At 45.7% G+C, this 72,089-nt stretch overlaps 1 pseudogene; it reads right to left on the bottom strand.

The window, feature by feature from the left end:
- Window positions 1–53,241: 53,241 nt before the first annotated feature.
- LOC111172579 (zinc finger matrin-type protein 2 pseudogene) lies at window positions 53,242–61,739 on the bottom strand (annotated as a pseudogene).
- Between the last annotated feature and the right edge of the window lie 10,350 nt (window positions 61,740–72,089).

Genomic DNA, 72,089 nt, shown 5'->3' with positions numbered 1-72,089 from the left:
TGCTTATTTGCACAGGAAGTAGGAGAGAAGTAGTACTGTTTGGCAGAATTCTCAGCAAATTCTTATATGGGGCTGATTTAAGTTTAATAACTCCAAATTTAGAAACACATTTCATGGGTAACGCTTAGTCCCATAAAAATAGAAGCCCTTGGCACTGCATGCCATTTGTCTGTTAGAAAAGAAAGCAATTTGTACAAAAGTATTTGCACATAAGTATTCTCAACCTGTCTTATTCCTCTTCCCGGGCGATCAGGTTTTTTTTTTGGGGGGGGTTGTTGTGTTGATCTGTGTAGAGCATGGAGAAGAGAAGGGAAGAAAGCTAGATAATCATATGAGAAAATGGAAGAAGAAGTTGTAGAGAAACGATGGATCCTGAAAGCCAAGATAGGCTGGAGGGTTTTTTTAGGACGGGGGGAAGTGGGAGGAAGGATGCTCAGGAAGAACTTGACGAGGAGATTTTTGGAGAAGGCGGCTGCCCGGAGTGGGACTTTGGCACAAGTTGCACCATCTCATGGAGTACCAGGCAATGTCATCCCCTCTTTGGCACTCACAATCTAAACGGCTTTTCAAGTTGTGGGTGTTGGTCTTGTTTTTCTATTGCATTTTTACTGGGGAAGCAGGAGGAGATTTCACAGCCTCTCAGGGACAGGTTGAGAAATCCGGCCGCAGATGGCAGTTGGAAGTCCGTGAGTTGAAGAGGTTGCTCAGAGTGGGGACATAGCACAGGAATCCTCTGGTCAGCAAATCCTCCATCCATTGACCTTTGAGGACTGCTGTCCAAGAGGCCTGCTCTTAAGAGCTTTCATCTTCACAGAGATCATCGCTCTCTCCATGGAATGATCAAAGTCCTTCCATACGTAACGAGTGTCCTGCACTGACTCAGAAAAGCAAAGCCCACTTGTCATGAGATCTGCAGGGCTGGGAATTTGTCTGCAGGGACTCCCGTTCTCCAGGCACCCAGCTTCTTCCTGCTCTCCTTTGCTGTTGGGGAGTGACGTCTAGAACCGTGGTCTTGTAACCTCTGTAAGAGTCAGCGTGTGTGCAGATTGCCAGTGTTGATTAGGTAGCATGTGGCATGGGCAACTCTTCTCATACACTCTTTTTTTTTTTTTTGCGGTACGCGGGCCTCTCACTGCCGTGGCCTCTCCCCTTGGGGAGCCACAGGCTCTGGACGCGCAGGCTCAGCGGCCATGGCTCACGGGCCTAGCCGCTCCGCGGCACGTGGGATCTTCCCGGACCGGGGCATGAACCCGCGTCCCCTGCATCGGCAGGCGGACTCTCAACCACTGCACCACCAGGGAAGCCCCCTTCTCATACACTCTTGAAATGATTGAGAACCCCGGAGAACTCTTGTTCATGTGGGTTTTTATCTAATGAGATTTCCCACATTGGAACTTAACTGAGGTATTAAAAAAATTATTTATTAATTAATTTAAAAAGAACAATAACAGACCTATTACATGTTAACATAAATAACGTATTAATTTTTAAATTGAAGTATAGTTGATTTACAATGTTGTGTTAATTTCTGCTGTACAGCAAAGTTATTCATATATATATACACACACACACATACATACACATATAGACATTCTTTTTTGTGTTCTTTTCCATGATGGTTTATCACAGGATATTGAATATAGTTCCCTGCGCTCTACAGTAGGACCTTGTTGTTTATCCATTCTCTATATACTAGTTTGCATCTACCAACCCCAAACTCCCACTCCATCCCTATCCCATTCCTCTTCCCCCTTGGCAACCACAAGTCTGTTCTCTATGTCTGTGAGTATGTTTCTGTTTCGTAGATAAGTTCATTTGTGTCATATTTTATTTTATTTATTTATTTGTTTATTTATTTATTTTTTTGGCCATGTCAAGTGGCTTGATGGATCTTAGCTCCCCAACCAGAGATCAGACCCAGGCCCCGGCAGTAAAAGCACTGAGTCCTAACCACTGGACCACCAGGGAATTCCCTGTGTCATATTTTAGATTTCACATGTAAGTGATATCATGCAGTATTTGTCTTTCTCTGTCTGACTTACTTCACTTAGTATGATAATCTCTAGGTCCATCCATGTTGCTGCAAATGGCATTATTTCATTCTTTTTTATGGCTGAGTAGTATTCCATTGTATATATGTACCACATCTTCTTTATCCATTCATCTGTTGATGGACAGGTTATTCCATGTCTTGGCTTAAATAACACATTAATTTTAAAAAAACCTATATTTTCCAAGGAAAAGACAGTGAGAAGAGTGGTATTATTTTACATTTTTACATATCTCTTTAATGTCTGGCTTACTAGAAGACAGCTACATTTTCTTATCTACTTCTTTATGGAATGTGATGTGTTTGGTTGAGGTATATAAGAAACACCTGGCCTCTCACAGGTATGTAGTTGGAGAAAGGAGGGCGATTCTAATAGTCTTTTCAGATAACAGTGGCTATTCTGCTTTTATACCATATCAAAACTTGAATGTAGTAGTCCCCAAAGTTAATTGCTACGTGGAATATGGAATGATATCAATGAACTTTTCATTCTCTGTTATATTAAAATCCACTTTTCTATCACTTTGGATGGATCTTCTACCCATGCATGATTTTGTAACATCATGCACTGGCTGCTTGGAAAATACTGGTTCGCTAAGTGAGGCAGCTCTTCCAAATGTTGATACATTTCATTAGACACTATCAAAAATTACTTTGGTTAATATCAATCACATCAGAAAAGGGTTTACATATTGGAAGGCTTTCCAGCTCGTGGGGGCATATGTAAGTTTTCCAACATCTAATTTTCACCTGAAAGCTTGAAATTTTATCACTGGCAACAAATAACAGTTGTTTTCCTTGAAGTGACAGACTTACTTCATTCACTCCTGAGAAAACGTCTGTTAGTTATCCAAGTCTGAATAACCATAGTTTGTCAGAGGTTCATTTGAGTAGAAACACAATTCCGTGAAAAAATATCTAGTTCAGTGCACAACTCAAATAACCGCACAAGAACTTTTATTCAGGACAACTATCGTCCTGTGGAGTGCAGCGGAAGTATTTTATGTGTATTTCCCAACTTTGTCACAGGGATATTTAGAGACATGTTCTCATAGGTGAAGACAAAATAAAATGAATACTTTTTACTGCTTCATCAAGAACATTCTTGAGTGAAACTAGCTTTTTTTTTTTCTTCCAATGAGCACAGGGCAGTAAAGAACATGATGGTGACTGGTGCAATTTAGTGGCACGCCTTCATTGGTTATTAAGGCACCTGCAGTTTGATCCATCATTGTTTGCACCATCTGTGCAAATGTCCATACAGAGAAAAGGGCGCATATCATCTTGGTGGTATTGTGTAAACTGTTTTACTTTCACAGACTCTCCGAAAGGGTGTTAGCAAACTCAGGGGTCCACAGGCCATAGCTGGTGAACTGCTGGTATAGTTGATCCTCATTATTCACGGATTCAGTATTTGTGAATTCACCTACTCACTAAGATCTTTTTGTCACCTCCAGTCAATACTCACTGCACACTTGTGGCCGTTTGTGGACAAGCACGTGCACAGAGTGGCTTGAATTTTGTGGCTCAGTGTGCACGTTCCCAGCTGAGGTCAAACAAGGGGACCCTCTGCCCTCCTCGTCCGGCTCTCAGACCATAAACCAGGGTCCTTGATGCAGTTTATTTAGTGCCACACTTTTAGCTTTAATTCTGTGCTTTTGTTTGGTGATTTTACTGTTTAAAATGACCCCCACATATCATACAGAAGTGCTATCCAGTGTTTCTGAGCACAAGAAGGCTGGGATGTGCCTCATGGAGAAAATACACGTGTTAGATAAGTTTTATTTTAGCATGAGTTGTGGTGCTGTTGGCCCTGAGTTCAATGTTAAAGAGTTAACAGTACATACTACATAAGGTGTCTTTAAACAGAGACACACATAAACCAAGGTTCTATATTGATCGGTAGATGAAAATGTGACCAGAGGCTCATAGGAACCTAACCTTGTATTTCCTTTAGGGGCAATGACTCGGTATTCCCTAGTTCAGTGTTCACGACAAGTTTATAGAACATAACTACTGTGAACAATGAAAACTGACTGTATAAGACAGCGTGGCCCACGTTGACCATCACACCGTTAGTTAGGATCAGCTGAGTTATGCTGTAGTAACAACATCTCCTACATCTTTGTGGCTTAGGATGATAAAGATTTAGTTCTTACCTCATGCTTCATGTTTATTGTCGGTACCTGGGCTCTTCTGCATACTTCCTTCATTCCGGGACACAGGCTGACAAAGACCCCAGCAACTAGAACATTCGTGGTCATAGTGGCAGCAAAAGGACATATGGCTCACAGTCACTTAAGGACTTTCTTCTGGAAGGGGCATCATTTCTGCTCACATTTTATTGGCCAAAGTCAATCCCACAGCCGCACCGACTTTTCAGAGGGCAGATAAGCGCAATCCTACCACGTGTCCTGGAGGAGAGCAGGTGATATTCGGTAAATAGCACAAATGACTGTCTTCTTCATGACATTTCATCGACTCTCGGGTGCCAATGGTTGAAAGTGCACCATTATTTTATCTACCAATAAGAAAGAAAAAATGCTGCTAATTAAGCTATGACATGCTATCCATTATAAGACTCATCCTGATTTCAAGGAGGTTAAAATATAACAACACAGAAACTTAAAATTGAGGAAATTTGGTAGATGCTGGAGGAAAACTAAATATTATACTTGAATATGAAAAAGTAGTGTAAGTGATCATAATTTTTTTCATGGCTTACTCTTAATGTCTTATTGCCTCGAAGTATAATGCTTACTATGCCTACCAGTAATTGTGGGCTAGAGCAAACTCATTGGTATGTTATTATTTTGACTTTTTATTCTTAAATAATTATAGGTTCAAAGTTAATTGCAAAAAAGGTACAAGGAAGCCTCACATACTCTTCGCCCAGTCTCCCCCAATGGTAACATCTCGTACAACTAGAGTACAATATCACAACCAGGAAATTGATATTAGTGCAACCCACAGAATTAGTCAGACTTCACTCACGTGTGTGTGTGTGTGTGTGTAGTTCTATGCAATTTATTATTGTGTAGATTCGTATAACTACCACCCAATCAAGATACAGACCATTGGCATGTTTCCTGTGATATTAGCAGTACATTTTATACACATAAGCTCAGCGGTCAGGGGATGACTCAGAACACTTGCCTGTTTGCAACTTAAAGTCAGTGGGCACATTGTTGATGATCTTGGTTCCTTGAAATACTTTCGATCAACTTGAGGAAGAAGGGTTGTCTAACACAGGAATTCTTTGACTTGAGAGTAATTCGCGGGAGGTTTTTAAGAAGAGCTATCGAGGCCTGTTAATTTTAGAGTGAGATCCAACAAGCAGTGGAGGAATTGAGAAGGGAAAAGTAAAGAACACGCAAGATGGTTTGTATCAGATTCTTCATATTTTCAGACCTCATCTTTAGAGGAAAGGGGGCGTGACTTTATTACACACATGTGTGATTTTAAGATGTCTATTGTCATGTCGGCGAGGAGGTGGAGAGAAGGGAAGCCTCGTGCACTGCTGGTGGGAGTGTAAATTGGTGCAGCCAGTGTGGAAAGCAGCATGGATGTTCCTCAAAAAACGAAATATAGAACTACCATATGACCCAGCAATTCTACTCCTGGGTATATATCTGAAAAAAATGAAGACACTAATTGGAAAAGATACATGCATCCCAATGTTCATAGCAGCATTATTTACAGTTGCCAAGATATGGACGCAGCCTAAGTGTCCATCAACAGATGAATGGGTAAAGAAGATGTGGCTCATACTGGAATACAACTCAGCAACATACGAATGAAATGTTGCCGCTCATAACAACATGGATGACCTGGAGGGCGTTACGCTAAGTGAAACAGGTCAGACAGAGAAAGACAAATACTGTATGATATCACTTACATGTGGAATCTGAAAAATATAACAAACTAGTGAACATAACAAAAAAGAAACAGACTCACAGATATAGAGAACAAACTAGTGGTTACCAGTGGGGAGAGGGAAGTGGGGAGGGGCAAGATAGGGGTAGAGGATTAAGAGGTGCAAAATATTAGGTATAAAATAAGCAGCAAAGATATATTGTACAACACAGGGAATATAGCCAGTATTTTATAATAACTATAAATGGAGCATAACCTTTAAAACTTGCGAATCACTAGTTTGTACACCAAGAATTTACATAATATTACACATCAACTATATGTCAATAAAATAAAATTAAAATGTCCATTATCTCCCCTAGTTTCATTAAGTTACGTAAAGAACCTAAAACAAGGTGTGGGGTGGCAACACTTTTGTGACAGTTGCCACCGAGGGACTGCCTACCCTCTACTAAGCCGTCATGCATACTGTCTTGTTTGTTTGGACAGTGACTCAGGGGGTAGGGCTTCTTTCTCCCATTTCACAGATGAACAAACTATGGAAGACAAATGACTTGCCCTGTGTCCCTTAACCAGCAAGTGGCTGAACTGGCCCCGCAGTTTCTTTGACAACCAGGTCTGTGTTCTTCCACTGGGCAATGCTGCTTTTCTCCACCGCTGGGCATTTCACCCTATTTTTCAGCAGATCTGGAGAGGACCCACCAGAGCTTCAAAGCACCTATTGCCTCTTCTGTCAGGTGCCAACTCTCAGCATGACACCAGGGAGCCAGACCTGCACCCAGCAGTCATTCTTCTCATAGTTCTAAGTGTCGATTGCTTTCCTTTCAATTTCAGATTCTCTCTTCCTCTGCGCCTCCCATTCCCGAACGCCAACCGCTGATGGCGTCGCCTTGGCCTTCCGTGGGGCAAATCAGAAACGTGCAATGGCGCAATGCAGGAAAAAACGACCACCACCAGAGGGCACTGCAACTCTTATGTGGTTGGTACCTCCAGGACAAATGGCCCGTCCACTTTCCCGACAGAGAAACGTGATTTCTCTGAGATTTACTTTCCCTTTTGGCTCAAGCATTGCCTTCATTGCCTTATGCGGATAAATCACAGTGGTTGCAGCACGTCACAGAATCCTTATGTGCTTCGCTGGCATATCGCTGTTGAAAAAAAACGACCCACTTTTAAGGCATTTCCCCTTCCATCTAACCTTGATGGATGAGGATGGCTGAGGCTGCTTTTTCCCAAAGCGCAAATGGATTCAGTTGCACTCTTTAGAGCGCATCATTCAATTGATTCTGACACTAAAATATAATAAGTGGTGTTGGAGAAAGGTCAGCAGATTGCTTGGGATCTCAGGCAAAATCCTAGGCCCCCCAGCTCTTGTTGGTTTCAGTAAAAGGCAGTGTTTTGCTGTCAGTCAGCTCCTAAATCATCTAGAAGGGGAGCTATAGCTCGGGATGGGGAATGCCAAAGATTTCTTTATGTAATGGGAACTACTGTTATCTCTGTATCAAACTGCCCAAATGTGACTGGTTTATGTATTTCTTTCTAATTTATTTATTTTTTTAAACTTTTAATTTTATATTGGAGGATAGTTGACAAACAATGTTGTGTTCGTTTCGGGTGTATGGCAAAGTGATTCAGTTATACATGTACATGTATCTATTCCAAATGTGACCGGTTTTAAATTCTTCTGACCAAGTAGAGATGCTGCTATTTAAAGATATAAAGCGATCTGGGACATTAGGGAAGGGAGAACATGAGATGGATAACAGGCCAGTCCATTTATAATTTAGTCCGTTGGTCTTCACGTGCACGGGCAGCATCTTTGCGAAAGGAAATCCTGTGGTGGAGACAGTTTGCAGGAGGACTGGAGCTGCCAGTGGGGCATCATTATCCATCCAGGAAAGGGCAGCGCTCCACAAATCCCTCCTTTGACACATATCTTTGGTCTGTAGATGGGGAATTGCCATGGACAGGGCATCTCCACCATGTGCATTCCGTCTGGGCTCTGACAGCCCCTTTCCTGTGAAAATCCTTGGGCCAGTTCTCAGCAGACTGTAACATAAATGCTCCCTCCCGTAACCCACCCAGGTTCCAACCAAGCTACTGGACCTCAGCACGGGATGACCCTTCCAGTAGAGATCTCTATTTTAATAAGGGACTGAGGATTTTTTTAAAATTACAAAATCAGCCCATTCTAAACAAAAAAAAAAAAATGAGAATCACCTTCTTTATCACTCCCTCCCTACCAATTACATTCTCCGGGGTAACCATTTTTCTTAGTTTAGTGTGTATCCTTCCAGAACTTTTTCTGTGCACGTAGAAACATATACCCATGTATTATATATTGGTAGACATCTTAATTTTTTAACAAAGTTGTGTATATATTCTGTCTTTAGTGGTCTTCCCCTAATAATCCAGCATGGGTGCCTTTCCAAGTAAGTAGAGACAGCAGGTACCTCATTCATTTTTACTGCTGTGCAGAGTTCCATAGCTTGGGGGTATCATCGTTTATTGGCCAATTTTTATTGGGGGACTTTTAGGAGGTCTGCAATTTTTTGCTGTTACAAACAAGACTGTAATGAACACCTTCTCACAAATATCCTTGACTGCGTGGAGTCGCTGTGCATTTTAACTTTTAACTTAGTAGGGATTGCCTCAATAACCCCAGTTTATTTTCAGTAGAGGGATTTTGAAGAGGAACAGTTTTAATGCTGAGAAGGATGGCTGTGAAAGAGTGGGTCTGGGGTTGTGGAGCTCCTGGCGAGGGAGGGCTGGTCCTACTCACAACAGAGGCAGCCAGTAGCCTTCCAGCCTGTGTGGTCCTAGAGTTAGGGCATCTGGGCAACCATGGTGATGGACACAGAAGTGCGCTCCCCGCTTCATGATAACAACGTGACACATCCGGAGACTCATCATCCACCCTCTCGATTGAAAAAGATTCAATCGTAACCAGAGCAGCTTCTAAGATCCCCCTTCCCATGTTTATAGCGCTCAAATTCTAGACAAGGAGTGACAGCAAACGTGGAGAGGCTCGTTCACCCCAGTCATATTAAAGGAGTCAGTTCATCTAGAGAAGGATATGTTTTCTGTCTTTCTTCCTTGATGCAATCTCTTTCTCTTGTACACACACGCACACGACACATACACACACTCGTGTTCTATTATTTCAAGTCAACCTTGACACTTTCCAAATCACATTTTGCTCTTGTGAATTTCTGCAGAACATACATTCCACTTCTTTAAAAAGCAACCTATGTTTTTCTTCTTCTTCTTCCCATAAACAGTCAGCCTCAAATATCGTCTCACACCTAATAAAGGACGTAATTAGCCTCACATTTCTGCATTTTTGTGATTGCAAGACCTGTTGATGGCATATTTCCTATGATCTGAAATGGCCTCCCAAGATGGCACCTCTGATGGCATCGAATCAAGGGGAAAAGCTGAATGGAGAGCAGTCAGTTTAAATCATATCTGGTGAAGAGTAATTAATCAATGTGTCAGTAAAGCCATTTACAGAGCGCTTCTGAAGGGCCACACAGTGCTGGATACAAGAGATGATGAAGACGGTCTGTGTTCTCAGAGCCGACAAACTCTGTAGGGAGAAAAGACAGTTGCCCTTGGAAGGAGAGCTGAGTGTAGACCTGTAAAGGCGCACAGACACTTCAGTAGATGGTGGGACACCGTTTAATAGACGAGGAGACTGAATCACAGAGGAGGGAAGGCATTGGTTCTTCTGTCTAGAGCCAAACCTACTCGTCTGTGCTTATTCCTTCAGGCCGTGCTGGGGTCCCACAGGAATGGTAGCTGACGACACAGCAGGACTTCTCGGGACAGCCTTAGAAGCCTCTCTGGTCCTCAGGTCTGCACGTCCAAAGGGGTGTTTCAGGCACCCGCCAACCCAAGGAGATGGGGCAGCAGCCAGGGTCCCCTGCCACGTGATGCTGAGTCTTCCCTTTGGCAGTCCTTCTCTGCTGCTTCTCCTTTGAATCCCCCTCCCTAGGTCCCAGCCTCTTGGAGGTCCTAAGCCAACCCTGAGCTTCTTTTGTGGCCCGACGCATTTGCCTTACATCAGAGAGCACATCTTCCATCTTCCACTTTTCACTGCAGCCCTCTTCTCTTGGAAATGATAACTCAATGTCATGTTCCCGAGAGAGTGCTCTGTTGAGTGGCACAGCCCATTCCTCTAGCTGTGTGGTCTTCAACAGGACCCCCTTCAAATATGCACTGGTCCATGCATTCACCTGCACAAAGGGAGCCATTGCAAATGGAGTTTACCTTTGCTCCTACCAAAAAGTGCTCCCGGGGCAGGGTCAAGCAGAACATCGACTAGACCCCGCTGCCTGCCCCGATGAGATCAGTGCATCTCTGGGCTCTGCCTTACAGATCACAATGCAGGAGAAACACCCAGTGAGGCCAGTGTCAAGTGCCCATGCAGTACCTACTTGCTGAGTGGCCAGAGACTAGCAGTGACTCACCAGGAGGCCGAGCTGTGCATCCAGGGAAGCAGACGCGGCTCCCAGCTGGTTCTTCTCGGAGTGGTGTCCATCCGTGTGTGACAAACACCAGGCCACCTGCATCCAAACCTCCCAGGAGCACCTTGTTAAGCATGCAGAGTCCTGGGCCCCACCCACAGGGCTCCTGGTTTGGTGGGTCTGAGGTGGGATAGGAATCTGGGTTTTTAACAACATCGCAGGTCATTCTTATTATACGTGGGCTGAAGTAGGTGTATCCTAGGTTAACGAGTGGCCAAAGGGCTGCTTATAACTCCTGTATGCATCTTTTGCCTCCTAACCTGTCCTAATGAATAGAGTAAAATTGGAATTAGTTACCTTTAAAAATCAGAATTTTTTCCCCTGGAGTCAGAAGGAGTGGAAACTGGCTCCTTCTCAATGCTGGGGAGAAGCAGCTAAAGTGCTTGGCAGGGTCAGGAGACCCCAGGCTGTGAGGATGGCAGGGTGGACAGTGGGACTGATAGAAAGTCTGTACCAGAGCAGCTGGCCTCATATGCATCTAGGAAATTCATTCTCTAAAGAAACTGAGATGGGGAGTATCTGGGCTGCAGAAGGCGGGGGTGAAGTGCAGGGCTAAATACAGAGGATTTCGTGGAAAAAATGCGCTGCACGTGGACTTTCTCTAGCTGTGGTGAGCAGGATTTCCTGAGCCTGAACACCCGGCTCTTGCCCCCATCCTGTCTGGAATGCTGCAGCCAGACACTGTCCCCAGGTGGGACTGGAGGATTCCACTCTAGGGACGTGGGCAGAGCTATGGAGAAAAGACCCTGGATCCCATGGGGTGAAGCTCACCAGTCAACAAGCACAACCCATAGGCACAGCCTTTTTAGGTCTCCCTCCTGGGTATGAATGAACAGCCAAGGATGGCCAGAACTTTGAGGAGGAAATCCTGCACTTGAAAGTGAGAGAACAAAGCAAACACGTGCAAGGGGAAGAAATCCCAAGGAAACGCCATCGTGGGACTCAGAAAACAATTTCAACGTTTACTTATTATTCCCAGAGAGATAAGAAGACACATTGCATCCAGAAACCAAGATCAGCATGCCAACGGGGAAGGAACCATCAGGGACATAGAATGAGCTCTTGGAAACTGACATATGGTAGCCATCAGTAAACTCAACAGAATTGGGCAACAAAGGTCCAGGAAATATCTCAGAAAATAGAATAATAATTAAAAAGAAAGAGAAATGGGAAGTAGGAAAGAATGGGAGCAGGAGAGGATGAGTCTAGGAATCCAATGTCTGACTGATGGGATTTCCAAGACAGAAGAGAGAAGATGGAGGGAGGAAATTACCAAGATGCAGTTCAAGTAACAGGATGGAAGGACACAAGCCACTGCAAGAAAAAGCCAAACTAGAACAAAGAAATGTAGTATCAGCAGTCAAAACCCGCAATATTCAGTGGTTGCTCACTACATGCCAAGAACTGTGTTTTTTAAATTTTTTTTTATTTTTGGCTGTGTTGGGTCTTCGTTGCTGCAGGTGGACTTTCTCTAGCTGTGGTGAGCAGGGGCTAATCTTCGTTGTGGTGCACGGGCTTCTCATTGTGGTGTCTTCTCTTGCTGTGGAGCACGGGCTCTAGGCACGCGGGCTTCAGTAGTTGCAGCACGCAGGCTCCGTAGTTGTGGCACTCGAGCCCTAGAGTGCGTGGGCTTCAGTAGTTGTGGTGCATGGGCTCAGTAGTTGTGGCTCATGGACTTAGTCGCTCCACGGCATGTGGGGTCTTCCCAGACCAGGGATCAAACCCATGTCCCCTGCATTGGCAGGCGGATTCTTAACCACTGCGCCACCAGGGAAGCCCCTGTTTGAAGGGTTTTGATGTATTATCTCATTACTCTGCACATGCACTCTACATGAAGGGCACTCATCCCGGTTTTACAGAGGCACAGTGAGGTCAAGTCACATGTCCAAGATCACCCAGTTCATGAGCGTCATTGCAGGGTTTGAGGCCCAGGAGGTCTATCTGACACCTCCGTTTGTTGCCATGAAATGTCCGAACACCATGCATGAAAAGGAGAGCCTAACATCGCAGAGAGAGAAGCAGGACGCAGCCGAAGGAACATGAATCAGAGTGTCAGATTTATCCAGCGCAACTCTGGAAATGGGAAGACATGAAGAGATGCCTTCAAAATCTGAAGGGAAACAGTTTTCCAGGCAAAAATCTATACCAGCCAAATTCCAATCAGATGTGAGTAGAATAAAGACCTTTCAAATGTGTGAAGTCTCCAAAAATTTACTTCCCAAGCAGCCTTTTTAGGAAACTACCAGAAATATATCTCAACAAAATGACAACTGAGAAAACTATGGAATCCAGAAAACAGGGGTCCCAACTCAGGAGAGGGGCACAGGGACGCCCCAGGGTGAGAGCAGGACTAGGGAGCTGGTGAGACCGAGGTCACTGAACAGGGGCTGTGACTGTGTTGGGAGGGTCGGTGCAGTAAGAGCTAAAAATTATCAGCCTCAGTGAATGCGGGAAATAAATAGGCAATGCTTAGAATAAGCTAACGAAGAGCAGAATAACCATACTTTTTAGTAATAGTGAAGAAATAAAAAGCATTTGAAACGGTGACTGAGGATGGTGATTGGACAGAGATGGGGCAGGGGCCACTGGTACTATAAGCCTTTGATTTTTTTCCCCCAGTTTTTCTTTGCTCTTTAGCTTGGATCTTTAGAACTTTTAGGTTCACAGCAAAATTGTGAACAAGGGGAAGGTACAGAGATTTCCCATATAGCTCCTGCCCCACAGGTGCACAGCCTCCCTCACTATTAACGCCCCCACCAGGTGGTACATTTGTTACAACTGAGGAGCCTACACTGACACATTGTTATCACCCAGAGTCCGTAATTTACATTAGGGTTCACTCTTGGTGTTGTGCATTTGGACAAATGTATCATAATGACGTATGTCCACCATTATAATGTCATCCAGAGTATTTTCACTCCCTAAAAATCCTCGGAGCCTATTCATCCCCTCCCCCTCCCTCCAACCCCTGGCAACGAGTCTTTTTACCATCTCCATAGTTTCTAAGCCTTTGATTCTTAAATTATATGCATTCACTAAGTTAATTAAGAAAAATATTCAGTGGCTTTCACCTAAAAAAACAAATATCTGGCTTCTTCTGAAAAACCAGAAAATCTGGCAGCTCAGGGCTGCCACTGTGCCGGTAGCATTGGATGCAGCTCTCTAGCTGCAGATCCTTCTGGACGAGCTGCCCTTCGAAGTTTGCTACCATCCCAAACAGGCCAGCTTTCTGCATCTCCTTACCCCTTTTCCTTATCACCTTGGAGTGTGTGCCCCGAAACCAAGTGAGTCGCCTGTGTATGCTGCGCACCTGTCAACCTGGCTGAGCACAGGTGTGTGGAAGATCCATTAGCTGCAGGAGGAGGCTCTTGGGTGCCAAGGCTGAGGTTGACATCAGTGGTACTGGGGTCACATTCAATACCCAGAGCAGTTTCTTGCTAAATCACACAGTCTCTAGGAAGCCTCCAGCAGTAGATTATGTAAGTGGGATTAACAGCGGTGTAGTGAAATCCCACTTGAAGAGGTTCAGCTTGCAGGCAAACGCACTCAAGCCCTAGGCCTTTCATGGGGGTTGTTTCTGTTGAGCAGATGGCATACGGCCCCTCCGTTATGCTTCCAGGAGCTTCTTATCCAGCATATCTACCAGGATCGCAGGATAAAATCATCTAGTCAGAGTGTTGTCAGTAGGAATCATGAAAAGTGTATTTCATGCCCCCTGGGAGTCGGCACTCTGATTTTAGTGAAGTACTACACAGATGTTTGATCTCTTGGCATGTTGTTTAAAGAATGATTGTCATCCTCATAAAAGGAACAAGAACTCGTGGAACCCCAGATCAAGGTGGTCCTGGCATTCAAAAAGAGCAGTAGGGATTCCTTCTTGTTAAGAGAGAACAAGTGTGTGCATAAAGGAGCAGCTGTAGCAGAAGCCAATTCAGTGTCTGTGTATCTTCATTTCGAGATATAGCTGGTTAAGAGCCAAGATGTTAATTTCTCCTCCTTTTAGGTCCTTTGTCAAGAATACCAGGGAAGTTTCAGACAAGAGGCAACTTTGATGGGCTTTTCAAAACTGCACAACCTTCCTGTATTGCAACCAACCATCCCATGTGGACACTCACTTCCTTTTAGGAAATGTCAAGAGCAGGAGCCACTTTGGGAAACCAACTGTAAAGACTCCTGATTGGAATCCACAGCCTCGGGCATCCCAACAGTGAGTCAGGGACAAAGCAAAGATTTGAGTGCAAGTCCCTCTGGGTCCCTAACAGGAATGTATTCCATTAATATCATGCTCAAGAAACACTAACAAAGATAAAGCACAGCCAAAGTTTTGTTAAATTCAATATATTTCAAGTGACCTTTTCCGCAACTATCAATTGTGTCACTGGTTTAATGTTTGAGTTAGTGGCGATCATATCCACTTGGGAGACTTTCCAGCCCCTAAGCAAGAAGTTTCCCCATTTTTGAGCCACGAACCCGCAGGATTTTAGGCGTGGTTGTTCCCAAAATTCTGCTTCACCTAGACTGTGCTGTGGAGCTGCTGGTTATCGCCCTTCCCCAGACTTTCCGAAACAGCCCACAAGTCCCCTAAATTCACCACGAAAAATGTACTAAAATTAGTTCACTTCTGTTCTGAAGTGCTGGCAGGGAATTTGTGTGTGGGTGAAATAAATAGAAGTGTGTGATATTAACCTAATATGTCAAGTCTTATGTAATGAAATATGAGGCAAGGAAGATCATAGTCACGTGTAAGACCTGGAAGGGGCCGATACTATTGAGTTCTCTTTCTGGTGGGTTTGTTTTCTTTACAAATCTATCACAAGTGTGGAGTGTTTCTAAGGCACTGATCACGTCAAAGCCTGCAGGGTGGGTGAAGAGCACCCTAAGTGGAAAATGCCACCCTACTATTAAGTATTTTTAAAGTGTTTTCCGTGGGCTACTTGTATCAGCATCACATGCGGAACCTGTTAAATATTTAAATTCAGATGCCTGCCTCCTGTCCCCAGACCTAATGAAGGTCTAATGAAGGAGGCTTTCCGAGGGAGCAGCCTGGGAAGGTGCATGTGTCGCAGATAACCCAGATGATTCTCGAGCTGTGAAAGTTTGGGAATTTGTGGATATTTCCAAAGGTCCCACATCCTGGGTTTCTGTATATTCTGGGAATGATGGAAGAAGTAACAGCAGGTCTGAGACATTCAGCTTCCAGTCTGTGGGACAGAGTCACAGGGACAATGTGTCACCAAATGCTAAGTGATTTGAACGCTTAAGACATTTAAATGGTGAAACGCGCATATTTTCTTCTAGTGATGCCTCATGTTTCAGCTTCACCTCGAGTGACATCAAATGAGTTTTTTAATCTACTTCAGACCCAATTTTGTTTTTCTCATTAAAGAAAGCCCTGACAGAAAGAGTTGAATTTTAATCCTGACCTTCATTTAGTATGAAGGCCACGGACAAGAGGGTCACTTGTAAAGACAAATGTTTTGCTAAAGTGTAGGTAATTTAAACACCTTAAAACACAAATGCGCTGCAACCTCTTCAGAAGAGAAACTCGGGTGCAAACTGAGATCTCAATGGGAAGATGGATGAAATCTGAAAATAACCGCAACAATGAAATGGAGATGTCAGAATGATGGGAACAACTCAAGATTCATCAGCACCTGCCCCTCCTCCCCATGGCTTCCTCCATACCAGCCTCCAATTCTTCTCTGAACCACTGGGATGTTGGAGGATAAACATTCTGGAGGGAGGAGAGCAGGAAATGGAAGGAAGGAAAGTGTGGGGGAAATTAATAAGGAAGAAAAAGAAGCCAGTGTTTGTGTGGAGCTCAACGCTCATTCTTCCAAAAAATTGAATGGGAATTAAGTTACCAGAAGGACCAAAGCCTCACCGTCCTTCCGCCATCATCCCCACGTCCCCCAGTACTGATGACATGATATGGCCCAAAGCCTCTTCACTCTACTTTACCGCCTGCTTTATCAGCGTTGGGCTCCTCTGCTTTAAAACAAAACTGAATGAGTGGAACTCTTTGGCACAGGGTGAGAAAAAAACCTGTTTCTGTGGAATCCAAGTTCTTAAACCAGCTTCAATTACTCACCAAATAACCCATGGAGACGTGGTTCATGAGACTTCTGTGCTTTTGTTTGATAAGTTCTTGCCTTTCTCTTTTATTTATGCAGTCTTTTCCCTAAAGAACACCAAATATCTGAAAATTGACCATACTTGTGGGAAATATGAGGGTCGTGTAAGGGGTGTTCCCACAATGGAAGGAGGGACTTTTATATTTGGGGAGAAGAAGTGATCATGAGGGCTAAGGCCATTTGGGAAAATAAATATGATTTGCATGTTGGATTTTTTAAAAATCTGGTTATTTATTAGGAGTTGCAGGAAAATGTACATAATTAGTAGTTACACAAGCTTAAGACACAATTATTTTTAATAATATGTCTGAACAACTAAAGCTCTTTTACTTAACAAATGAATACAAGTAATAATTGCTCTTGCTGGAATATGTCATAATGATTTTGTAAAGTACATTATTAACCTTCATGACAGCATTGTGAAGTGATTATCATTCTAACCATTTTTACAGATGAGGAAATAAGCAATAGAGGTCAAATGACCTGCTGAGTTGCAAAAGCAAGCTTGTTATACCAATCTTAAGAATTTTTCTATCGTGCCCATCACATTTCTAGAAAGAAAATCATTAAAAACAGTAGAGGGAAGTTGTTTATTTTTATCGAGTAACTATGGCTGAAGCGGTTGGCTTGGGAAAACTTTAAAATGCAGTTATGCATGTGTTTGTTTACCATATATCGTTAACTTTACCTTGATATTCACTACCTGATATTGAGAAACCCCAGTGAAAATCCAGGTCAGAGGAAAGACCTATATCTTTTTGAATACTAATCCACTGAGATCTCTGCCTAATTGAGGGAAAACATGTAATGAAGTGTGCCTGATCTTTTTTTCTTTCCATAATGAGTTATCACAATTCCTTAAAATAGAAGAGAAATGTCTCTTAGATTGAATGTGTAGATAATGGTGTGTAGAATAGGGTATCATCACAGATACAGGTCAAGTCTGGTTTCCGAAGAAGAAAGGCATCATCTTCTAGGTCTAATTCTGTCTGTTTCTCATGGCACATTACTAGGCTGGTAAGAGAGGCATTTCCAAGTTAATGGTCTTGCACCCTAAACTGGGATTCAGTATGGTGGTTGGTTTGTCAATGTTAAGTCTAAGCAGTAAGTCCTGGTGAGTAAGGGCCCAAGAGTGGGGAGGTCACCTGAGGCCAAACACATAGAGTCCAACTCTGAGTGCTGGCTGCCTTCCTGGGTTTGTGGCTTGGGACTTCTTTGCAGGTGCAACACTTCTTCAGGGGGCTCCTTGCTTTCCTTCCCAAGCCCTGTTCTCCTCCCAGGTTCTATGCTTCAGCTCATGTTGCTGAAACACTTAGGGTCTGGTAGACCATGCATTGTTCATCACTTTGTCCCCAGATACAGCATGGTGCCTGGCACGAAGTTGGCACTCAGGCAGTATGTGCGAATAAGTGACCACATCCCTGCCTCTCCCTGTTCCCTGGCTCCCAGAGCTCTATGTGTTCGTTCACATACTCCTGATGCTGCCGGTTTAGACATCACACTGCCCCCCACCCCATGCTTCTGAGTTCAGGCTTGTGTTAGCTCTCTCTTGAACTCAACGATTCCTTAGCGTTTTCGAGCACCCACTGTTTGCCAGGAAGTTTCTAGACACTAAAGATGTCCAATGAATATGACTCTGATCTCTCCTCATGAAGCTCACAGCACAGAGACTTTTCACTTTTTGCTCTTCTAGATTTGAAATGTATCAAAAGTGATGCATGCTCACTGTTTTATTTTTATATTTAAAGTGTTATTGAAGTATAGTTGATTTACAAATGCTACTTGTTTAGAAAATCACATTCTCAAAGTACATAAATTAAAGTGTGGAAGACTTCTACATTCTTTGAGGTATTTTTGTAAATATATATGTATATACATAGGTCCATACCCATACGTACATTCTTTGAGGTATTTTTGTAAATATATATGTATACACATATGTCCATACCCATACGTACATTCTTTGAGCTATTTTTGTAAATATATATGTATATACATAGGTCCATACCCATACGTACATTCTTTGAGGTATTTTTGTAAGTATATATGTATATACATATGTTCATACCCATACATACATTATTTTATAACACGTTTAACAGCTTGCTCTTTAAATTTAAATCTTAGATGTCTTTTTATGTCGGTATAATAGGTGCATCTATTTTATTCTTTCTTTTACTGTGTAATATTTCAATGTATTGAATAATTGCTGAGAAGTTCACAGGTGCGTGGAATAATTCATAAAATGAGTTTATTCATTCATTCAATAAATACTTTTTGAGTGCCTTCCACATGCCAGGCACTGTTCTTGGTGCTGGAGATAAAGGACAAACAAAACAAAGTCCTTGTCGTTATAGAGCTGATGTTCTAGAAGAAAAAACAAATTGTTAAATACATAGCATGTCAGATGGAGAACCTAACATAGGGTGTGGAGGAGAGGAGCGAGTGTCTGGGGTTACTCTATCTCCTATAGTGTGATCAGGGAGGACCCCCTGGAAAGGATGCATTTGAGCACAGACCTGAAGGAAGCAAAGTGTTGAGACAAAGCAGGACAGGTTGTTCTAGGCACAGCAGTGCTGTGCTGTAAGTAACTAACAATCAGCTCTCCGAAATGAGATTTTACTTGCAACAGTGGCTGATTTCCACTGTATAAACATACCCACCATAGCTGATTTTATGCCACCAACGTGATGTCACTGGATGTGGAGTCAGCAAGGGATACTCATAATTGTCCCCTGTGAGCCAGATCCGGGGGGCATGAGCTGGCCTCAGCACGCCACAGAAGCAGAAGGTGTCCCTGGTGTGGTCCCAGGGCAGCTAGAAGGACCATGTGGTTGGAATGGACTAAGCAAGGGGGAGAGAAGTAGATACAGAGGTGGGCTGGGGCAGGTCACATAGGGCCAATGTAAGGACTCTGGTTTTGCCCCGTGTAAATAGAAAGACTTTGCAAGGTTTTGACTGGAAGGGTGACTTGATCCGACTTACAGTTTTGAAGGGTTGCTAAGAGATTATAGGAAGGTCAAGGACAGAAGCAAGTGGGGAGGAGGAAGCTATTACAATAATCCAGGAGGACGATGCTGGTGACTTGGAGCACGTAGTGATTGGGTCATGGGTGACTTTTGAAGGAAGATCTGATGGGATCTGCTGACTCATTGGACAAGGTTGGTAGAGAAAGAGAAGAGACAGGAATGACTCCAAAGCTTTGGTTCCAGTAGCAGGAGGCACAGTGTTGCCATTTCCTAGGGTTGGGAACATTTCAGGAAGAAAAGGTTTAGGGGAGGAGATCAGGAGTTCCGTTTTGGCTATTTTGAGTTCAAGAGGCACATGACACAGCAAGTGGAGAGGATGGACAGGCCGTTGGAAATGCAAATCTGGAGTCCCAGGCAGAAGTCCGGACTAGAGTTGTAAGTGTGGGAGCTAATAGCCTATGATGGATGCTCTCTCATCCAGGGGGTGAATACCGATGGAGAAGAGGTGTCCGAGGACGGAGTGCTCCAAGGTTTAGAGATCAAGAGGATGCAGAGGGGCCAGCAGTGTCCCTCGGAAGGAGCAGCAGTGAGAAAGGAGGAGGAGAGACAGGATGCAGCAGGTAGGTGGGGAAAGCACGCCTGGAGGAGGAATAATCAATCAAGTAAAAAGCTGCTGATGGTCAAACAGGATAAGGACTGAGACAGAGCACGGGATTGAGTGACCTGGAAGTCACTGGTGACCTTGAGGAGAGCCTGGCAGTGAAAGCTCCATTGGAACGAACGGCACAGAAAATGGGAGGTGGAGAGCTGGACTCTGTGCTGTTCAAATATCTCTGGCCGTGAGTTTCTTGTAAAGTACAATAGCGGGATGGAGCGGAGGGACAGCTGCAGAGGTTGTAGGATCAAGACGGAGCTTGATGACCTAACACGGCTTTATTATCATCATCGCACCACGTATATACCAACGTAGAAAGAGGTATAAAGCTCTATGGTGATAGCTCTTCTACAACTCTAAAACCAAACCAAGGGATTCATTAAATAAAAACAAAATTACAATAACATTCAAATCACAACAGCATTAGGACAATTGACACTGTTTTCTTGAAACGGAATCATTGACGTTAGGTTTCCCAGTAGAAAGGTGCATCTTCATGTTTTTAAAAAACTCATTTGTTGCCTAATTGATCTTTTAAAGTGTTTTCTGTTGAGCCCACTGGGCCTCCGCCTACTGCCACCTGCCAAGGCTGGAAATTCTAGTATGTTTGAGAGCTGCTGGGAATGACCTGGTAGACAGAGGAACAACAGATTAGGGTTTATTTAACCAGCCCCCCTCTAATCATGCATCATTGAGCGCCCCTGTGAGGTCACACCTGGTCTCCCTGCTTCCAGACTTTTCCTTTCTCACCTGTCCTTCATACTGCTGCCAGATTACCCTTCCTGGAGCCCAGCGCTGGCTACATCACTGCCCGCCTCTGCTGAAATGTGATCAGCAGCCCCGTTTCCAACCAAATCAAGTCCTCAGGTCTTGGTGGGCGTTCATGGTGCTACCCTCCCTGGTCTCAATCTATCTTTCCATGGAAAGGGGCAGCATCTGTGGACGTGGCCAAAACAGTGCCTGGTCATGCGTCAAAACCATGAATTCCCTTCCATGAATCCCTGTCGCACACCACAAGTTCTTCCTGTTCCCCGGAAGCCTCCAGTGGGTCTTCTAGGATCTCAATTCTTGGCGTTTCTTCTCTCCACATTGTGCATCCCTGGATGCTGAGATTTCCAAATGCCAGTCTACATTCTGAAACTCCTTCTCTGCAGACTCTTGTGGTTTTATAGCATTTTACATGTGTCTGGGCCCCAGGGTGTGGGTGCAGGTTTGTCCCCCTTCATCTTGGCACCTCCACTGGGCTTTGCTCAGACCCTGCACACAGCTCAGAGCGTGAATAGCAGTGCACGGCATTCGTTGACACTTCCTTGTGCCTGGCGGTGTGTTCAGTGCTTCTGTGCATTATGTAATTCATCTTTTTTTTATTGTACTTTGAATACCTGACTTCCTCTTCTTTTTTTTAAATTGAAGTATAGTTGATTTACAATATTGTGTTAGTAATTAATCTTTAAACAGCATCAGAAGAAGGTGCTTTAAAAGAAAATCCCTGTTTTGCTGTAGGTGGAAGAGAGCCTTGTCCAAGGTCAAATATTGGGTGAGCAGCAGTGCCGTGGTTAAACCTGGGTGGAGAGCTCTTCACCCTCCATGCCCTACTATCAACTGTCAGCTAATAGCCCTCCTGGATGAACGAATGGATGGATGGATGCATGGATGCATGATTGCATGGATAAATGAATTGTACAAAGGGTACCTGAGTGTTTCATGAAAATCATCGTCCTTCCTAGGAAACAAGAAAAGATGTGTCTTCTAATTGAAGGAGCAGCCAGCTCCCTGGCACATTTTGTTGGCACGATGGAAATGCTGTAGTGGGGTGAAGGCAGTGCTGCAATGGGACGGCAAGGTCACAAGGCTGGGTTCTAAGATGCTAACATCTCACATTACAAATGTGCATCCTTGCCCACTTGCCTAGATCACCCAGTGTTCACTCTAACCCAACTATTCTGTGGAATAAGAAGCTATTCAGAAGTTATTTCTTTACCTCTCGGATAGAGCATCTTCACTGAAAGAATCAATAGCTGAAAAATGAATTTTTAAAGAGATTTCTTTTTCAAAGAGATCAATTTATTTATTTATATATTTTTGGCTGCACTGGGTCTCCGTAGCTGCGCGCGGGCTTTCTCTAGTTGCAGTGAGCGGGTGTTACTCTTCGTTGCGGTTGCGTTGGGTGGCTTCTCTTGCTGCGGAGCACGGGCTCTATGCGTGTGGGATTCAGTTGTTGTGGCGCACGGGCTTAGTTGCTCTGCGGCATGTGGGATCTTCCCGGACCAGGGCTCGAACCGATGTCCCCTGCATTGGCAGGTGGATTCTTAACCACTGTGCCACCGGAGAAGTCCTAAAGAGAATTCTTTAAAAATCAGTGTTATTGCAAGAGGAGAAGGTGTCCTGTATCTTACCTGAAGATAAATAAATACAGTCTACGGCTCTCTCAGTGTTTCATCCTTCCAGACTACAAGCTATCAAACACTTGAATATTTAAAGCCTCAAATTAACTCCAAGATAACACTAAAGTGCACCAGTGTCTTCTACCCTGATAAGAAGAGCAATGGATGATTTTAAATTAATGCCAAGTGTACATGCTCTGAATATATTAAGGAAGCCGTGCAATTTGTATGCCTGGCAGAGCCGTGCTTGTTCTCTCTGCAATTGAGGAGGTTTGGTGCTCATTAAACAATGCCAGTGACAAAGAGCACCGTGATTTCCAAGAGACAGCAGTGGACCAGCGGGCTGCAGCTCCTGCCTGCCTGGCTCAGCAGGAGGCCACCAGCTGCCTTTGAAGCACTTGTTGTGTTGTCAACAACATTTGCACACTTCATAGTGTGGACACGCACTGGGTCTGATGTGGTCCTCACAGGCGCCCCGGGAGGCAGGCAGAGGACAGATTACTAATTGCCTTTTTACAAGTCAGGAGACTGAGGCATAGGAAGTTTGGCTTATCAGAGCTGGGGGCCACTTTGTTCCTTCAGTGCTTTGGGATTTTTGGAGGTCACGCTGACACTGTCTTTTAGAATTAAGGTGTGCACAGCTTTTGACCACGCAGTTGCTCTTAGAACATAGCGTAGAAAAACTGACATGGGAAGGTCTCCTAGTCATGTTGTCAAGAGGAAAAAAAAAGGCAATTTGCAGACAAATAATATAGTATTTATGTAAAGAAGAATCCTATGCATTTCTATGTGTAGAGATATATGTTTGTAAATGCTTGGTAGAAAGATGCACAGTAATTGTTACCAGTGATCACACCTAGGGGATCACTGCATCATTAGTGTTTCTACTATTAGTAGATGTAGTGGCAGCGGTTTTAATGATAGTAACAGCATTGCGGGAATTCTTGTGTTTTTGATAGCTATGTCGCAGCATAAGATACAAAGGATTTAGAATCCGTACTTTTTGCTGCTCACCCATGATTCAGAAATGGCTTTAAAGGAAGTACCTCGGTGGGGTTGGAGATCCCCAGAGCAGCCTGAGGGCCACTTGATGCCTGATATTTAACATGAATGTCAGCAAATTTCTGAGGCGTCCTCTGTTCACAGCTCTGTGGCATCTTGTACTTTTTTTTTTAGTACTCATTACAGTTGAAATTAACTGGACTTCCTAGCATGTAATTATTTCCTAAGTGCTTGTTTATCCTCAGAGCAGTAAGCTTCTTGGAAGTAAGGATTGTGACTAACTGAATGAATGAATGAATGAATGAAGCAGACCTTGTGTCTGTGTGGATCTCTTCTGATGGCCTCACACAGCACCGTGGGCAAACCAGTATTGTCAAATGCATTTTAATGAAAATATGATTTGCTTAAAGACTCCATGAATTATAAACAACCTGGAAAAAATCCAAATTTTGTTTCTTTCTCTGTCTTCTTCTATACTTGACACGGGAGGTAGTAAGAGCCAGCGCTCCTTGAGTAGCGATGGACAGAAATCCATCTCAAAGTAACTTAAGCAAGAACAAGGAGTTTATTGGGTCGTATGAAACTGGCCTGGGGACCGGGACCTCAGTGACATTGGCTGGTCTCTCCTGGTCTTTCCCCGTGGCTTCTCCCTGTGCTGTTTCACAGTTCACGCCGCTCGTGAGCTTCCTCGATGGGATCATGGCGCCGGCAGGGTGTGGGGACACAGGGATGACCAGAGACCTATGGTTTCCCTGATTAGAGACCCCAGGGGACAGGGGGAAAGGACAGCTCCTCTGTCACAGCCTCTGTGTATAAAATCCCAGGGAAGGAATGGACTGACCCGTGTGTCCATCCCTAGGCCCAGCCCTGCGGCCATGGCATAAGCTTAGGTGACCAGCCAGCCTGGGAGTGATGCTCTGATGGGAGGGGGTGTGGGAATGGTGGGTCCCCAAAGAAAGGTAGCGACATTCTCAGGGTAAAGAGACGAAACCCACTGGGTCTGGCACCCCAGTGTCTGTGCAGTGAGTTGAAGAGAATTTCCATTACTAGTTTTTATCTTTGGGGTGACTGTTTGTGTAATTTCAGCTCAAGCAGGGAGCCCTTTTCCATCACCATCTGACCCAGTGTTGTTGCCCCATCCCAAGGCCTGAGGTTCTCTCTCCTCTCAAGTCCATATCCATAGACCAGACACCAGCCTGCAACAACAAATATGTGTATGAAATACACACTCCCGGCTCCCCATGAATACAAATCCCAGCCCAAAATCTACCAAAGGAACTGTGTTTGTTGGGGCTGCCTAACCAATTGCCACAATCTGGGGGGCTTAAAACAACAGAAATTTATTCTCTCACAGTTCCAGAAGTCAAAAGTGCAAAATCAGGGGCTCTCAGAAGGCTCCGTTTAAGAATCCTTCCTTGCCTCCTCCAGCTTCTGGTGGTTGCTGGCAACCCTTGGGGTTCCTTGGCTTGTAGACGCATCCCTCCAATTTCTGCCTCCCTCTTCACAGGCCTTCTTACCTGCGTGTTTGTCTCTGTGACTCTTCTCTTCTTATAAGCATGCCAGTCACATTGGATTAAGGGCCCACCCTCCTCCATTGTGACCTCATCCTAACTAATTACATTCGCAATGACTCTATTTCCGAATAAGGTCACATTCTGAGGTTCCAGGAGAAACATGAATTTTGGGGAGAGCGCTATTCAACCCAGTACAGTAGCTATAAAGAAAGAAAGAAAACAAAATTAGATAACTCAGAGGATCTTGAGGCCAAATTGTTCATCTTTGGAAAAGTAGAGAAAATAGAAAGAAGGGCTATAGAGAAAAGTGGGAAGGAAAGGACACGGGCAGGGAGAGGGCAGGTGACATTGCTCTAATGAGAAGCATCCCATAAAGCAGTTAAAGTCTATGCGGTGCTGAGGGAGCCCTGATTTCTGGCTCAAGCACGTGGGGCCTCACCGTTCTCTCGGCTCTGTTGCCACGTGACACCTTCCTGCCGCTGAGACTAAGGGCTAAAGTGTGGCCGGTGACATCACCCTCTCTGCCCTGACTGCTGTGAGAAGCATATAAAAGACTCTTTATAGAGTAAGTTATTGTGCCAAGAAATTGACTTTCCTTACCCCTTTCTTTCGCTCTGGAGAGGGCTTCGACTGCATCCCCAGTGAGAGGAGGTCCTCCACTTCACAGGTGAGAAATGAGTGTGAAAATGTTTCCCAGGTGTTTGCTGGCTCTGCGGGTACAGAAGCTGCGAAGCCTTTAAAAGCTCACCACGAGTTCACTGCACCATATTCTCCAGGGTACTTCTCGATATAGGTCCCTCGGAAAAATAACAGGACCCCAGCTGAGGTGGCAGGACCACCATGAAAATTGTAATCACTTGGCAAAAGGTCAAATGAATGGTGGGTGTGGAATCCTTTCCTTCAGTCAATGAGCTTGGCATGTGCTTGGTGCTGGTGATACAGGATGTGAAGGACATAGCTCCTCTTTCTAAAAAGCACAGTCTTTTTCAAGGGTTTGTAAGCTGGGACCCATAGGTCTGGTGATCTGGGCTTCAAGGTCTATGAAACTTCTCACAGAAGTTTGTGTGTGTCTATGAGGGTATGTGGCCGTACCCTCACATGCCCATCAGTGCCCATGATGCCTCAGTGCCCATCACATGCTGAGGATCCCAGTCTGCACGGCACTGATGATAATAAAATCCGATGTCTTTCGACTTTTATGCTCCATTTAGCATCTTTATAGTTTAGCTGAATCAACTGAAATATTTACATAAAAATTCGACTGTTTGACTTCTATCTCGTCACTCAAACTGCCAATCTCTGAGTTGAATGAGCATCTTTATTTCAATTTCCTCCTGAAACATTCTGTTTGCCTGGCAGTGATTCTGCCTGCTTCTCAGGGTATGTTTAGAACTCGGCAATTCAAAGGCCAAATTACAGTAATGTCCAAGTGAGTCTCAGCTCTAACTGTTCATTAGAACCACCCAGGAAAGCATTTAAACTATACCATGGATGGCCAGGTCCCATTCCCCAGTGGCTGAGATTCAGGTTCATCCCAGAAATGACCAAGGCATCAGCGTGTTCTAAAAGTTCTCTAGGAGATTCTAACGTAGAGCTGGGAGGGAGAACCCTGAGCTGAGAGGCTGTAGGTGAGACCTCACACAGGCACACCTGGGTTGCTGGGACATTCTGAGGTGGGAGCAGCGACAGGACCACCTGCACTGGGGACCAGGAACAGGAAGGGTCTCCAGCAGACCCTGCAGAGGGCTGGAAGCCTGGGGGCAAGAGGAAGAGGCCTGAGCTTTGAATTACGAGGCAAAGAAGCCTGCCCCAATGTGAAGAGGGACTGGCAAAGGTTGCAGGTACCAATGGGCGATGCCCTCCAGGGGTGGCCAAAGAGCCTATCTTCCTGCTCCCTAGGGACCCAAGTGAGAAAGCAACCTTGCCTCAATGGGCAGATGGGTTTGCCAAGCCGCGGGGAGTGGGGTCAGTGGCATGGATGGACCGGGGCTGAGAATGGGGGGCACTGGGAAGGGACTGGAGATTCCCAGCTGCTCTGCCAGCCCAAGAACCTATAGTAAGTTCCCAGCTTGGCTGTAATAAAAAGAAATAATAATTATTATGAACAACGATAATAAGTGCTCATACAGCAGCCACCCTGCTAAGTGCCTTTTGTGCATTATTTTATTTAAATATCAGAAAATGCTGTGATTCTTCTTCCATTTGCTTAAGTCAAATACGTAATTAAGGCATTCTTTTTTTTAAATTCAGATATAATCGACGTACAACACTGTGTAAGTTTAAGGTGCACAATGTATTGATTTGATACATTTATATGTTGCAATATGTTTCCCACGGTAGGGTTAGCTAACGCATCTGTCACCTCACATAATTATCATTTCTTTTTAGTGGTGAGAATATTTCAGATCCAGTCTCTTAGCACCTTTGAAGTTTATAATACAGTATTGTCTGTAACCACCAAGCTGTGCTTTAGATCCTCAGAACTTATTTATCTGCGAGTTGTAAGTCTGTACCCTTAAACAACATTCCCCCATGTCCTCACTGCTAGACCCCTGGTAACCACCGTTCTACTCTCTGCTTCTCTGAGTTTGGCTTTTCAAGATTCCGCATATAAATGATCTCATACAATATTTGCCTTTCTCTGTCTGGCTTATCTCAGCACAACGTCCTCAAGATCCAACCATGTTGTCACAAACGGCAGGATTTCCTTCTTTCTCACGGCTGAATAATATTCCATTAGATATATTTATATCATTATATATGATAAATATATATCACATCTTCTTTATCCATTCATCCATTGATGAACACTCTGGTTGTACTGCAATAAATATTGGGGTACAGATAGCTCTTTGATATTTTCACTTCTTTTGGATATATACCCAGAAGTGGAATTGATGGATTATATGGTGGTTCTACTTTTAATTTTTAAAAGACCCTCCATACTGTTTTCCACAGTGGCAGAACCAATTTACATTCCCACTAACAGCGCATAAGGGTTCCCTTTTTTCCAAATCCTCTCCAACATTTGTTATTTCTTGTCTTCTTGATGATAATCATTCTTACCGGTGGGAGGTGATATCTGTGTGCTTTGGATTTGCATTTCCCTGATGATTAGTGATGTTGAGCACCTTTTCATGTACCTGTCGGCCATTTGGATTCATTCTTGGTTTTCTTTTCACTTCAGAATACTCACCTGATCCTTTAGCACAACCCATCAGCTTTACCTTCAGAATACATTTCCCCTCAGATTTTTTTTTTTGGCTGCACCACGTGGCTTGTGAGATTTTAGTTCCCTGACCATGGATTGAACCTGGACCCTCGGCAGTGCAACCCCGGACCAGGGTAATATTTTTATGACCTTAGAGTAGGAAAATATGTTTAAAAGGATACAAAAAACACTAAAAATCAAGGAGGAAATTGGTAAATTGGGTTATATCAAAATGTACAATCCATCTGGAAATGTTTTTTGTTTATGGTGTGAGGCAAGGGTTACAATTTTTTTTTATATACATATCCAATTGACCCTGCACCATTTATTGAAAAGAATATTTTTTCCTACTGCCCAATAAATTAATAAATTAGATATCCCCCTTTGTGAACCTGTTTCTAGGCCCTTTGCTTTCCCACTGGCCTATTTGTCTCTCTTTGTGACTATGCCACACTGTCTTAATTACTATAACTTTAATATGAGTTGGTATCTGGCAATGTAAATTCTCCCACCATTGTTCGCCTTCCAGATTTGCTTTGGTTATTCTTGACCCTTTGCATTTTCATTTCCATTTTAGATTCAGCATGTCAGTGTTCTCAAAAAGCCTGCTGGGATTTTGACTGAAACTGCATTAAGCACATATATAAATTTGAGAGAACTGATATCTTTATAATATTGAGTCTTCCAAATTATGAAATTGACATATCCCTCCATGTATTTAGTTCTCATTTCATATATTGAAATATGTGTAAAAAATTTTCAGTGTACAGATTTTCTACATTTCTCGTATATTTATTCATAGCATAGAAGTTTTGTGATGATATTATAAATGGTAATTTAAAAGTTTTCATTTTCTATTACTTTGTTTCTCATATATAGAAATATAATTGGTGTGTGTATATTTACCTCATATCTAAAAAACTTGCTAAATGTATTAATTGTAATCATTTTTATGTAGGTTCATTTATACATTCTCCATATACATATTTCTTCATTTCCAATCCTCAAGCAGTTTACTTTTTTCTTGCCTTATTTTACTGGCTAAAAACTGGTTCAAGGTAAATGGAAGTAGCGATAGTAGGTATCTTCTAACTTCCAATCTCAAGGGAAAAGTTTTAATAATTCAATTTGACAATTCAATTTGATGTTTGTTGTTGTGGGGTTTTTTTGGTAGGAAATATAAGACTAGGAAGGTATCCTCATATTCCTAGTTTGCAATGAATGCTGGAGTGCATGTATCTTTTTGAATTAGTGTTCTGGTTTTCTTTGGGTAAATATCCAGAAGTGGAATTGTTGGATCATATGTAGTTCTATTTTTAATTTTTTAAAGAACCTCCATACTCTTTTCCATAGTGGCTGCACCAATGTACAATTCCACCAACAATGCACAAGGGTTCTTTTTTCTCCACATCCTCACCAACACTTGTTATTTGTTGTCCTTTTGTTGAAAATCATTCTGACAGGTGTGAGGTGGTATTTCATCATGGTTCTGTTTTGCATTTTCCTGATTTTTAGTGATGTTGAGCACCTTTTCATGTGTCTGTTGGCAATCTGTATGTCTTCTCTGGGAAAATGTTCAGGTCCTCTGCCCATTTTCTAATTGAGTTGTTTGTTTTTATTGATGTTGAGTTGTATGAATTCTTCGTATATTTTGAAAATTATCCCCTAATCAGATATATCATTTGCTAATATCTTCTTCCATTCAGTAGGCTGCCTTTTAGTTTTGTTGATAGTTTCCTTCATTGTGCAAAAGTTTTTTAGTTTGATGCAATCCCATTTGTTAATTTTTGCTTTTTTCCCCCTTGCCTGAGGAGACGGATCTACAAAAATACTGCTAAAACTAATGTTAAGAGTGTACTGCCTATGTTTTTGTCTAGGAATTTTATGGTTTCAGGTTTTACATTTAAGTCTTTAATCCATTTTAAGTTTGTTTTTGTATATGGCGTGAGAAAGTAGTCCAGTTTAATTCTTTTGCATGTAGCTGTCTAGTGTTTCCAACACCATTTATTGAAGAGGCAGTCTTTCTTCATTGTATTATTCTTGCCTCCTCTGTCATGACTGTATAAGTGTGAGTTTATTTCTGGGTACTCTATTGTGTTCCATTGATCTATGTGTCTGTTTTGTGCCAGTACCATACTGTTTTGATTACTATAGCTTTGCAGTATAGTTTGAAATCAAGGAGTGTGATATCTTCAGCTTTGTCCTTCTTTCTCTAGTTTTGGCTATTCAGGGTCTGTTGTGTTTCCATACAAATTAAAATTTTTTTTGTTCTAGTTCTGTGAAAGACTTTAATAGGGATTGCATTGAATTTGTACATTGCCTTGGGTAGTATGGTCATTTTTTTTAAATTTAATTTTATTTATTTTTTTATACAGCAGGTTCTTATTAGTTACCCATTTTATACATATGTCAATCCCAATCTCCCAATTCATCACATCACACCCCCTCTGCCACTTCCCCCCTTGGTGTCCATATGTTTGTTCTCTACATCTGTGTTAGTATGGTCATTTTAACAATATTAATTATTCCAGTCCATGAGCATGGTATATCTTTCCATTTGTTTGTGTCCACTTCAATTTCTTTTATCAGCATCTTATGGTTTTCCAAGTACAGTTCTTTTACTTCCATGGTTAGATTTATTCCTAGGTATTTTACTCTTTTTGATGCAATTGTTTTCTTAACTTCTCTGACAGTTCATTTTAAGTGTAGAGAAATGCAACAGATTTCTGTGTATTAATTTTGTATCCTGCAACTTAACTGAATTCATTTATGTCTAATAGTTTCTTGGTGACATCTTTAGGATTTTCTATATGTAGTTTGTCATCTGGAACCAGTGACAATTTTACTTCTTTTCCAGTTTGGATTCCTTTTATTTCCTTTTCTTGTCTGACTACTGTGGCTAGGACTTCCAAGAAATCTCTTTAATGTTGCTTTAAATGAAGTTTGGCAACAAATTTTCTTGGATTTTATTTGTCTAAAATGCATTTATTTCACCTTTATCTTTGAAGGATTTTTTTTTTTTTGGCTGATATTTAAATTCCATGTTGGCAGTATTTTCTTGAAGAACATTAAAGGTTTTTTTCCCCCCTTGGCACTAGAATCCATAGTTTCTGTTGACAACTCAGCTGTTAGCTTTTCTGTTAGTCCTTTGAAGGCAATTTCTTTCCTCTCAACTGCTTGAATGATTTTCTCTACATTTTTGATTCCTTTAGTGTTAACATGATAGACCTTATTATGGCTTCCTTTATACTTATGTAGAACATCTTGGATATGTGAGTTGATCTTTCACCAGTTTTAGAAAATTCTGTGCCATTATGAGTTCAAATGTTGCTTCTGTCCCATTCTTTTTCTCTTGTCCTTCCAGACCACCAATTATACACATCTTAGATATTTTGACTGTGACCCACATAAATGTTAATTGTTCCTTTCTGCTTTTATTCCATCCTTTTTTCCTTTCCATGCTTCTGTTGGATATTTACTATTAAACTGTCTTCCAGTAGAGGTCAACAATCTTGTATTTTACTATGTTAAATCCAATTAATGAGTTCCTAATTTCAAGCATTATCTACTTCAGTTGGAGACTGTCTATTTAATTTTTTATAGATAATAGTTCTATGTTAAAATGATCTACCTTATATCTATTATCATTTTAAAAATTATCAGAAACATGTTAATTATGGTTATTTTATAGTTTGTCAGCTAATTTCAATATTTGGATCCTTGTGGGTATGTTTGTGTTGTTTAGTTTTTTTTTCCCCCTCTTGTTATTTGGTCATGTGATTTTTGTCTCTTGGTGTACCTAGTAATTTGTTAATTTAGAGGCCCCAAATCGTTTTGTTTTCCTCTAGATAGGACTAAACCCTTTTCTCTGCTGGGATCAGGGAGCAATGGCTGATTACCCCAACGCAATCAAGGTTTGAGCTGCTGCTGGTCTGCAGCCGTAGGAAGGCTCAGGTTACTCTGATCATCTCTGACCCTAGAGGGTTTTTCTGCTGTGATCCGAGTTAAGTCTACAAGGCTTCTCTTCTTGGAAGGTCCTGAATGCAAATCTTTGTCTCCTGAGACTGTGCTTTTCAGAGGTTTACACCTAAATTTTTAGCTTACATTGTGTGTAGCCTCAGAATTCAGCTAATATTGAGAGGAAACAGGTCATCGTTCTTGAGGACTCCCAAAAGTGTACCAGAATTCTGCTGGGGTTTTTTGTCCCCCTGCAGTGGCCTTCTGCCTAGTTTTTCACTGAGCTTTATGACATTTTCAGTCTTTCTTCCACACCTAGAATTGGAAAATGTCCTGAGGCTAACAGCCACCAGTGACGGCCAGCTTTCCTCTCTAATATTCCTCCTTCTCTGGAATCTTGGTCCCTCTAATCCTCATCGCTTCAGCAGCTTTCTACTGCTTCTGAACAGTAGCTCCTCACAAACCTCCAGTTATGGGAAGCACAAGTGACCCAGATCCCCAGCTGCTGGGCTCCGAAATCCATCCCTGCCTTTGTACTGAGCCCACACTTTTCATGAGTTGCTCTCAGCTGGTGATTGAAGGTGCCACAGATACTAAGGCAGACCCACTCCTGGGAGACACAGGACTCCTCTACCAGATGACTTTGGCTGGAGGGCCTCCTGGAGGCTTTTCCCAACCTTCTCAGACTGCACCGCAGCCTGGACCATCTCCTTCCCTCCTTTCCTCCTTCACTTGCCATCAGACTTGCATCACGGTCTGATGACTTTTCCCAGCTCCCTCTCAGTTTTTTCTCACAAGGCATTTTTTTTTTTTTTCCCTAAGAAAGTCACTACACAGTCAATCTCTTCTTGATGTCTTCTTCTTGGAGGACCTGGAGTAACACAGGCTATTTCTGTATTTTATAAGCTGTTGCTGCCGTCTTAAGTGGGAGCACTTTTCAGCCATCAGTGACCTCAGCCCATTTGGAAGTGAATGTCTCAATCATATTTTGAACTGTTAATCTATGTTTTCCCCTGGTATTTTCCTATTCCCCCTAAACACATTGCCTCTAGGGCAGGGTTGGTAAGGTTAGTTTAGTCAAATTAAAAAAAAAAAATGAGAGGCAATTTTCAGCTTTTCTTTCAGAAGTTGAGGTGTAGGTATAAGAAAGTAAGACTTAGAAGAAGACTTAAGGAACCGATTTTCTTGCTCTAGAGAAGAAAACCTTTCTTGGGTTCTTGCTGGGGAAGGTCAGAGGGAGAACCCAGGAGTTAGATGGTAACATGGGATTCTGAAAAGGGACTTGTTCTGTGCCCCCCTCCCTACCCCATGGAGTCTGGTAAATATCCCCAGGGAAGAGAGATAATAAAACCTCTAAAGCAAAGGAGGGCTGAGCCTCACTGCCTGGTTGGGCCCAGGGAAGCAGCAAATGCTCATCCCCCACCACGTGTAGTGCAGCAGCCAGGGGGGTGGTGGGGCACGGGGTTTAGTCAGAGCGGATCTTAGAGACTCAGGGGCTTATGCAGCCCCAGAGCATTGGGCAAGGGCATCGGGAATATCTTGTGTCTCAAAGAAACAGTTGCCTGTATTTTTATTTGCTGAACCTGGCAAAGTGGCAGGGGAAACGCAGAAGTAGGCAGAGATGGCTGTTAAACTCAGGGGTCCTGGAGGCTGGGGTGAGAGGGCTTCACATTGACCTTGTTGACTTTGCTGGTAGACCAGCTGGCGCTGAGGCTGTCTCATAGGTGCTAGCAGACACTGACGCCGATGACCGGTGACTAGAGGGAATGAGGGCTCCCTAGCAGCTGTCACTTCGACAGATGACACCAAGGCCCCCCTCCTCCTTTCTCTTCTCTGCTTGACACAATATAAACCCCCCTCCCTGAATTTAGAGGCCAATCCAGTAAAAAGGCGGGGAAGAGGAGCCTGAATTGACTGGGCTTAACCTGAACGATCTAAAGTTACGTTCCTGCCACGGGTGGATGAAATTTAAGATAGAAATTAAGTTCAAGTAAGAAAAAATAAAATTACCTTTGCATATGGCTGAGCTTGTGGCTGGAAAATGTGGGATCTGGGGATTATGTAATTCTTTGTAAAATTGGTTTAGATGATAATTTCTGTCAGGGGAAGGAGGTTGTTATCACTCTTCTATCTCCAGGTCTTAGTACAGCACTTGACACGCAGTCAGTGTTTTGCTCTCTTCCAGAAGCTCTTATATATTTATTTTACTGCCTGTCTGCCTGCTCCCCGCTAAATGCAAACTCCCTGAAGGCAGGATACCTGCTTTACATCCTATTTAGTTGGACCCACGTGGCTTCATCAGTCTTCCTTCGTCCATCAGGTCTGGCAATTCTGCGTGGGGTATTCAAGCCAAACTTGAAACAGGATCACACGTTTATGCTCGGTGTCTGGCTCCCTCACTGCCTCCTTAGGAGCTAGAAGGTCTGTACCCTCTTCTTCAGAAACCCTGGCTTTTTGACTCCAGTGATCTTAGTAGGGGGCCCTTTCTGCATGCCAGACTGTGCCTTGGCCCGGAAGAAGTGCAGATGAGCTAGCTGGCCTCTATTTCAAAAGGGTTTACTCTCACGGGAAGCCAGAGAGGTAAATACCAATAAGACAGTTCCATAAGCACCATAACGGGATGTCTTCACCCTTCTGAGGGAGCTCAGGGGAGGAAACCACGCTTTCAACCAGGGGAAACCCAGGTAGACTTCCTAGAGGAGGGGCCACTTGAGCTGGGCCTTGATGACTGAGTAGAATTTCCCTAGCTGGATATGGGGCAGTGGAGATGGAGGGCTGGATGAGAGAACAGCATGAGGAAGGATACAGAGGCGTGCTTTGTTTCAGGAGCAGCAATCAGGGTGACTGAAGCCTCAGATCCAAGGGTGGGGAATCTGCGTTGCCTAATACTGGAGATGCATTTCTGAATTGTGTTTTGAAGTGTTGGATAAAGGTTCTTATGTTTTGTTTTTCCTAATTAAATAATTATTTTATTGCTGCTTTCATTATTTGAGATCTCTGCAGATTCATAATACCCTCGTATTTTATAAAGATAACGTGTCTGCCCTTAGCAGAGAGCATCTCTCTCTGGGAAAGCACAGGAAGTCAGGAAAGACAGAAGTTCTCTGTGCCCTTAGGAAGCTCTATTAACACTTTGAGGTCATCCGGATATGAAGGCCCGGGAACAGCTATTCATAATGCCCTGTTTTGAGGCTCTCAAGAGCAGTGGATGCCTCCAAGATTGAGTAGTTTGGCTGCTTTTACGTAACCAGATCGTGCCCAGGGCAGCGGGAAATCAGGTGGATGCTGGGAAATTCCTGATCTTAGAAGCAGGGTCCCTTCACTGCAGTGCCCCAGAGGCCCAGTGGGAGAATGAACTCCCTTGACAGGAGTGTAAGGGGGACAGATCCGCCAGCAGGTACAGGGGCTGGTGAGCCTGGAGAGGAGCTTGGAGGAGAGTAGCTTTTTAGGGGAAAAGACATCCCTAGGCCCAGGTCCTACAGGAAGCTGAATGTTGGCTGGGCTGGCTGAGGCAGACGGCAGTTGGCAGAGGGGAAGCTGAGACTTGAACTGGTTGGTACAGGAGGGAGGTTCAAGCAACACCGGCACCCAGGGATGTTTTCTGGAGAGGTAGGATCAAAGCGGGGTATCTATTCCCCTCGCTCCGTGAGCCAGGGGAGGTGGCAGCAGGGACAGACAATGCACAGAGTGGAACGGAAGAACGCCCAGGGGGCCGGGGCTCCTCTCTACCCTGGGCCCCATCCTCATTCTGAAGGCTGTCTTCTTGTCTTGCCCCTCCCCCTTCCTCTCTTCCCCCACGGCCTTGGAGTTAGGCACACAGCGCCGAGCCCAGGATGTCTGGGTTTGTCCCTGCTCCATCACTCATTACCACTGTAACCCTGAGAAAAAACATCGTAACATCCCCGAGCCTCAGTTTCCCCATCTGTAAAGTGGAGATGTGGTATCTGGTCCTAGAGTCAGCACTCAGTCAAAGTTTGAGTCTTTATCACTTGCTCCTTTGAGAGTTCTCCACTACTCCTGTTTCTACTGTCTGTTCCCTCAGACAAGGGTCCAAACAGGGAGGAGGGGAAGGAATGGGATACCAAGAAGTGCTGGGAGGATGAGAACTTTCTCCTGGCTTCCGCACACCTTTCTCAGACGGTTTTACTTGGGACGTTGCTGAAGATGGAAGCAGCAGACTTCCCCGTCTCTTCTCCTCTGCTCCGAGCTCAGCTAGGACTGGAAGGCCAGTGTGAATGGGGAGACCTGCCATCCGGAGCGTATTTGCAGCCAGAGAGCCATGCCCTGCCTGGTTCTTGCACCCCAGACTCAGTCCTCACCTTTCCCTACCTCATGTTCCGCTTCTCCAAATCCCCTCAGAGATGCCAAGACTCTTGTGGCCCTGGGCCTCTGCACTGCCAGCTCTCCACATCTTCTCCTCTTCCAACCCCTCTCCACGCCCCCGCCCCTCATTCCCAGGTGCCAGTCTGGAAACTCTAAGATTTCCTTTCCCAGTTTGGATAGCACTGCCTCCAGGAAGTCTTCCTTTCTGACACCCTCCCCTCATCCAAGTTATAAACCCCTTTTCTGTGCACTTAGTATCCGGCCTTTCCCTGTTGATGCCTTTGTCACACAGATAGTCATTGCCAGCTTCTTTTTTTGTCTCTCTCTTTAAACTGTAAGCTGTGGCTGGTAGGGCTCTTTTCTTTTTATTGTGATAAACTACACATAACATTTACTACTTTAACCATTTTAAGGCATGCACTTAATTGGCATTTAGTACCTTCCTAATGTTGTACAACCATCTCTTCTATCTAGTTGCAGAACATTTTCATCGCTCCCAAAGGAAAAAGTCTGTACACATTAAGCTGTCATCCCTCACTTCTCCCATCCCCCACAGTCCTTGGCAACCACTGATCTACTTTCTGTCTCGTGGATTTGCCTATTCCGGACATTTCGTTTACATGGAATTATACACTATGTGACCTTTTGTGTCTGGCTTCTTTATTTAGCATGTTGTCAAGGTTCATCCATGTTGTAGCATGTGTCAGTACTTTATTCCTTTTTATGACCAAATACTATTCCATTGTATGAATAGACCACGTTTCACTTATCTGTTCTTCAGTTAATGGGCATCTGGGTTGTTTCCACATTTTGGCTATTGTGACTAGTGCTGCTATGAACGTTCGTGTATACGTTTTCGTTTAAACACCCATTTCAGGATGGACCTAGAAATTATCACACTAAGTGAAGTCAGACAGAGAAAGACAAGTATCATATGTTACACGTGGAATCTAAAAAATGATGCAAGTGAACTTATTTACGAAACAGAAACAGACTCAGAGACATAGAAAACAAACGTATGGTTACCAAAGGGGAAATGGACAGGGATAAATTAGGAGTTTGAGATTAGCGGATACAAACTATTATATATAATATAGATAATCAAGAACCTACTGCATAGCACAGGGAGCTATGCTCAACATCTTGTAATAACCTATTAGTGCAAAAGAATCTGAAAAAGAATATGTATATGCATGAGGATTCCTGCTTCTCCGCATCCTCATAAGAAATATATATAAGAAAAGAGCCTGGGGGAATCCCTCAGAAAGTTAAACATAGAATTACCCTATGATCCAGCAGTTTTACTCCTAGGTTTACACCCAGAAGGACTGAAATAGATGTTTTAGTTTTTTGATTGAAGTATAGCTGATTTACAATGTTGTGTTAGTTTCTGGTGTACAGCAAAGTGATTCAGATATATATATTCTTTTCCATGATGGTTTATCACAGGATATTGCATATAGTTCCCTGTGCTACACAGTAGGACCTTGTCGTTTATCCATTCTCTATATAATAGTTTGCATCTGCTCATCCCAAACTCCCAATCCATCCCTTCCTCAACCCCCTCCCCCTTGGCAGCCACAGGTCTGTTCTCTATGTCTGTGAGTCTGTTCCTGTTTCATAGGTAATTTCATTTGTGTCCTATTTTAGATGCCACACATACATGATATTATATGGTATTTGTTTTTCCTTTTCTCTTTCTGACTTCACTTAGTATGATAATCTCTAGGTCCATCCATGTTGCTGCAAATGGGATTATTTCATTCTTTTTTGTGGCTGAGTAGTATTCCATTGTGCATATGTACCACATCTTCTTTATCCATTTGTCTGTCGATGGACATTTAGGTTGTTTCCATGTCTTGGCTATTGTGAATAGTGCTGCTATGAACATAAGGGTGCGTGTATCTTTTTGAATTATCGTTTTTCCCAGATATATGCCCTGGAGTAGGATTGGGGGGTTATATGGCAGCTCTATTTTTATCCCACAGAGTCCTTATTTTCCCTCCCCCAGCTGCCCAGTTCCCATGGGCAGGGGTAACTGCTACTGGGGTCTCCAGCCCTGGATGTCACCTCCGTGTGGGTCCTGTAGTCACTAAGCAGGTATTGACCTGCTGGACATGAAACCTAAAGCCTGAAGAGGTTGCTGGGTCTCCAATATGCCTGCTGCCTATGGGGGACCTGGCCCAGGGCAGCACAGAAAACCACTTCCTGCTTTTCATCTTCCCTACGTTTCTCTCGTTGCCACTCAAGTGGCATGGCACAGTGCTCTCGCCGTCACTCAGGCTCCCTGGGTGCTTTTCATCCCCTTAAAACGCTGCTCACAGGAGGCAGGGCTTTGCCTTCGAGGGCTGCTCTTTCATGTTAAATCACCTGGAAGCAGCTGGAATATTGATAGTTGTTATTGCAGAAACCTAGAGGATGACACAGGTTTTTTTTCCACTCCTAATTTGGAGGCAGCCCTCACTAGGAAACCCCCTTGGCAAACACCTGTCACAGCCCTGCCCGTGGGGCCTCAGCTTGAGACCAGGTTACAGACAGAGCAGGGGTTCAGGTGCTTGTTTGCAAGCAACAGAGACAAACATCAACTGGCATGCAACCCAGAGAGGCATTTGCTGGAAGGGTGTGGGGCAGAGCACAGACAGATGGCAAGCTGAAGACCCCGGCCTCAGAGGGGCTGCTGTGCAGAACTGGGGAGCAGCAGTGAACGGGTGGCCTCTGTCAGGAGCAGCGCCAGCTGGGAGGTGTGATGGGAGAGAAGAGGACCTAAAAAGGGTGGATGCACTTGAGCCAGCAATCAACGGCCCTTTATGGTGGCCAAAGCATTCTTCTCCATTAGTAGCAAAAGCTGAACTCCTGTGTCATTTTTGAACGTGTGTAAAGATAGAGACTTGTTTTTTGTTTTTTGTTTTTTTTTGCCGTACGCGGGCCTCTCACTGTTGTGGCCTCTCCCGTTGCGGAGCACAGGCTCCGGACGCGCAGGCTCAGCGGCCATGGCTCACGGGCCCAGCCGCTCCGCGGCACGTGGGATCTTCCCGGACCGGGGCACGAACCCACGTCCCCTGCATCGGCAGGAGGACTCTCAACCACTGCGCCACCAGGGAAGCCCTGGAGACTTCTTTTAAAGGGTGGTAAATAAATAATGACACAGTGTTTATTGAGGGCTTCATCCTTGCATTTTATCCTGGCAGCTTTGAACTGTGGAGGCTTTCTACTCTGCCCCTAGTTTTATAGGTCAGGAAAGGGTTGCACAGAGACGTCCAGAGACTTGCTCACGGCCGTGTGGCGGGTGGCAGCGAAGCTGGGGGGAGACCAGGTGACCTGCTGGCAGGGCCAGCCTCCCGACCCCGTGCTGCCTCCAATTTGTTGACACAGGGTTTTTACAGATGGTGAAAGATCTGCCCGTGCAGGCAATGCGGTTGTGTCCTTGTGGTTTTGTCCGATTCTATTCTATTAGGATGGCATTTACTAAGAGCCAGGCACCGAGGAAGCAAAGGTGACTGAAGCATTGTCTTTGTCTTCAAAGTGTTGGTTCTGGGCAGGGTTACAGAAAAACAAACCCACGATGCTGATGTAACAGCCTAATGCACGAGTGTTCTCAGCCAGGGGCCCTATCTGTATGGTGTGGAGCAGTGGGTGGGACACAGGCAGAATCAAGGAGGGCTCCAGGGAGAAGGTGACCATTGAGCTGGGCCCTGATGCGTGAATAGGAGCTCAGCAGGTGGACAGGTTGGGAGAAGTGGGAACGGGACAGGGCATGGCCGCGGGGGCGGGCATGTGTGCCAGTGCCTGAAGCATGAGGACTCCAGGCCAAATTGTCCAGGGGGGATTGAATGGGGAGAAGTAGGAGGAAAACGGGGTAGTGAAGGGGTTAGAGATGGAAGAATGGCTGGAATGAGATTGGAAAGTGAACCCAGGTTATAGAGTCCTGGACACATTCCTAGGCATTGTCCATTATCCTGTGTGTTAGTTTTCTGTGGCTGCTGTAACAAATCACCGCACCTTAGCGGCTTAGACAATGCAGTTTTATAGCTTACAGTTCTGGATGTCAGAAGCCTGAAATGGGTTTCACCAGGCTGAAATCCAAGGTGTAGGCAGGGCCACATTCCTTCTGGGGGCTCTAGGGGAGAATCTGCTTTTTTGCCTTTTCCATCTTCTAGAGGCGCCCACATCCCTCCTGGCTCCTTCCTCCATCTTCAAAGTCAGCGACAGAGGGTAGCAACCTCAAGCTGCATCTCTCTGGTTCTCTTTTCTACTTTTAAGGTCTTTTGTGATTACATTGGGCTCATGCAAGCAATCCAGAATGGTTTCCCTATTTTAACATCAGATAATTAGCAACATTAGTTCCATCTGCCACCTTAATTCCCTTTGCAATGTAACCTAACATATTCAAAGGTGCTGAGGATTTGGAGGTGACCATCCTTGGGGGCCATCATTCTGTCCAATGCACCTTGTAACACTGAAGGTTCTTAACTTGTGGAGTGACATATCAGAGTTTGAGAATGATGATCTTGGCAGCAAGTTTACAAACAGTATCATAGAATTCCTTTTTCTGCCCCTCATGCTGGACAAGACTTAATTCATTTTCTGTATCCTTATGTTAATGTCACTTTGTGACATTTACAGAAAAAAGGGGAATGGCAAATTTGGAAGTTTACATTGTGATGTTTATTTACCTGTGTTTTCTCCATATTTTATGTATGTTTTGCCTCAGACAGCAAAGAATTTGGTGTAACTTCCCAAAATGTAAGTAATACACGATGTTGGAATAAGTAGTTGTAAACAGGAAAAAGAAAATTTTAGGTAGGAAAAAATGAAGCCAGAGGGTTAGTTCATTGCTGACTGAGGTGGTTCACAAACTCAGCTCGAGCTTCCTAGCTCACAAAGCAAAGAGAGAAACAGGGTCAGTGACAAAATTCACACTCGCAGTAAGATAAATACAGGTGAGTTGTTTAGCAGATGCTCAGACACCTGTGGCTGACACTTGAGAATTTCTGCTCTGGGTCCTCACAGCAATAGTGCTGGTTGATGCAAACTTTGTCCTCGGAAGAGCTCTAGTGGAGACCGTAATGACCTTTGTATGAACGCCAGTTTCATACCGAGTCCCTTAATGCAAGCAGGTGAGCCAAAACTAAAGTGCATTTCAGTGAAAGGTACCACAAAAGGTGTGTGGGTGTGGGAAGTGTTTCAGGTATTTATTGCTGCATTAAAACACCCCAAACTTAGTGACTTGACGCAACGACCACAATTTCTCTCTCCTGAGTCTGCCGGTTGATTGGGTTCAGCTGGGCACTGGTGATGTAGCGTCTGCTGGGGCTGCATCCTCCATGAGCTTGGCTGCGGTGAGCGTCCGACACGGCTGCCTCGCACGGCTGCTGGTGGTGCTGGCTGTCAGCTGGGAGCTCAGCTGGGCTGTCAACTGCGATGCCTTGGTTCTCACAACAAGGCTGCTGGGTGCCAGGAGAACCATTCTAACAGTGAAGGGGAAGCTGTGGGCACCTTTAGATATGTAGACATTCCAAGGTCTAGCCTTGGAAGTTTCACAGTGCTACTTTCTCCGCATTCTATTGGTCAAACCGGATCACCGGGCTAGCCCAGGTTCAAGGGAATGGGAAATTGACTCCACTGCTTGATGGGAGAAATAGCAAGGAATGGGTAGCCATTTTTAACCCATCACAGTGGCCAAAACAATGACCAGGTGTGCAAGTCCCTGATAAGCTGACTTGATGCAGGGGTGAAGCTTGGAAGAGCTCAAGGAATGGATGGGCTGCCTGAACATCTCTTTCTAGCAATTCCCTTAAACATCAGCTACTTAAAATGGTGTTCTTGATAAAGAGGAAAGTTTACAAAGATTTTTCACCCCTGATATCTCAGTATGTCACAGGCTAAGTGCCCAGAGTATGGACCAGTGATGTGGGTGACCAGGAAGTGGAACTTTCCTGCTCAGAGGGTCAATGTGCAGGATTTGGGGAGAGAATGTTAGCATTCACTCGCCCTTGATTACTCACCTGGGCTCGTTCACTGGGTATATCATGTCCAGCGAGTGTTTAATTCCATATTGGATCATCCCAAGCAACTGGCCGTCTGTGGGCACCATGTCCCACCGGTGGAAGTGAGACATGGCTTAGAGGGCGAGACTGGTGGGCTGAAATCATGCTTATGAGGGAAGCTCCTGTTCCCTTCAGTGACAAGTTCTTTTGTAACTTTGTGTTTTGTGTGGTTTCAAACTTAGAGAAAAGTTGCAGAAATTTTTATAAAAAATCCCAATATCTCTCTACCAAGATTCACCCACTGTTTACATTTTGTCCCCATTTGTTTATGGTTATCTTTGTTTTTTTAATGATATATTTTTAATTGAAGTATGGTTGCTTTACAATGCTGTTAGTTTCAGATGTAGAGCACAGATTCAGTTATACATACATACATACATATATATATATATATATATATATGTACATCTATTCTTTTTCAGATTTTTTTCCCTTACAGGTCATTACAAATATCGAGTCGAATTCCCTGTGCTATACAGTAGGTGCTTGTTGGTCATCTGTTTTATGTACACTGTATAGTGGTGTACACTAACCTCATCGTAGAGGCTCCATTCTCACGACTTCCTCTAAACCTAGTTACCTCCCAAAGGCCCCACCTCCAAACACCATCACTTTGGGGCGGCTTCGACATATGAATTTTGGGAGGACACAAGCATTCAGCCCATAACAGCTCTTTCGGCAAGAGGAGAAATCTGAAACCAGTTCCTCTGTCATGACTAGACATGGACGTCTCCATTTAGTTTTGATTTAATACTCCAACACACTGGATTCAAATCGTGCATTTTAACTCTTGATCGCATCCACAGCCTGCCAACATGTTGGTAGAATAGATTCAAAACAGCGTAATTTGAGACTTTGGAAAAATGTGGAAAACAAACTCATTTCTTTTAGCATCTTGTTGAGCTTTGAGGCATTCGTATTTACACATCTTATCAATTTGTGATACCTTTCAGAGAAGAGTATCATCAGAAATTCCAAGCCATCAGTGGTCTTCTCCTGTGTGATTTGCTTTCTATGGGTCTTGAAAACACTGATATTTCTGTATTTGTTTGTGTGTTTGTTTTAGTTCATTTCCCCCTAATTTCTAAAAGCACGACATATCACTTTTTGCAAAACTGGGAAAATAACATGAAATTATAAAGAAGGAACTGAAATCACCAATAAAGTTATTTAAAGACAATTATGGATGTTCCTTCAAATTTCCCAGTGTGTTTGACATAGACATGCCTTGCTTTCAAAAAAAAGATGATTGTTCAAAAATCCCTATATACATGTGAATTGTTGAACAGGACAGTGGGACGGGCATTCAAGCATACCTTGTCTCAGTCCCTCATTTCATAGCTGGGTAAACTGAGGCCAGGTGAGGCCTCAGAAATACATGACTCTTTGCATCCAGTCTGCGTTTCACAAATTGTGCCATTTCTGTATTTCTCCCCCGTATTATCTTAGTCATGTATTGGAGTAATCATTTTTCCTAATAACCAGTACTCTGGGACTAAAGTTAAAACATTTGCCCATGTCCTGCCTCAGATTCTATCAGGCACCCTACCTTGTCTGTGTCAACAGCAGCCAATGGGAATTGAGTTAGAGGATGGTGGTGTCTCTATAATTACCTGCATCACTTCCGTGGATCTTTTCGTAAATTCCAAATTATGAAAGGAGTTGAGAAAAACCTTACAGTCGCAGGATTCTCACCTTTTAGATTTTTTTGTCTTAAATAATTTTAAACGCACAGAAGCGCGGTGGAGATGGCAGGGGGCTCCCTTCACCCTGCTTCGCCTAGTGTTAGTATCTTATGTAACCATTCATCAAAACTGAGGAATCAGTGTTGGCGCAATGCTGGGAATGAAACTACAGGCTTGTCTGGATTTCTCCAGGGTTTCTACCGAAGTCCTCTTTCTGTCCCTGGAGCTAATCCAGGATCCCATGAGGCACTTAGTCCTCAGGGCTTCTTAGCCTCCTCGTATCTGTGACACTTCCTCAGTCTTTCCTTGACCCCCATACTCTTCACACTTTTGAACAGGAATGATCAGTCATGTTGTAGAATGTCCCTCAGCTTGAGGTTCTCTGATGTTTTCTCATTATTAGGCTGAAGTTACGGATTTGGGGGACGAACACCGTAGGGGTCACGTGCCCTCCTTGTCACGTCGTATTAGGGGGCACGTGATACAGTGTGACTCAGTACCAGTGATGTTAACCTTGATCTTTGGTTGAGGCCGTGTCTCTCTACGGTTACCATTTTCCCCTTCCCATTCTCTCTTCATTAAGGGAGTCTCCTTTTCAGCACTGCGCTGATGGGGTAAAGCAGAGAGGCACAAAAGACCCACGTGTTTCTCCTCCCTGCTTCCCTCCGTGAAGTCGGTCCCTGAGCAGCGATTCTCAACACTGGCTGCACACCTGGGGATACCTGGGTCCCTTCCTAAGAGCAGTGGTTCTCCAAGTGTGGCTCGCAGGCCAGCAGCGTCAGTGTCCCTGGGGAACTTGTTACAAATGCAAATTCCTAGCCTCCACCTCTGACCTACAGATTGAAAGCTCTGGGGGTGGGGCAAGCAAACTGAATTTTTTTTTTAACGTCTTTATTGGAGTATAATTGCTTTACAATGGTGTGTTAGTTTCTGCTGTATAACAAAGTGAATCAGCTATACATATACATACATCCCCATAACCCCTCCCTCATACGTCTCCCTCCCACCCTCCCTATCCCTCCGGGGAGGGGGAAGGGTAAGCTGGGACGAAGTGAGAGAGTGGCGTGGACATATAAGCAAACTGAATTTTAATGAGCCCTCCAGGTGATTCTGAGGCACAGCTTTGAGAACCATCTCCGAGCTTCTGTTGGCCTGATCACTGGGAGTTCCAAAGCTTTTCAGGTGATTCTAACGCGAGCTGAGGTTGAGAATATGACCCCTGGAGCCGTATGCCAATTTCAGGGCTTGCTTCTCCGGCCAAACTGGCCTCCTGCGGGCTGCTCTTCATCTGAATAATGGCTTTTTCTACTGTTTATGGCAGGTTTTTTTCACGTCTCTAATCTGTATTATAAAAGAGTAGAAATGTAATTTCCTGGTTAGCTTATGTTTTACGTGAAAAATGGCTAGTTTGAATCAGACAAAAGGGAAGACATCCTTCATCAAAGGGTAATGACCCCTGTTTAGTCAAATGGCAGCTTCCCCGTTTCACTGCAGGAGAAGGGAACAATTCAGCTCTCCTGAATTGTTTTTCTTCAGGGCATCTTCCCCCCTACATAGGAACGTTTCTTAGAAAACCAAGAGTGGGTAACAGGGAGGCAGCCTTCCAGCCTCAGGACCCTCTGACTTTCGGGTCACTTCGTGCATGGTATGAGTGAGAATAGCAGGCTGTCTCCAGAGCTTTGGGGCTGGGTCTGAGATTTGAAGTAGAAACTCTCGGACGATGGGGACCTCCCACGTGTGGTAACCACTTTGCATTTGAAACTTCGAGTGTCTTCCATGTTGGTCTGATGGAGGCTTTCTCGGCCTCAGCACTGTTGAGGTTTGGGGCAGGATAACCTCATTCATGGGGGGTGTCCTGTGCACTGTAGGGTGATTGGCTGTATCCCTGGCCTCTACCTACCAGATGCCATAGCACGTCCTCCCCATTTGCGATAAGCACAGATGTCTCTACATACTGCCAAACGTTCCCCAGGGCGGGGGCAGGGAGGGCAAAATGGTCCCCAGTCATGAGCCACTGGTCTTAGGAGGTAGAAGTCACAGGGGTCTTAACCAAATGCCCTCCCAGCGGGTTCAACGGCCGCGCAGTAAGCTCTTCTGCTTCCCCGGCCTCCTCCCTGCCCGGCGCTGCTGCCTCTGCCCTGGGAGCGGCCCCCAGCTCCCGGTTTCCAAGCCCACCTGGCTCCGACTCTGCATCCCCGCTCGTTTCACTTCATCTATGGTCTCCGAGGCAGCTCCTGGTGCTTTGCCTGGCGATGCACTCCAACCAGGTCACCTCTGGCCGTGAGGGACAGCCAGGTGGCCTCAACAATCTGTGAGCAGACTTCAATCCTCAGGCTTCCAGAACTTAGAGGACACGGGAGACCCAGGCATGGGGGCCTGGAGGAGCCCACCTGCCGTCTGTGTGTCATTCTTGGTTTTGTAGTATGGCTGGCTGAGTGTGGTGCAGTGTCTTTTATGTCTACTTATTGCATTTTCACATGTGTTTAGTGCTGGGTTCCAGAGGGATATATCTTCCCCCCTTCATATAAATATGTGTCGCTTCTTTTTGAAGAGGTTTTCCTTTCATTAGACTTAGCAGGTTAATAGAATCAGATCTTCAGTGCCAAAACGATTCCAAAAAGCATATCTTTCTTTTGTCCCAGTCTTTACCTTTCCAGGTGACTCTGATTCTATTGGACCAATGGCCTCTGGCCTCTGCCGGTTTATTCGGTATAGACAGCCTGCATCTGTCAGTGGATTGCGAATAGCATTGCACTGATGCCCATCATGGGAGAAGCACATTTTCTCTTTCAGATGTTTCACATCCAGCAGGAAGTGGGGAATTCCCATCCACTATATAGTCCAGGGCTTCCCCAGATGAAGGAATCCTTACAGGTGTAGGTGGGCAGAACATCAGGTACTGCTGAGACTTTGAAAGTCTCTGGTTTTACCCTCTAGAATAAGTAAGAGCTCCCCGCCCCTATTCCCACCCACATCTGAAGTTTCCCAGGGACCATAACTCTGTAGGATCAGATGTCTGCAAAGGGTAGGATTCTGGCAGGAGCCTCCCCAAAGCTGACCACATTGACCAGTTGATTGGAGTGGCTGGTGGGGCATTCATGCCCTCTTACGAGAGCAGTTCCTCACGTCATGCAGGGATGAAGTGAGAAAGAGGTGAGGGGTGTGTGGGCCCCTTAAGATCTGTCCACATTCTCTCTTCTTACAAATGTTAGGACTCACAAAGTAGGGCTTTGCCGAGCTCCGTTTGCTTTTGGTGAGAGGGTCCGACTTGTTTTATGTGAATGATCTGAGAACCTAAAGCAAATTAAGCACTGAAACTATTCAATCCAGCTCCAGAGGGAGAAACCAGGGGCAATAGGAGGCTGTCCCACCCTCCCTGTCTAGACTCAAAATGGCAACAAATTGACTTACCTCTGATGCCAGTTCTGGCCCCCCAGCAGTGCGTGCCTGGGAGAGTGACTGACGATTGTGAGGCCGCATCCAGGGTGAGTAGAAGCTTTGCCTTGATTGACTCAAGAGGTCTCCATGGGTCCTCAGAGGAAGTGGTGGAATATGGTGGGTGAGACAGAAATAACCACAGGACAAAACAGTAAAATGTGCTTGGAAGAAAACTCACAGAATATCAGAGGGTTGAGAGACAGAGAGTTTGCATTGAGTTTGGGGAATCATGGAAGACTTCGTTTGAAATAAGACCTTAGTTCCTCCTTCTTGTTTTTTTAAGGGTAGCTGGTGATGGGTGTTGGTGAGTCCAAAGTCAATGACAATTTTGAATTACCCAGCGACACCCGAACAGGCAGTTCCGTATCTATAGGTGTTCGCTTTGAGAAGGTAGAGGATAGAAGCCCTGAAGTAAAGAAAACGTGTGGCTTATTGGGCAGAGGAAGAATGGTCCAGGTCTCAGGCGTTCACATCTGCGTGGTCTATACTGTGTTGTGTTGGACCGTTGAGCTAAATCGTCTTCGCTTGGTCAGATTTCATTTGCTTCCCTGTATCCTCGGTTCTGGGTCTTCTAAGTTCATCTGCTGATATACTTCTGGGCACACAGTAGAGCTCTCCAGAGGCATAAAAGTGCATGTAAATGCAGCATGGCAGGAGAAGCCACCCACCTGGCCAGGTGATCCTTTTCCTGGCAGTGTTTTCAAATCTGTGAAGCAAATTTAAGCCCCCTCCTAAAATCCTGGCAGATATTAAATAGCAGTCTCTAAAATCATTAGAAAGACTTGATATATGATGAGAAAGTTCCCCTCTGAGCTGTTTCTGTGGATACTTTTGTTTTCCCCCAGGCTGGAAGTACAGAATTGATTAGCACAGCCCTTTGTGCCACATCCCAGCTGTGCAGTGGGAACCATCCCAAGAGTCTTACAGGCTGCTGGCTGGGCCCATCACTCAGATGCCTGATAGGTCCAGCCCCCAGAGGTCCATGGACTGCTTGGCTATTAGCTATGATGGTAGTGAAAAAAGATTAGCCAGATGGTCATGACATCATTGGCTCCTGGACTCTTTGTTTCTCAGAGTTTCCAGAGCCTGAAGATTGTGTATTTGGTTGGATTAGAGTTGAAATGCCAACTGTGTGTTTTTTTTTTTTACCAGCTATTAAACACAGATTATTTCTAAATAATTTTCATAGCCAATGTCTGTAAGGGATAGAGACAAAAAAAAAAGTTATGTAAATTGTTTGTTACAGTTTTCGAACATGCAGGTTACAGAGTATCTTTTTTGATTCTGTGGCTTGACAGACACTTTGTCCTGGACCTAACTTTATCCTCCTCTGAGACATCTTTTCCTCTAGGTCTTGACTTTGGTCCCTGTCCTATCTTTGGTCTGCCCAGCCCGTTGTAGCAATAACCCCCTACTTTTGATATCTGATCAAACTTCTCATCTCCCATTTTTGATATCTGATCACCTCGGCTTGCCTTTAGCAAGAATCCCTCTGACTCTTTTTTGTTTGCTATTTTTTTGGGGGGGCCACGTGGCATGCAGGATCTTAGTTCCCCAACCAGGGATCAAACCCATGCCACATGCAGTGGAAGCATGGAATCTTAACCACTGGACCACCAAGGAAGTCCCAAGAATCCCCCTGACTCTTGATGTCTCCTGTTAGGAATTTTCCATCCGTTGAGCCTCTCACTTTGTTCCTTGGCTATAAATCCTCAACTTGCCCTTGAGCTTGGTCTCTCTCCTATTGCAATAGTCTTGAATAAATCTTCCCTACCATTGTAACAAGTGTCAGAATCATTATTATGTTTTTATTAATTAATTAATTTTATTTTTGGCTGCGCGTGGGCTTTCTCTAGTTGCGGTGAGCGGGGGCTACTCTTCGTCGTGGTGCACGGGCTTCTCATTGCGGTGGCTTCTCTTGTTGCAGAGCATGGGCTCTAGGCATGCGGGCTTCAGTAGTTGTGGAATGCGGGCTCAGTAGTTGTGGCTCACAGGCTCTAGAGCGCAGGCTCCGTAGTTGTGGCACACGGGCTTCATTGTTCCGTGGCATGTGGGATTCTCCCGGACCAGGCTCGAACCCGTGTCCCCTGCATTGGCAGGTGGATTCTTAACCACTGTGCCACCAGGGAAGTCTCATTATTATTTTTTTTGCCCCATTATTTTTTAATAATTATTTTTAATGGGCTACTATCTAAGGTGAGTAAGGCAAACATTGCCTCTGTTTTACCTAAAAAGACACTGAAGTTCCAATTGTTCAGTCCACAGAACCAATGGCAGTATTGGGACTAGAGCTGCAGGGCCCTGACCTCTGGTTGGTGGGTCTGGCTTTGCAGATCACACACTCTGCGCTCATCCCATCAAGCCAGACATCTGAGTTTCCTTATTTGGTTTTACTCCGTGTGGACAGAAAACTCCATTCAAGATGTGCAGGGGGAAGGGACCCACCCTACAAAGGGTGCAGAGGGGAGAGAAGTGGGGAGGAGGGTACCACTTTGACCTCTGGGTCCCCCAGAGGCCAGGCTTCCTAAAGCTGCTGGTTTAACCAGTTTTCACCAGTTTCTGCTTCTGCTCCTGGAAATAACCTTCAGGGTAGAGTCTTTTTTTTTTTTTTTTTTTTTTGCGGTACATGGGCCTCTCACTGCTGTGGCCTCTCCCGTTGCGGAGCACAGGCTCCGGACGCACAGGCTCAGCGGCCATGGCGCACGGGCCCAGCCGCTCCGCAGCATGTGGGATCTTCCCGGACCGGGGCACGAACCCGTGTCCCCTGCATCGGCAGGCGGACTCTCAACCACTGCGCCACCAGGGAAGCCCAGGGTAGAGTCTTTAGCTCCTATTTAAGATTATCCCCAAACGGCTTCCATTTCGAATAAATGGGAAGGACACCTCGAGCTGGCTGTGTGGTGACAAGAGAGTTCTTAACTCCTTTATGCTTTGCTTTTTCTTGTGTTCAACCTAGAAGGCAGCCAGCACCAAAGCTAGTTACAGTTACAGAACTCGGCGAGGCTAGTGTGCAAGAGCATTGATTGTGGAAAAGAGGGTGAAAGATACACGGAGGGGAGAGAATCCAATTAGTGACAGAATTTGGAATCGGGTTCGGCTCCCTTTCTCACTGCTCTTTCCTCTCTACCGTCCGAGTCAGCTCACTGTGCGCTGTCGCTAAATCTGACCCAGTGGATGGAGTGATGACCGCAGTTGGCCCTTCTGGGATACAGGCTCAGGACTGGGAGTTTAATGTCCCCAGGAAGCTTGGCTCCTGAGCTGGTGCCTCCGCTTAGCATCATACATGATATGTAGCCTGTAGTGCATTTGCTGATGAAAGACGTTCAAATCAACAGGGTGCTAACCCCATTTCAGGGGAGGATGGCAGGTAAATCAAGGTAGGATGCATCCCTGGATTCTGTGTTAAGCTGAATCTCTCAGGAGTGCCCCAGTCTGATTCGCGGGCCACAGGCCTCAAATTCAACAGGAGAATCGATGACCACATGCAGACCTGCAACAGACACTAACTGGCTTCTTTCCTTATTTCCTGGGCCACTAGGGCACCCTCCTGGGTCTTCCATGGAAGATCTTTAATCTCATACCTATCACCGTGACAGTCACGCCGCATGCTGTGACTGTGCGCACGCCCACATCCCAGGGCATCTGTGCTCCTTCAGGCACGGATGTTGTCTTCGGGGCCCTGGTGATTAGCCCCTGGGAAGTGCTACTGCATTTCCTGGGAAAACCCCTGGACCGAGGTGGGCCGAGCAGAGTTGGAATCTCAGCCACGGGATGGGAATCGGGACGGAAGGACCGCACCTGTGCTCTGCCCCTTCCCAGCTGTGCACCTGTGGTCTGGTTGCTTGACTTCTCTGAGACTTGGTTTCTGCACCTGCCCCAGGACCCTTATGAGAGCTAAATGAGCAACTTTTGTGTTAGTTTTAATGGAGTGCCTCACTAAGCAGGATGACTTACTAAGCGGGATGACACTTACTAAGGTGACTTTCTCCCCTAGAGGTCTAGAGGGTGGGCTCTGAGTCAGACCCAGCCCACCTCCACGTTGTGTCTTTGCCCCAGGGACTCACACTTTTCATGCTTCACCTCACCCTTCACACCCACCCCTTGTGGGGGTGTTGTGAGGATTAGAGGGGGCTTCTCTCCATTAAGCCCCCTGCTTGGCGCCTGGAATACCAATACCCAGTAAGTGTCAGTTATGCACCTAATTTATGCTCCAGGTACTTCTCATCAAATATCTGTTTGATCTCCCAGGTACCACTCTTCAGCAGTAAGAGAAGTCATTTTTAAACATTTCCCTAAAATTGTTTTTAATGAAGAGTACTGCAGATTCATTGCTGAAAAGGAATGCAGCAAGAACAAACTGCCTATATAGTGGCACCGCACAAGCAGACCGCTGGTAATACTTGATCACGTTCCCTTTGTATCGCTTTCTGTGTGTGTACAGTTTTATGTTATATAACTGGTATTGAAACAATTTGCTTTCTTACCTGGAAATTTCAGTTTCTTTTTTATATTATAATCAGCACCTTTGCCATTTAAAAAATACCTTTTTCCTCACTTTTGATTATTTCCTTCGGATCTCTCCTCATCAGGGCACTGGTGACACCTCAGCTGGCGATGGTAAGAGCAGTTTTGTCCTGGGTCTTTTAGTCTCCTTGAATTTGTCTACGTCTAATCTACCAACCAGTATCAGCCCATGGCAGTTGCTCTAAGAATGTTCACTTATTTTTATTTAATTTTATTTTTTAATAAATTTATTTGTATATTTTTGGCTTCATTGGGTCTTCCCTGCTATGCCCGGGCTTTTTCTAGTTGCAGCGAGCGGGGGCTACTCTTCGTTGTGGTGCACGGCTTCTCATTGTGGTGGCTTCTCTTGTTGTGGAGCACGGGCTCCAGGAGCACGGGCTTTAGTAGTTGTGGCGCGTGGGCTCAGTAGTTGTGGCGCACAGGCTTAGTTGCACCACGGCATGTGGGATCTTCCCGGACCAGGGCTCAAACCCGTGTCCCCTGCATTGGCAGGCGGATTCTTAACTACTGAGCCACCAGGGAAGTCCTCACTTGTTGTTTTCTGAAATAGGCCCAGTCAATGCCATTTATTATACATGTTGAACAGCCTCTGAGACCCAAGTGCTCTCATATGAGGTTTTCTCCTTTTTCATTTTTGCATCAAACAGGTTCTTCCAAGAGCCTGCTTACAAAGAAGACAAAAACAGAGTAATCCTCAGTAAAATGAAACAAATAGGAAAAGCTGGACAGTTTACATATGAAGAACAAAGGTTAGAAAACTCACCAGACAAAAGCCACACCGAACACTCATCCCATTTAATTTCCTGTTACATGCTCTGAGGAAGCTGACAAGGCCCCAAGGCAGCAATGCTCTTGAGGCTCTAGTTCAGGCTCCCTCTATGTGACAGTTTCATGCACACACACCCACACATACCAATGACCCAGGCAGAAGTACACACGTGTGCACAGGTGGCCAGAGAACCACGGGGCGGGGTTGGGGGAGAATGGGGAAAGGAGGGGCCAGTCAAGGATATGCTATCAGCTGGAAACTGGGGACCCAGAGAACCCTTCTGCTGTAGGCTAAGCAAGAGTAAAAATTAAAACAAAGGCAGAACACAGGATAAATGTATGATGCTCAGAGGAGATGGACAGATGAAAAGGAAAAGATGCAGGGGGAGTTTCGGGAAAGCAGCCTCAGAAGCAGAAGTTTTTCTTCTTTGGGAGCTCAGATGATCAGAGGTCCTCTGTCTCCAGTGAAATACTGAGGCTGAAGGAACATGCCACAGCACGTTGCTTTGCATCCTGTGCTCTCTCTGAAGGCAGAGGGAAACCACAAGCACCCACCCTCTAGCCCTCTCCATTGCCACTCTTAAGGACTTTCCCCAGTACCTCCCCAAAAATGACATCCACGCACACAGTTAGGCCTGGCAAAAAGCCAAGCATAGAAAGCCTCAGTAACTCTTCTTGGTGGAAGCAAAGCCAGAGAAGCCCATCACAGCTGCCACCTCACCTTCCTCCTCCAATGTCAAGTCCTCTTCCGCCCTCCTTTTCTTCTCCTTCTGTTTCTCTTTCTCGTAGGCTTTGGCCTTTTCCTCCTCTTCTCTGAGTTCCTTTATCCTTCCCTCCAAATCATAATCCTTCTTCTTCTTTTCCATTTTCTTCTCGTTGACTTCAAAACATTTCTTCACCTGATCCAAAGTGGAATGTTCCACACGTGTAGACATGTCCAGGTTTCACTGATGTTTCTTTCCGCTAATGTGATCCAGGAAGTTGATGGAGTCTTTCAGCACACCGTCACAGACATTGCAGTAGTATCCTCCCGTCTCAGACTGTGGGGTGGTCTTGGTAATGACAGTTGTCCTCCCGGGTTTGGATTCCAGGTCCACCTTGGAGTCCCTATGCCGGAGAAGCTCTCGCTTCCCTGGCCGCACTGGTTTTCCATCCTTCTTTTCTCTCTCTTCCGTGAGCCTCTTCTCGGCGAGCTGTTCATATTCATCTTTGTCCCACTTTCAGCAAAAGTCCAAGTTTTTTGTCCCACTGCCGACGCCATCTTCACTGCCCCTCACTTATTTTTAAATCAATACTTATATCCTAATTTCAGGGTGTTTTCAGTCTCTCTGAGTCCAAGTTCATCCTTGAATCTACAGCGATTTTCTGACTCAGTTCCATAAACGCTGTAAATACATTTCTATTTTTCTAGCTCTAGATGTTCCATTTTAATATTTACTTATCTGTGCATTATTTAGGAGGGGTGGTTTCTTTTGTGATAAGGCTTTCTTCGAGACAATTTCTGCAACTATCCTGGCAGGCAGAGAGGTTGAATACGCCTCTCTGGTTTTTGTGAGGAGAGAGTATCTCTGTTGGACTCAGAAATGCCTGCAAGATTCTCTCCAGTGACTCAAAAGTTCCGTTATCTCTCCTTTTCCTCCCTTTTCTCCCATTGTCCATTTTCCATTACACCCCACACAAAGCATGTCGGGTAACAAATTGTATGTTCTTGGGCTTCATTACCGTGAGACACCTATAAGGGGAAATAGGGAAATTTATCAAGCTCCTACTAGGGGCATCATCCTAGGCACTTCTCTGAGGTGTTTAAAATTTAATATTTATTCTAATCCTGTATGTGAGACAATCTCCTCCCACCCACTACTAAGTAAACTAAGCCTCCATGGTAGAGGCAGAGGGAGAGGCCAGATGGAGAATCCAGTTGTTCCTGATTCCCAGTAAGTCCTTGCCCTTCTGGCACTGTGATTCTTTGATCCATCCGTGGATTCCTTGAGCCAGTGGGTTCCTCTCTTTGTCCAGCCTGGTGCAGGTGGGTTTCTGTCTCTGGCAACCCCCAGAATCCTAACACACTGTATATATTTGACCTTCCACAAGACTTCCACTGTATATGTTTGACCTTCTCAAGAGCTCCTTGAGATTAGCTACTGGGTCCATTCTTACTCTCTGATCCCCAGCAGAAGAAGGAAGAACATCTTCTGAAACCAAAATGATCGATTGATTGAAAATTGAACAGAATCTTTGAAATCAGGATTATTTTGCAAATTTGGTCAAAATTTGGGCCACTTGGCCTTTTAATATAAAGTTCCTTTCAACATGAAAATTCCGTTAGTTATAACCAAGGCATGAGTGTGTAAAGACTTGGAAATTCCCATCATGAGGACTTGAGCGTCTTCGAAGATCATCGACAGTGTTTCCCTGAAGCCCTCTCCAGAAGCCATTCATGAGTGAGCAGCTGGTGAATTCGAAAGGAAGAAGAAAGGAAGGCAGGGCAAGGGAAGCTGATGGCCTGGGAGAAGCCTCTGGTGTTGAGAAAGGGGGGTGGATGAGAGCCTCCCCGTGCCCATCCTGCAGAACCAAATGAATCCTAGTCGGTGTGACTGCTTGACTGCAAGGTACAAACGTCTGCTCGTGTAGGTGCAAGTAATGTGGGATTTGTGGTCAGAATAAAAGTGTATTCCTTGGATCCCAAATACAGTGAGGACCGGCCAGGCAGACCAGGGTGCCCTGGCAGCTCTCTCTCCCCTTTCATCTTTAGTGCCAGTCTGCTTTTTTTTGCTCTCTACAGCCCAGCTTCTCTGGTCATCCCCTTGCACACGGTCCTGGCATGGTCAGCCTTAAACAGCAGAGTCCTCAGCTAGTTGGCTCATTCTCTTGTTCCCGATGGCAAAGCTTCTCTGAGGAAATTTGATTGGCTAAGCTTGAATCGAGCTTCCACCTCTTAGCCAATCATCTGCTGTCAATGGGGTCATGTGATTTAAGGAGCTCTCTGATGGAGAGAGAAGCTCTCAGTCAGTGCAGCCTGCGTAAGAAAACATTGCAACGACTTAAACTTGGAGCAACATTTGCAAATAATTAATAGTTTAATAAGCATTGTTAACTGTAGAAAATGACTCACCACCAGTTCACTAAAAAAGAAAACAAATCTGGATCCTTTTGTGTATTTCAAGAATGACCCAATTACAGTATTCTTGACATACACTGGGTTTTCCTGGAAGACATCTGCTGTGTGTGGCGAGGTAGCCTTGAACTTCACGTTTAAGCCCTGTCATGTCTACAGTGGCTTGCTTACAAGGCTGTCAGGTGGCAGTATTTTATTAAAATGATAGCTCCCTCTTACAAGGTTGTATATTTTTCTAACTAACTTAACACACGTGCATGTTCACAAAATCCTCGAAAGAAATAAGGTGAAAGAGCCACAGCAAGATAAATGTGGGATACATGAATACATGAATTGGGATACATGAATCGGGGGATACATGAATCGGGGAAGAATAAGCTACTGTTGTGCTACTTGATTACTTTCTACATTGTGACATGACTGGTAGAACAAAAGCAGGACAAGACAAGATAAAATAAAGATGGGACTTAAGCCTATTAATCAGGTTAAAAATCACAGTGCAGGAAGCACTCTGTGAACACAGTTGGCTGAGATATAAAAAAACATAAACACGTCCCTCTTTCCCCTAATAGACAGGTAAGATATGAAGAAAATGAGGCAACTCTGGGGAATTGAGCGAGAGTAACAGAGATGCTTCAAATCATGGCGCTTGGCCCTCCCCTTTGCTCCAAGTCAATACACAGGGTATAGTCTCTCCCTCCTGTGATTTGTCTTTTGTGGGCGGGCTTGGGTCCATGTGTGGAGAGAAGTGGTGTTGAAGTCAAAAGGATGAACAGAGACCTCAGGATGAAGGGTGGAACTCATTGGCTCCTGAGAGGAGCACAGAAGCCATCATCCATGTCCCACCAGAAATAGCTCCAGGTTGAGCGAAGTCCAAGGAGAGTCTCTTGGTCTATCAAAGTCAGCAATAAAAATGAGGTAGGACCACATCAACAGATGAATGGATAAAGATGATGTGATATGTGTATATATGCACATTCACACATACATACATACATGCATGCACACAATGGAATATTACTCAGCCATAAAAAAGAATGAAATAATGCCAATTTACAGCAACATGGATGGACCTAGAGATTATCATACTAAGTGAGTCAGACAGAGGAAGATAAATACCATATGATATTGCTTACATGTGGAATCTAAAAAAAGATACAAACGAACTTATTTACAAAAGAGTAATAGGCTCACAGACATAAAAAACAAAATTATGGTTACCAGCTTTCTAATTTAACACAGCGAATGTGTGTGGGGAGAGATAAATTAGGAATTTGGGATGAACAGATATACACTACTATATATAAAATAGGTAAACAACAAGGACCTACCGTACAGCACAGGGAACTATGCTCAATATCTTGTAATAAACTATAATGGAAAAGAATCTGAAAAAGAATGTATGTATATGTACAGCTGAATCACTTTGCTCTTCACCTGAAACTAATACAACATTGTGAATTAACTATACTTCATTTAAAAAAATGATTAAATAAAATGAAATAGGACCAAATCAGAGAGCCATTGTATAATTAGGAGGCATTGGGTCATGAACTCAAACCGAGTTTAAACAGTGTTTGGGATTAATTTGCATGTGCAGCTGGTCAGTCTAGAGCAGGGTGGACTTCAGGGATGCTTTGATTTGGCTACTCTGTGTCATCAGGGGCCTGATTGCTTTCTGTGCATCCACTCTGGCTTCCCTGCTGTCAGGTTCTGTCCTCAGGGGAGAGATGGCTGTAGAAGTTCCAGACTTCACAGCCCCCTCCTCCTCCAATGCACAATGAGCCAGTGTCTCCCAGCCTGCCCAGACCAGGGATGAGCATCTTCCTTGGAAACCTCAGCAAATTCTCCTCCCTCCAGAGTGGAACTGGAATTTACCCAAGACAGAGGGTGGTCAGTGGCGGGGCTGCCGTAGGACACTTCTGAGGACTAGCGGGAAGAAGTCCACCGTGGACAGTGCCATCCACCCAGTCCTGGAGAAGTCTGTCACAAGTTCCTTGAGAGTGGGGCTGTAAGAAGACCAACCACAGTGGGACCTCTAATGGCAGGCTCTTATTCTGTCAGGGAGAGCCCCCCAACCCTCTCATTTTGGGGCAAGTGGGTGAGCTCGGCCCCAAGATCAGAGGTGGAGGTGACGCAGCAATGGTTTTGCAAGGCTCAGCCATTCACAGTTTTGAACAGTGACAGGCAGTTCCCAGAGCAGCAGAAAAAGGTCCCCAAAGAGGGTAACACCTGAGCTCTCCTTGACCCCACTGGAGAAAGGGGAGGGGAACAGGGTCATTGTTTCTGGAACCTCAACTGCCCTTCCTAATACAAGTTTGGTGGCCTGGTGGACACAGGCCACATCCCCACTGCCACTTGTCTTCGCCAACGCAACTTGATTTATGATGCTTCCCAACCCGCCGCCACCTCTACCCCACACCGAGGAGGAAATAATTCCAGTTCTGTGACGTTTCCTCCAGGATGGGGGCTCCAGACGACTTTCCATCATTCATCCCCACCAGTGAAGAATTTTTAGGGCACTCCTAATATAGGACCACTTTTTGCCTCTGAAGTATGACCACGAGCTATTGTATTAACATGTTCTATACAGATATTGAAGACAGATGAGATAAAAGTATGTACAAATAAAAGATGTAATCTTTCCCCACCCCTGTGGACACCAGCATGTCTGTGCAAGTGCCCAGACCAGGTTTGGAGGCCATTGTCCCAGGGCCACCAGACTTCAGGAGCCTTGAGAGCAGGCACCGTGCTTGGTTTCTTTCTTAAATTATTTTTAACTGTGGTGAAATACACATAACATAAAAGTTACCATCTTAACCATTTTATGTGTACACTTCAGTGACATTAAGTACACTAACGTTGTTGTGCAAGCATCACCACCATCCATCTCCAGAACTCTTTCATCTTGCACAACTGAAACTCCATAACCATTAAATAATAGCCCCGCATTCCCCTCTCCCCCAGCCCCTGACAACTATCGTTCCACTTTCCACCTCTGTGAATTTGACCACTCCAGGTACTGCATATAAGTGGGGTCATAGAGTTGTCCTTTTGTATTTGGCTTATTTCACTTAGCATAATGTCTTCAAGATTCATCCATGTTGTAGCACGCGTCAGAACATTTTTTTTTTGTGGCTGAGTAATGTTCCATCATATAGATAGACCACATTTTGTTTATCTGTTCATCCATTAATGGACACTTGGGTTGCTTCCACTTGGCTGTTGTGAATAAGGCTGCAATGAACATAGGTGTACAAATATCTCTTTGAGACCTTGCTTTCTGTTCTTTTGGGTATATACCCAGAAGTGGAATTGCTGGGTCACATGATAATCCCACGTTTAATTATTTAAGGATGCGCCATATTGTTTTCCACAGTGTCTGCACCGTTCTACCTTCCCACCAAGGGTGCACAATTCAGGGACCGTGTTTCACTTAACCTTGTGTTCCTCCTGCTTAGAACTGTGCCTGTTCATCAGAAAGTGTCCATGATGGAGTGAACGCCTGAGCAAGAGGCAGCCTAGTTTCACCGAAATTCTGGGAGAGTTGGCGGGGGGAGGTAAGAGCTTCAGCTTCAGCAGGGACAAGGTGGGCTGGCAGCAGGGAAGTCTGGACACCGGGCAACAGGAGGCTCCACCTAGTGGGGCCTGCACTTGACTCTGAATTATTCATTTTCTAGCTAAGACGCCAAAGGGGCTGCCACTCCTTTCTTCAGAGGACTCAGATTGTACCTTTGAAAACTATTTTAGCCTTTGCCATTGGCTGGCAGGGTGGATGCTTCATGTAAAGCTCCCCCTTCCCCAAACCAAACTTTCTGTTTTCTTCTTTTTGAAAAGGGCACTGGATGGTCTGGCTCTATATTCCTGGTTCATTTTATTTCTCCAAAGCAAGACTGTTTTCTTGTTTATGAAACAGTGAATCTGGTGTTATGGTCAGTAAGCACTTTAGAACTCTCATTGCCACGTTAACTTAGGCTAGTATCGCATAGTATTATAATTTGTGTCTAAATTCAGATTGGGATAGAAATTACTTAAATCGTGGAGTTGCTTCTTATTTCACATTGTAATAGGAAATGTTTCTATGAATTCAGCTACCTAAGATAAAATGAATAGTTTTCTTTTTTTTTTCTTTCTTTCCCGTTTTTGGTCATTGTTTTGGTCATTGTTTTGGTCATTGTTTTGGTCATTGTTTTGGTCATTGTTTTGGTCATTGTTTTTGGTCATTGTTTTGGTCATTGTTTTGGTCATTGTTTTGGTCATTGTTTTGGTCAAGATTCTGATCAATGAGTTCGGTGTGATGCTGAATGACAAACTCTTTGAACGATCCCGTTGAAAACCAGTCCCTCTTCTTCCTTCAGCCCTTTTTTGGAGAGGGTTATTTTCCCTCAGTATCCTGTGTTATACTGACCTGAGGGAAGAACGGGTGACGGGGAGAAATAAATGTCTGTCTAGTGAAAAAAAAATAGGGCCGTCAACCAATTTGAATGTTAACTGTAGGATGAGAAGCACAGAGAAACCTTAGCAAAGGCAGAAGGCAGGAGCAAGGAAACCGAAGATGGGGAGAAGAAAGCATGCAGGAAACCCGAGGAGGCGCCCTTTGTGATCAGCTCCAGGGAGGAGGGATGGAATCCGAGGTCCATCCCCTCGGATGATGGGCTGGCCAGGGACACAGGCTGGGCAATGCGGCCAAGGGTGAAGAGCCCCAAGACTGAGAACCTGGGGACATGAGAAAGGGGAGAGAGCGAATTTGCACCTTGAGGTAGCCTCGCCCCACACCTGGGGCCCGGGCGCAGGAAGTTGGCACGGTGGACAGTGCATGCTGGACATAGACACTGGCCAGACTGGTCCAGCAGGCTTCATCTCCTGTCAGCGAGGATGCTACAGTTTGTTTGTCACCCTTGGCCTGTGGCGGCCTCTCAGACAGGTGCTGAGGAGGGCAGGGGGAGGGGCAGTCCACCAGGTGATCAAGATGGAACACACCTGGATAAACAACAAGGTCCTACTGTGTAGCACTGGGAACTATATTCAATATATCTTGTAAACTAGAATGGAAAAGAAAAAATAAAAAGGCTATTAAAGCTGAGTGTTAGAAAAAAAGAAAAAGAGGGAACACACCTGAGGAGATCGGGCAGGTGTGGGCTTCCTAACGGGCGTGAGATCACTTCAAATGCAGCTTAGAAAGGAAATCCTGTTCTAAAGAGGTGTGCAAGGGCTTCCCTGGTGGCGCAGTGGTTGAGAGTCCGCCTGCCGATGTAGGGGACGCGGGTTCGTGCCCCGGTCCGGGAAGATCCCACATGCCGCGGAGCGGCTGGGCCCGTGAGCCATGGCCACTGAGCCTGCGCGTCCGGAGGCTGTGCTCCGCAACGGGAGAGGCCACAGCAATGAGAGGCCCGCGTACCGAAAAAAAAAAAAAAAAAAGAGGTGTGCGCTTTGCTGAATTATATTCAAACCTCTTAATGGAAAGCTATTGCCCCAAGAGGGAGACGCCTATAACAGGGTGAGGGAGTTACCCATTCACGGACACAGATGGAGTTCGGACAAAGGCTGGAGGTACCCATGCTGGCAAACTTTGGAGAAGTGGCGGGAAGAGCAGCTTTGCTGTTACGGAGTCTGTTCCCTTTGCTGGTGCCCTGACAGGGATGCCCCCATAGGGATGCCCACTGGGGCAAAATCGACTAGGCCTACAGTTCCCTTTACTGGTTCTGAGTCAATAAGAGATAGCCTTATACTCTCTCGGCATGGGTTTCAAAATAACACCTCGGTGATACGTCCTCAGGTTTACACTCCCTTGAACACAGGTTGGAATCAGAGAAAAACCTATAGCGAGGCGTTCAGCCTCTCTGTGACCTGCCTGAGTGTTTGACAGTCCTTCACCCTGATTCCTCCAGGAGAAGGTTGCTGACCCTCAAGCAGGACCATGGAAAGAGTTCCTGGGCCCCTGAGTCATACCAGGTACCCTGAATGGTGATTAACTCAGCATTCTGTGAGGAAGGCTGATTCGGGGCCTCTGGCAGGCTCCTTGCGCACAGGCCTCATTCGCTATTCCTCTGTGTGGATGCACTTGTGACCACACTATCACATGTAACCGATGGTTACTGGGATTCTGTTCTGAGCAGGGCACTGAGCTAGCTGGACATTAGGAGGACCCAGCGGAGATTCTGATACTCATCCCATTGAGAGCAGAATGGGCACCACCAAAGTGCCTGGGGGACAGATTTCAAGGTCACAGATGAGACAGGAGAGGTCCCTGAGGGACCTAGAGGTGAGGTGTCAAGGGGACACCATAGGCGATTTGGAATTGGGTCCAGCCCGGGTTCTCCTGAGAGCAGAGCCTGCAGAAGCTGACCTGGGATGTGTACCCAGGAGCGGGCATGAGTGAGGAACCAGGGAGGGAAACTGAGAAGATGGGAAGGCCAGGGAGAGGGTCTGTGGGGCAGGCACCCCGGGCAGCTGGTACTCCGTCACCAGCCCTGTGGATGAGCCTTAGGAAGCACATCTCAGGCCTGTCCCTGGGCATCCGCCAGCCCCTGATCCCACTGACCCAGGTGGCCCTGCTGGTTGCCCTGCACAAAGCTGGCCAGAGCTGCACAGAAAGAGGAAGACGGGGTGGAGGGGACTGGATGGCGCCACAAGAGATGTGCGATTCAGAGTCCGAGGGCTCCAAGCATGGCCTCAGGTGAAAGGTCTGCATGTAACACCAAGCCACGCCTTTCCAGATATTGCTGAGAATGTCTAATCCCTGTAAGTCCTTCTTTTAGGGCAACCCCCCCAGCATCCACATTCATAACAGCCTGGCATAACCCTATTGTTCATCCGAGCTTCAGGCAGTGGAAAGGGGGCAGGGAAGGAGGGGCATGGAGGAAGGAAGGCAGGGAGGAGGAAGCAACCTTGAGAACCACCACCAGTGGCACCACGCCGTGCTCTCCTGGGCTTCACGTTCTTGGGGGTGAGGGAGAGACTATAGAAAACAGTCATAAATATATATGTTGGGATAAGAAGTAACATGAAGAAGAGCCGAGTAGGGCAAGGGAGGTGTTTGGCCTGGGAGGGTCCATTCCAAAGACGGCATCTGAGTTGGGGGCAGAGTAAAGCGAGAAGCTGAGCAGATGTGCAGGGACGGGGGACCAGGTGGGAGTGTGATTAGCAAGTCACAGTGGCAAGTAACTCTTCATAGAATCATCTGGGTCAGGCTCCCCTCCCCTCCCCTCTAACTCTTTCAGCACATTCCATGGGGGCAGGGGCTGTGCTGCCTTGTTCTCAGCCATAGTCTTAGCCACAGTCAAAGCCAGAGTCTTAGGCTGGTCCGAGCCTGGTGCCCAGCACTTGGGACCGTTCACTGCAAGGTGCACACACCTGGCGGGCATACCGCTTTCCCGGGGCGCACCAAGCCCGAGCATGTACAGCAGCTGGGTTACAGGCTAGAGAAGCAGGTTTGGTCTTTGGGGCTGACTTTCCTGTTTCACTGGGGACTTCCTAGGATTGCGGATCTTAGAGGTCACGGAGAGTGGTCAGGGCCAATGGAAGAGGTTCTGCACTTCGTCTGAGTCCTGGCTCTACCACTTACCAGCAGGGGCCTCACCTGCTCATCTGTAAAATGGGAATCAAGATCATCCTCTCACACTCACAGTGCCGTGAGAACTAAACAGGGCAATGAGTGGGACGATGCCTGGGAAAGAGCAGAGTGATGGAAAATGTCATCATTGGGGGTGCCGGAGAGCTGAGCCCTGTTTCCCGGACCCCCCGCTCCATCCAATTTGAATCCGGAGATTCTGATCCAGGGGCCGGGCAGGGCCTGAGGGTACATGGTTTCACAAGCACCCAGTGCTTCTGTAGCACAGGGAGGTTCGGTAACCCTGGGCTAGTCTACCTGCCACAGTCAAAGCAGGGGTCTCCTCTCTGGCTCACGGTTACAGAATGAGCTCACTGCCTCACCAGAAGGTCTCATTTCAGGGGGCTGCACACCTTTTCTGTCAAGGGCCAAATAGCAAATCTTTTTGGCTTCGGAGGCCATACAGTCTGTGCTGCATTCACTCAACTCGGCCAACCTGCGAAGAGCAAAGGCACTGCAGATAACACGTACACAAATGGGCGTGGCTATGTGCCAATAAAACTTTATTTACATTTGGCCCACAGGCCATAGTTTACAGGCCTCTGGTCTTATTCACTGATGGACAGCTGAGGTGGCTAGAAAATTCTTATATTTATATGAAATGACCTAAAAGGTAACTTGTACCAGGCCTATTTTATTTTCAGAAAACGCACATGGACTATTGCACATCTTCTGTGGATGCGTTTGTATGTGTGTTTGTGTGTGTGTGTGTGTGTATGCATGCGCAAATACAATCATTACACGGAACTGGTTTTTATGATGTCTGGGAAACCAGGAAACTGCCCACACTGGTTGCTGGTCTTACTGTGTGAGGATGACCCAATTGGCCACCTGTGTTTCCTCCATAAAGTGGGAGAGAACCTTGGAGTTACCACTTTGGTACCCAGCAAGGGGATCCTCTGGGGGCTCAAGGAAAGCCCATCCTCTGACCAGGACAGGACAGGGGCCTGACTGCCAGTGGGTGCATGTGGAAGGCCATTCTCTGTCAGTAAGTGTCAGCTGTGGCCTGGGATGAGGCCTCGCCCACACAGGTGCCTGCCACTCTGCGCTGAGGGTGGGGTCTGGTTGCCTCCCAAGCAGCTGCCCGCCTGCTGTCCCCATGGGAGGGAAGGTCGGTGTTGGGAGTCCCAGGGGTTGGCAGTGGCCACGCTATCTGCTGGGGCTAGGCCTGTGGTCTCCCCTGGGGCTTGGGTGTTTCCTGATAAATACTGGATTTCAGGAATTTGTTCAACACACTCATTAATTCATACAAGCGAGGAGACCTGGCAAAGAGTGACAGTCAGTGTATCTGTGAGAGGAAATCTGGGCGGAGTGGAGTCCTCTCTCGGGGCAAGGCCATAACCCCCCCTCCTCCCCCCGCCACGTTGTTCGTTGCCCACAGCCCAGCCTGGCATCCGTTTCTCGTGGCTGACACTAAAGGTTTTCCTTTTGGGTAAAATTGACCGTGGATGTAAATACCAAATTGATTTTTTTATTTCCTTAAAGTTTCAACCACAGTCTTCACCACCCCCTCATGCTTGCCAAAATATATACTTAAAAATCAAACACAGTTTCTAACAAAGTCATAGGTTTCCTTTATTCAAAATCTATTCAGGGGCTTCCCTGGTGGCGCAGTGGTTGAGAGTTCGCCTGCCGATGCAGGGGACACGGGTTCGTGCCCTGGTCCGGGAGGATCCCACATGCCGCGGAGCGGCTGGGCCCGTGAGCCGTGGCCGCTGAGCCTGTGTGTCCGGAGCCTGTGCTCCGCAACGGGAGAGGCCACAACGGTGAGAGGCCCACGTACCGCAAAAAAAAAAAAAATCTATTTAGACATTGGAGAGAAAATATGAAGATACCATTTGTTGTCTTCAAATAACTCATTCCTCCCAATGAGTTTGAAGGAGGGCTGTGTGATCTCTCCCTTGTGGGTTGCCTTGATTTTTACCAGTATTAGAAGTGGCTTTGAACGGGGAATTGGAGTAGTTGGCCTAGAGCTGAACACCCAGCGGGTGCAAAGTCAATGATTTTTGAAGGCTTGCAAAGGGGGAGAACATGAATCTTGTGGATGAATATGGCAATGTGGTTGGTGCCACTGCTCCAGTTTTCTCCTTGGTTTTGCCACTTCCTCTTGGAAAGTTAGGAGAAACATCAAATTATTGTAGTTTCCAAACATTGTATAGTGAAGCGGAAAAAAAGTTTTTTCCATTTACAGAAGAGAAAAAGTATACAGTTTTAGTAACTCCAGGGACCAATTTGGGGAAATTAAACAGGATCTGATGCTTCATGACAAAATGTGTACATGGAAAGTGAAAAGTGAAGGCCTTCCGTTGACTTTTGTGCATGTAAGGCCAGCCATGGGAGAAAAAGTATACCATACAAGAAAAGATCGTTGATACCTTTTCATTTTATTCATCCATTGAACAAATAACTATTGAGAACCTGTAACTGATCACTGAAATGATCACCCCTTTTCCATGCATTGATGCTAAAACCCAGCACAGCTGAATGATTTGCAAGGGAATGGGGTTCATCAGGCAAACTTACATTCTCTTCCTACCTTAAAAGGTGCAGGATCCCATAATCAGCCATATTATTCCCAATTCTTTTGTTTTGTTTTAGAACCCCAGCGGGTAGGGATTAAGAGGAGGAGAAATACATTGCGTCATTTCTACTACAGCCCTTGTGAATTTCACACTTTTTTTTTTTTTTTTGCGGTTCGCGGCCTCTCACTGTTGCGGCCTCTCCTGTTGCGGAGCGGAGCACAGGCTCCGGACGCGTAGGCTCCGGACGCGCAGGCTCAGCGGCCATGGCTCACGGGCCCAGCCGCTCCGCGGCATGTGGGATCTTCCTGGACCGGGGCACGAACCCGCGTCCCCTGCATCGGCAGGCGGACTCTCAACCACTGTGCCACCAGGGAAGCCCCACACATCCGTTTTAAAAGGATGATTGTTTAGATGCTCTCACAGCAAGCACTGTGCCTCTGAGAGAAAACTTCAGCTCCCACCTGATGAGTAAAGCACCCGTAAATAAACATGTCATTTTCCCCAAAAGGGAAATCAAATTATGAATTCAGAAATTCATAGTCATCTGTTTTTATTGTCGCCTAATGCTTTTAGTTCTGCACAGGCCCTGCAGAAAATCAGCTCTGAAACTGCATAATTAGGATGTCTTCCATAGTCGTAAATGCTAATCTTATTGGAGAAGAGATTAAGAATTCATAGGCATAAATTCCTGGCATCAGGTACCTGTAGTTCCTTTTTTTTTTTTTTTCCTTTTTTTTTTGAATAATTCATTATTTAAATACTTCATTGGATACCCTATACAACCCTACATGTTGTATCAGGGGCAAGGGAGAAAGAAGAGATTAATTTCACATATATTTCAACACTAAATACGTTCAAGGCTTATTTATGTTGATTTGGTGTCACTGAATTGCAATTGCTAATAATGGTACAGCTTTAGTTAGTTACCTCAGGGACCAATTTGGGGAAATTAAGTAGGATCTTCTGCAGGACATTAATAAGGTCAGGGACCTAACTTTTATAGATGACTGAGTATTTGGTTTAAGAAAAGAACAGCAAAAGATTCAGGTAGTTGTTTTCCAGAAAGAGTGATGATTATTTGCAGTAAATATGGCTTCAGTTAAGGCCTCCCCTTCTTGGCTGTGACGCTTTATGGCAAAATGTATGCACAGAGAGTGAAAAGTGAAGGCCTACGGTTCACCTTTGTCCATGCAAGGTCAGCCATGGGGGTTTGGCAGCCCATCAGGCATCCTTCAAGATTGCAATGTCCTTTCTTCTTGAGGGTTTCTCAGGGTCTCCATCAGCCAATGCAAACCTCCCTCATTGGGAGCACTCCCTGTGCTCTTGCTCTGGGGACCTGCTTGTCGGGCATCTGTCCCACTGCTGGGCGGTGAGCCCTTTGTGGAAGCAAAGTGTCCCTTTCATCTGCATGTCTCTGCTGCCTGTACAGCGCCCGGCACCGAGAAGCACGTCCCGTGTGTTTGTTTAATAAAATAATGGATTTTCAAGGACTAGCCCAGACTCTGTTGGTTGCAAGTGACAGAAACTCAAATAGTTTAAGCCAAAGGAGAAAGTAGTAGAAAGATACTAAGAGAAAGTATAATTTTCTAAATATATAGTTTATTTATTCAGGTGCACAGTAAATTGATTCAGGTATACATATACATGTATCCATTCTTTTCCAAATTCTTTTCCCATATAGGTCATTACAGAATACTGAGCAGGGTTCCCTGTGCTACACAGTAGGTCCTTGTTGGTCATCTATGTTAAATATAGTGGTGTGTATATGTCAGTCCCAAAGTTTCACATACACTGACTACCTGACACAAAGTTCACACCAAACTGCTCGGCGGGGAGGCTATCTCTGTTTTGCATTTGGGGAAGTCGTCAAGGCTGTCCTGCCCTGGTTCCGGTCACCACTGCATGGTGGAGGGAGTCCTAGAATTGGGCTCTCATGACGTCCCGTTCAGTCCATTTCTCCTTAACCATCTTCCTTACTTATTATTCAAATAATATGCCTGGCAATTTACCACTTTGAAAATCTTTGCCTTTTGAGGGTGACTACAGCTGGGGTCTGTGGAGCACACGCCCAGTGCCAGGCTGCCCCAAGCCCTTTACCCGTGCCAGCCCTCCATCTCCGCGGAAGCCCAAGGAGGGAGGCACTATGGTGACCCTATGAAACAGATGGGGAGACCGAGGCAACGGTAGTTTGCAGTTCACCCGAGGTTGCAGGGCCAGTGCTGGGAGCCCCAGAGAGAGCGGAGTCTTCTGACTCGGAGACTGTGCTTCCCGATGGGGCAGTGATGGGGCTGTGGAGATGGTGGCCCCGCTGGGAGTGAGCGTGCTAATTCCAGGGCTGTTGGAAGGACCTGAGCCCCTTCCTCAGCCGCCCAGCCAGGAGGAGGCTCTCTCTGCAGGGGGCCTGCTGCCCCCCCTGCGGTGGGGGATGGCCCTGGGCGGGAAGCCGCTCTCTGCTGTGTCCTCACACGGCCTGGATTGACCCACTCTTACATTCAGGGGTGTCAGAGCCGCTAGGGGCTTGTTGATAAGTGAACTGAAGCGCAGGGGAGGGGCTTGTCTGTAAGTCATCACACGCTACTGTGTTTGGGGCCCCATCCCCTGACTGTGCCCTTTCCATCCCGCTGACTCTCCACCAAGCGTCGCCCCCTCCGGGCCTCTGTCCTCTTCCTATGATGAGGGACCAAGTCCGACGGTCCTGAGGTTTCCGACCAGTCTTACTGAGCAAGAATTCCCGAGACCTGCTGAAGGTCACACTGACACCGAGGCCCCCTAGAACCCAGTTCCTCTGCCGGGTTTCCGATTAACCTCTCTACCCAAAACATACCCACGTGTTCTCCTCAAACGTGAGGCGTATCCGAGAAAAGCGGGGGGATTGTACTGGGCGGAGCGGGCGCGCCGCTGCCGGCGCTCAGCTGTGACCTGGAGACCCTGAGTTTGGGACCAGAGCGCGGGGGTCAGAGGTCGCGCTCCGCCATCACGGTCGGACAGGTGCTGTGGTCTTCACGGCGGAGGGTGAGGCAAGAGGTGGTGGCGGCCTTCCCTCCGGGGCCCTCCAGGCCCTCCGGCTTCAGGCTGGCGGGTGAGCTGGGGGCCCGGGGACTGGCAGGGGGCCGGGCCCAGCCCTTGAGGCGGCCGCGAAACTCTCCCCATCCCCGCCTCCGAGACCTCATGGGGGCGGCCGTGGTCTCCACGGGTCATGGTTCTTGGGGCCCAGCCCCCTGTTTGGGCGGCCTGAGGAGCCTGAGGGCCGGCGGGGTCCTGGGCGCCTGGCTCCCTCGGTGATGATGGCTGGGCAGGGTCTGGGGACCTGGCCCTGAGGGCGCCGCCAGCTGGGAGCGGCCTCTTCAGCCGGGCCTGGGCATTGGCGGGAGGACCCGGACTGGGTGCTGGACGAGGGCTCCCGGGGGGGAGGGGGTGTAACCGGCCCCTGCAGGCACCCCTTCCTCTTAGCCAGGCCTGGCCCTCAGAGTGTGAAAGTCGAGCCTTGGGACCTTCCCTCTCTTGTCAGAACAGAGAATCACATTTGTTTTGGTGGAGATTTACAGGAGCATCCTGACCGGACCTCAAGAACAAAGGATCTGACACCAAGAAGTTTGCAGCTAACCACGCCCCTCCCTCACAGCTTCGGGTTTTAAAGGCATGAGCCACCCGTCTCCTTCTGGGGCCCTGCAACAAAACTTTCTCTGCTCCAAACTCCGACGCTTTGGTATCCTTTGGCCTCACTGTGCATCGGGCACACGGACTTGCATTTGGTAACAACGTGACTGCTTTCTCTGGTGGCCGCAAAGGCTGGTTAAAGCCCAGCCCTGTCTGTGGTCAAGGGAAGAGAAAGTCAGCCGTGACGATCTTAGGAGCCTCCGTAGCCACTGCTGACTGACACGGCCTATGACAGGCGGCTCTCACCGGCGGCCAGCACCCCTCAGCCAACCTCTCATTGCTAGTCAAAGCAGTTGGATGGGCAGTGCACTGGCCTCTATGTTGCCTAGGGTCCTTTGGTGTGCTGTGGTGACAGGAAAGACTTGGCCTTTTTTTTTTTTTTTCCTTTTTTTTAACCAGGTTTGCAGGAGCTCCTGGTTGGGAACAGTTGGGTACCAGCAAAAGCTGGTTCAGATGGTCACTGTGGGGTCTCAGGAATGGCCTTCACAGCCCCCAAAGAGCCAAGTGGTGCCCTCTTCCTTTGCTGTCCTTGTTTAATTTTAATTTCTTTATTGATTGGATTTCTTCCCTGGCTTTTTCTGGGAGCTTCCAAATCTAAGATGGCACCCCCATGCAGCTCCCTGGGGCATGTCCAGCCTGCCTCCTGGGCATCAATCTCGGTCGTGCTGTGTTTTCATTGGAAACGTGACTGCCATCAGTTGGTCTTGACCTTCTCATTGACCTCCTTGGGAGAACCACAGGCAGATCCGGACAGGATTCTGTTTAAGGAATAGGGAACTCCACTGTGTGGTCTTGGGTTGGCATTTAATCTCTCGGGGTCTGTTGTCTTAACACTCAAATGAGAACGTTGGCCTAAATTACCTCTGAAGTCTTTTCCATCCCCTACCCTGTTTTCGTTCTCGGCTTCAGCATTCCCATTGCCTCCAAAGGGGCAAGTTTAACCTTCCACCCTCCAAGTCCCAGCACCGCTGAGTGTGATTGGCTGAGCTCCCTCCTGCTGCAGGAAGGGTTCGGTTCTGGGCCGGGGACTGATGCTCTGTTTTCAGGAAAGTCATTTGGAATCATGTCTTCATTCAGTCTACCCCACGGCTTTCCGTGTGGAGAGGGAGAGCTCTTCAAGGCGCGTATTTGCCAAAAGCTGAGAGGAGGCTGCCTGCAGAAGAGAGTCCTGTGTGGGCTCAGAGCACAGCCCGGGTGCTTGTCACCTGCCCTCTCCTGGCCCAGACCCCTGATCCAAGGCTTGTAATTCCCACTTCTCAATGACCGCGTTAACAGAAATAGTACCAAAACGTGAAATGAAGTGAAAAGGAGTATATCATCGGCATTTCTGAAATTCAGAATCCAAGTCCTCTACATACGAATGAGTTCCGTTCCGAGAGCACGTTCATAAGTCCAATCTGTTCGTAAGTCCAACACAGTTAGCCTAGGTACCCAACTAACACAATCAGCTATATAGTTCTGTATTATAATAGGTTTATAATACTTTTCACACGAATAATACATGAAAAACAAACAAAAAATAAAGAAAACATTTTAAATCTTACAGTACAGGACCTTGAAAAGTACAGTACAGGACCAGCTACATCCTTGCTGCTTTTACACTTGCTTCCGGACATCCTGAGCTTGAAATAAAGATACTGTACTAATGGACTCTATACAGTCCTGTACAAAGTACACAAAAGCACAGCCGCTTGTTGAAGACGCATGCACGTGACAATGTACGCCAGGCATGTGAACTAACTTACGTGATTGGACATGCAAACGCACGTTTGCATTTTTGAAAGTTTGCAACTTGAAGGGTTGTATGTAGGGGACTTACTGTATATTATATGTGTAGAGAGAATGTTACTGAGTCCAGGCTCGTACTGCTTGCTGCAGGACAGGCTGATAAATTGAGAGACGAGTTGTTTCAGCAACAAATAGCAACTTTATTTCAAAGAACCACCTTCCCCAAGGTAGAATTCAGGCTTCTTTTATACTAGAAGGGGAGGGGGTGTGGTTGGTTGGTGCAGATTTCTTGGTGTCAGAATCCTTTGTTCTTACAGCTGTCCACGGAGGTCTGGTCACAATGTTCCTATAAACCTCCAAGACAAACGTTAGTCTCTGTTCTGCAACATCTT

This window comes from Delphinapterus leucas, chromosome 16 (genome assembly GCF_059928025.1).
Source record: "Delphinapterus leucas isolate spDelLeu-1000000601 "Yukka" chromosome 16, BTC_Dleu_Yukka2, whole genome shotgun sequence".
Classification (NCBI taxonomy): domain Eukaryota; kingdom Metazoa; phylum Chordata; class Mammalia; order Artiodactyla; family Monodontidae; genus Delphinapterus; species Delphinapterus leucas.
The sequence above is the reverse complement of the archived record's forward strand: the minus strand, read 5'-3'. Positions and strand labels throughout refer to the sequence as shown.